The 72,089-nt window shown below is 38.8% G+C and overlaps 1 protein-coding gene across 2 annotated transcripts; it reads right to left on the reverse strand.

Moving 5' to 3' along the window:
* Nucleotides 1-22,796: 22,796 nt before the first annotated feature.
* On the reverse strand, nucleotides 22,797-55,063 carry LOC139145448 (uncharacterized). Of its 2 annotated transcripts, none has more exons than XM_070716643.1 (17): nucleotides 54,165-54,337; nucleotides 51,558-51,653; nucleotides 48,049-48,185; nucleotides 46,431-46,557; nucleotides 44,282-44,415; nucleotides 43,594-43,741; nucleotides 40,988-41,201; nucleotides 40,097-40,242; nucleotides 38,601-38,816; nucleotides 37,544-37,755; nucleotides 36,534-36,693; nucleotides 28,047-28,329; nucleotides 27,323-27,558; nucleotides 26,901-27,132; nucleotides 24,787-24,872; nucleotides 24,423-24,608; nucleotides 22,797-24,102 (listed from the first exon to the last, which is right to left on the reverse strand). In XM_070716643.1, the coding sequence occupies exons 2-17, from the start codon at nucleotides 51,648-51,650 to the stop codon at nucleotides 23,323-23,325; spliced, it is 3,390 nt and encodes a 1,129-aa protein (XP_070572744.1). In that variant the 5' UTR covers nucleotides 51,651-51,653; nucleotides 54,165-54,337; the 3' UTR covers nucleotides 22,797-23,322. The 2 variants fall into 2 exon arrangements, with proteins under 2 accessions (XP_070572744.1, XP_070572745.1); XM_070716644.1 differs by lacking the exon at nucleotides 54,165-54,337 and adding an exon at nucleotides 54,950-55,063 and having other exon boundaries at nucleotides 22,824-24,102.
* Between the last annotated feature and the right edge of the window lie 17,026 nt (nucleotides 55,064-72,089).

Here is a 72,089-nt window from a genome sequence, read left to right on the forward strand (position 1 = left end):
CGCCTGCTTGATTCTCTGCAAGTTATATCGCGTCACCAGTTTGATTTCATCGATGTAATTGACACATTATTCTTGGCAGTAACCATTTTTATCATGTAATTGGATGAGGAATCTTGACTATAAGTGCGTGGTGACACGCAGCTGACTCCACGCATTAGTACGATCGGCTGAAATTCAAACCTGGGCCCACGTAATACATTTATTGTTATTTTTTGTCACGGATTTTAAGGCATATTTCACAAAGTTTCATATTACATCTCTAAACACGTTCATGCTTACATTTAAATAAATCATACACAGTATCTGTATCAAAACATAATATTTTGAAGCCCATCCTGCCCAAATAACGACAGTGACTCGTTAAACGTAGTCCCTAAAACTTTACTTTTTTGTTAATATATCATCATTATTTTTCATTTTCAACTGTAAAATTCCCATTAGTTCAAACATTCAACCAGTGTCTCGATATGTCGTGTGGTCTTGAGGGCCCGGATGTCGCCACGGGTAAACTCTAATCGCGTTAACACTCTCCTTCAGCCTTGCATGAAAAATATCCTAACAATCAAATTTCGAAAGGTCACACATTTGGACGAAAATGACAAATTAGACGATTACCGATTAGTCATACTTTTGAGTTTTTACTCAATTATATTCAATTATTTTAATTTTCTCGAGGACGCAACGAACGTCCTGAATCCACCTTTCTTAAAGTTACCAGTTTCAAAAGTACAACCAACCGAAAAGTGCAGTGTGCATTCTAATCGTTATATTTTACCTTGCAACGCACCAGAACTCACTAATGAAGTTATAATCATAATCTCCGGAGGGTGAAGTATCGAGTTTGCAAGAGCATTGTTAACGACGCCATTTTGTCTCTGAGAGAAGTCACGACATCTCTCTGGTAAATATCAACGAAGATTTTATAGCATAAGGTTTTTTTCTTCTTTTTTTTGAGGACGTTAAAAAATTACGATCTCCTAAACTACATTTTAATTAACAGTCATGCAGAAGATTTCGGTGAATAACTATGGTAAGATTAAATATTGCTCACATTTCAAGAAAAGAACACAGAGAATGTCCTGATTTTTTGTGATATTCCAGAAAGAAGACAAATAAGCAAGACAGAAATGACCTTGATGCGTCATCTACGATATGTCATGGTCTCCATGGTTACGAATCAGTGAAAGAGATATATGGATATATGGAGATCAGAACACATTACCACAGAAGTGATGTCAGATCTTTCGATAGGAGTGATCAATCACTGTTGGTGTGACAAAAATATCTGAGATATTGGGTAGAGAAAAGTAACAGGGCAGGCTGTGCGGACGTACCAATGCTTGTCTAGAAATGTACATGAATGTCAGAAGTCGTAGTTGTAGCCACTCAGAACTTACAAAATATTGACATTTCTTGTGAAATGAACAATCGAATTGGCGTCACCAAGGGAACATTTTCATATTTATCATCTCGGCCAAGCAAACGAATTTGTGCAGAAAACCTGTCGGAATCTATTTCCACTTGTCCAGACTCGGACTGTCCTTGATGGACAAAAATCATCGCAGATTCCCGTTTCCTTAGCTGTTTTAACTCAATGCTGTGCCAGCATTCAGCTAATATTGTTGTAGCATTGTGATGGTGTGACGCAAAGGCTGTCGAAGACCTCTCGATAAAGCCTCGGGGACACATTTTTAAAGGAAGCACAAGCCTCGAATTCGCAAGATTTAAAATTTTACTCAAACTTTCCGTTAGGAAATTTTAAAACATTCCGTTTGGAAATCGAGAATAAAAATCAAAAGTTAGTATGCAAAATTGTGGACTAGAGAAAAATACCAAATGTTTACTGAACTTGAAATTCAAATTGGCCACTAACCATTTGTTAACTTTATTGGGAAAGTAAATTTTTCGATTTTCACAAATACCTGAATTACTCCCTGAGCTTCAGAATGAACCACCATAAATGCTAGGTCAAAACAGTATTGTAAACGTTTGAGAATCAAAATATCTGTGGAGTAACTCATTTTTCATCGTTTTGCTTCTGTGAGAATTGAAAATTTAATCCTCTCTGAAGACGTCACCTTGAAAACAATGTGAATTTCAAATTCAAGGTAATCGGCAAGTCTAAGCATTCTTGGTTGTGGAAGATAACAAATTTAAGAGTACTCAAGTAGATGTACATGAAAAGTGTTTAGGTGCCTATCAAATTTTATGTGCTTTGAATGTTTCTGTTATTATTAATTGTGCATACTTTACATAGGTTTGAAAGATCAATTCATTTCAATTCAAATATTTTTTGTCTGACCATAAAATCTGAAATGTACCCATAGGCTCATTGAATTTACATTTAAACGTAAGACAATAAAAGATTATAACACCAGATTTACAGATACTTTAAAATTGACACTACTGTGGGCACAGATGACTTTCTAAAATGATCTTTTTTGTCAGCCAGAACCCCATAGCGCCCCCCTGAAGAGAGCATCTGACATTGATAATTAAGAGGGTGAGTTTAATCACTATGATATTCTGTGGCGTCCTTTTCACTGTAGAGTAATTAAGGCTTGATAAAGACTTTGGCCGGACACCGGTTGCTTTTTCTTCTAATCATCGGGAACATTCATATTGCATTAGCAACAAATTCACATTTATAAAAATAACTTCATAGACTTAGTGCGGTATGACTCTTAAGACAAATGGTTCTTAATCACTACACAATATCAAAGAGTTCCAAAAAAGAGCGCACAATGTTTGTCATTTCGAAGTTCGCTGCAAGCGAAGACTTCTAAGGGACACAAAACCGGAAGGTATATAAGCAGTAAAGGAGGCACCGCGGATCAGTGTTTAGGCTATCGGTCTCACTATCAGAGGATGGTGAGTTCGAGACCAGGTAAGTCCGAAGTAATAGACTAACTGTCGGAGGATGGTAAGTTCGAGACTCTAACACGGTGTCGTGCCCTTGAGCTAGTCACTTTACTCCTCATTGCTCCATTGGGTAGAAGGTTATGCGTATTCCTCATCCTAGAATTCCCGGAAAATTTAATTCTCTCCAAAGACGTCACTGGAAAACCTCATTCCTAACTGGGCAATACCTGATGATGGATTGAATGAAATAAAATAAACATAAAAAATGAAAATAAAATCTGAATTCTCTTTTGACAAGACTGCTTAATACCAGGTTCACGCTACCACTAGTTACATTCTAACAATTATAATTATAGGATTTTGTCTCTGGCTCTTTATTCACATGGATATCATTAGACATGCGCGAATCTAACATTGTAAAGAAGGATAGGTACAAAAGTGGAAATCATCAAAACTGCCACATACCTTTATTACAACAGGCAAAATATCACAAGAGTAGAAATGCAGCTTTTGTACGTTTATGTGTAGATATGTTCTAATATCAATGGTACATAAACACCTGGTCACCTGGGCTAAGACTGATTTCAGTTGATGTCACCATTGATAGACGGAGCCCAACAGGGAAGATCAGTTCTTCAAATGCACCCATGTTTGCGTCGGATTGCGAACACAAAAGCAATTTGGGCTTATTACAGGCATGAGGTTCACATTCAACCAGGGGATGAACTAGACAGTTTTCCAGACTCAGTTGATTATGATCCATCTATAACAAATGCAGGAAGGGTCGTCAGTCTTGATTAAAGATAAATGACAAAACCATCACCCGTTAGAACCAACATTCAGGGAATGCGAGAGACTTTCTTAACGGAGATCACATTCGACTCCTTAAAATGACCTCTTGATACGCTGTCTGACCTTTTTCTCCGAGACGGTGTTTGTTCCAGACATGCAAGAAGAGGTTTCAACACAGTCAGTGGAATCGATCTGTTAATTTAGCCAATTTGTTTAACTGATTTGATACTATCCCTTCAGTCAATCGTTGAACTAACGAGATGTCTTCACCTTGTACAAGTGTTGCCGTGGGATTCAAGCGTGACCGATGTGCAGTGTGTTTCTTTGCTTCCGAATTAATGATCAGTGTCGAACATTTAAAGCAAAAAACGGCGCTCCGTGATGATTTATAAACTATATTCAAAGTAGTGTCTTTCCCGGGGCCATAACCGGCGTCTTTTTCAGCATTGTTGTAAGATTTCAAAATACTGTGATATTTTCATCTCGATAACGTTGCTGTGTCGAAGATTCGCCGGTTACTATATTTGTACAGGACATAGTAAGTAACGAAAATCAACAGAAACTAATGACATGGTCATACCATAATACTGTGGGAACTAGCGTCAACGTCATTAATATTACTATTATTACTCTCTGTCTGTCTGTCTGTCTGTCTGTCTGTCTGTCTGTCTGTCTGTCTGTCTCTCCTTTAGGTAACTATTTTTACCTTCATGAATGATAGAAATTGACACCTTCCTTGAATTAGACAAACACCCCGCTAATTAAAGTTTGTGTCATACGATTGTCACGAAAATATGTTTAGACCGAAAGAGATGTGAAATAGCAATTATCTCGTAAATCCACAACTTGAATTGCAAATTGTCAAGAGAAGCAAACCACAATTTTTTAAAATGGCGCATCCGTGAGATGGCGACTGTAGGCATAAACGAACTTTACCAGAACTGTGTATTTCTTGGCTTTTGAAACGTCATAACAAGACGTCATGAGAACTCTTTTCTTGTCACTGCCGCTCACTTTGGCGAAAATGTTGACGTCAAACAAAGTGGAGAATCAGAATGAAAGAGAGGAGGATAGAATTATCCTCGAGCCAAGAATTAAAACTCCGATTTTACATTATTTTGTGATTTACAGCCTGTTTTGACGAAATTTCAAGTCTTCCATGATTCTATAGCGTCGTTTGACTCGTTCTGATTTCTCTAACGGACAAAAATGTAGTTTTACAGTCTCTTTAATCACAAAACACATTTTATCACTGAGTTAATACTGGGAAGTGTTGCCATTTTGAATTTCAAATTGCCAAATTTGAAGCCATTTTCTCCACTAAATCCACACATTTGCCATTTGTATTCTTTGTTATGAGTATAGTATACAGTTTCTTTCAACATATGCTTATTACATCAAGGAGTTTGCAAACCAAACAAAGTCACATCATTCATATCTGTTACAATGATGCTATGATCAATCTAAGTCTTTTCTAGAAACGCGAGTCGCAACCTTTCAACATGAAAATTCTCTTTTTGCAAATATCACTTTCAAATATAAAATTCGGATCTTTGATATCAATAATTTGTGATCTGAACAACAAATGGAATACTTTTTCCCATCATATATCGGCACCAAAACGTTCTCGCTCCATAGAGATTGTATAACACCTTATCGTGTAGTTTTTCAAAGGAAAGCACTGCTCATGAATAGGGCCATTTCTGTTGTTCTCTCAATTCTTTTGCAGAAAAGCGACGTGATGTGTCATTCATACCATCCTCTAAAATAATGTATCAATATTTTATCATAGTCAGACACGTTTTTCATATTGAATACCACGTTTCAAAATATTGTTACATACAGCGCGATGTTTCAGACAAATCTCTTCTTCCTTCAAGAAGTCCACCTGACACAAAAGGAGACCTTTAATCATTGTCTCCGAAACTTGCATCTGTATCTTTTTTTCGCGTTTTTTTAATCACAAGGATGTACGCTGCAACAGGCGTCGACAAACACTTTATAATTGTCACAGCGCCTTTCCACATGTAATATTATGAAATAATAAGTCGTCTTTTTCATTATTATCTTTTTTAAGATAGGGTATCCCTGTTATCGCAATCAATAGGCATTTAATTGAATACTGGACACCTGATGCTGGATTTCTTCTGCGAGTATAAATACGCTGACAATATTTTATGAACCAGTTGACCAGAAATGTTTCAATTATCAGAGTGTTATACACGTTATAACGAATTTAACGTCCGTATGGGTCTGCAACCATTGAAGCCGTTTCAAAGCGTAGCCAATCTCCGTCGAACCTGAGGAAGCCACAGTCGACATCGGCTAGTCAGAAAGACGAGCAAATGACGAAATACCTTCGTGGGTACACTGTTGAATTCTATCGAATGCCACTAATCGGATTATCCTGCAATAAGTGATAAACTCTGAACACACGATAAACGAACGTATCGAAGCAATAATCAGCCACCATTGACCCGGGCGATAAAACTCTGCACTGACGTAGAGCTAAAACAGATCTCGATTATCGGACACGTCGTTTCGACGACAACGTATCATCGGAAAAGGTCACTTCTCCAGCCAATCTAAACGCTGATAAGCCTCGCTTTAGACAATCCACACGACAATCTAGGAATTAAATTGCCGTGTCAAGTTGCGATTTTCTCGCTATCATTTCATCAGGTTGTGATGTCGTCAACAATGGTCGGGCTAATCGTTACAGGGGACATAAAGGAGCATTTTCCTTCCCAGTGATGCACCGATCGATAAGCAAGCACGTTAATATTCTTTCCCTCTTCTGGGCTAATGCGTCGGTTATGATCATTAGTGTGGCGTTGACGTGAATCGTGACAACGGTATAGTGTCACTGTCAGACAGAGAAATGCAAAGAAGACAATGCATTGCGATAGGTAAAATAATAGACGCTGATCCTGATAGACAAATATAACTTTACTTTAAATACAACATTCACATTTTCAGTGTTTTGATTGATTGGTTCATTGATTGGTTGGTTGGTTGATTGATTGATTGATTGATTGATTGATAAATAGAGAATTCTTTAGGACATTCTAGATCAAGTGACATTGTCTAGATTTCAGGATTATTGAAGCAATGTGCTCTTACTAATCAAATTCTTATCATTAACAATAAAGACAAATCGGGGGTCAAAGTCGTGCCCTTGAAGATAAATATGGAATATGAGGGCCGTAATTTAATAAAGATCGTGCCTTTACGAAAGTGGAGATTACGTAATAAAGCCATGAGAGGTCGGTATAAGTATCGCTGGTACTCGTCAGTTTTCGTAACCGTTACGATTCAAATGAGAAGACAATTTAATTCGCCCACTAAAGCACATACATACATACATACATACATACATACATACATACATACATACATACATACATACATACATACATACATACATACATACATACATACATACATACATACATACATACATACATACATACATACATACATACATACATACATACATACATACATACATACATACATACATTCATCAATCCATACAAACATACATCCATCCATACATACATACAAACATCCATCCATACATACATACAAAAATACATACATACATGAGTGTATATGGTTGTGTCATACATAGTCAGCAGACAAAGTCAGCTTGCTCGCGGACAACACGACAAATATATAGCGATCAAAGTTTTTTATGACCGATAAATTGAAACGTTTAACTCATTAAGCTGCTTTTATGCGCGAAGTATTGATTAAAGAGAATGATGGTCATCTAAAATTACTCCCATGCAGATGTACTGCATCTGAGATTTACCAACTCTCACGAACATTTCGAGAAAACACAGTGTGTAATGACAAAACGCTCACTCACTAAACTCACAATATACCGATACTCATAGTATTTTAGGTCTCCAGAATATTACTAGATTAGAATATTATAACAAAATATTTGAAAGTATCCATCGCCTTCGTTGAATGTCTACGTCTCTCTTTCTGTGTCTCACACCTTCTCGCTTTCTCTGTTTATTCTCGTAACATACACGCTTACAAACACGCTTTACTGATCACATGCAACCGTTCTGTATTAAAAAGTATGAGAATATTATTGGTACTGATTTTTACAATATGATTTGGTCTCTTAAGAACAAGCTAGGACCAGGACTTCGATGAATCATGGCAACATAACAAGTATGGCGACCTTCATTTCTTCTACAAAGAAAAGAAAGTGAATTGAGAGTGGCAATAAATAAAATAAGTATATATCATTAATGAATTGTTGAATTCATAGACGAATTGATAACCAAACAAATAAATTTTGGTTTTAGAATAATAATCAATATAAGGTTGATTTTCGTTTCATAAAATGCACAAAGTAAATACTTCAACGTAGATAAGTTCCCTCCAAAATCGTTTGTCTACTTTAAAGAGTCGGAAACTACATAGATGCTTAGCTTAGATATGCAAATATATACTTAGTTAACATGGAGGAAAAGTCTGGCTTCCATGAATGGATAGATGCTTCAGATCTCAAGATATAGAGTGGTGCAATTAATATTGGGAAGAATCCACGGCATGTGGATGGCGGCGAATCATGTTACACGTTTTGAGTTAAACAAAAGAGAAGACCGATAAATTAAAGGTACACTGTCACCTGCTCCAATTTGCCACAGTTACCGTGGAAAAGAGAAAATCTAACCAATCACAGATCGGGTGGCCGCTTTTTAAAAACAGCACAAGGGCATTTTTAATACCAAGCAATGCCCCTTTGACCATATATGGGCATATTTAGATTACAAGTGACTGTATACCTTTCAGAAGAGGTTGTGTCTTTTGTCATCTAGGGGTTGTTTAATGATATGAGCTGTACGTCTAACGTGTCTCATACATGATATCATCATCAGCAATTTTATCTCTACGAAAGGGCTTCAGATAAAGTTTTATTGCTTGTGGAGTACGTATCGTCTTGCACATAAAGTATGACGAACATTAAGTTCTCATGGGAAATGCCTGACGTTATCGGAAAAATTCGGTAATTCTAGTCTATACGTCATTGTCTGATTGTGATAACAATGCAATGGTTGAAACGAGTCTGTTATGAGACTTAGATTACGGCCGTGCTAAACTTTCGATTTTTATTGTCCATCTGTGAATGTTTGTTCTATGCGTCAAAAGTCAAAGTCACGAACAGTCGTTGGTATACTTGAAACTCTTTTTTGTTTGCTTTTATGTATGTATGTATGTATGTATGTATGTATGTATGTATGTATGTATGTATGTATGTATGTATGTATGTATGTATGTATGTATGTATGTATGTATGTATGTATGTATGTATGTATGTATGTATGTATGTATGTATGTATGTATGTATGTATGTATGTATGTATGTATGTATGTATGTATGTATGTATGTATGTATGTATGTATGTATGTATGTATGTATGTATGTATGTATGTATGTATGTATGTATGTATGTATGTATGTGTGTATGTATGTATGTATGTATGTATGTATGTATGTATGTATGTACGTATGTGTGTGTATGTATGTGTGTGTATGTATGTATGTATGTATGTATGTATGTATGTATGTATGTATGTATGTATGTATGTATGTATGTGAATTTGCATTGTGTATTTGTATGTATATTTGTATGTATGTAATCTGCAGATGAAGATTGCAAGATTCATGAAACTTAAGTAACAGATATAATTACTCTGTAATTTGTGTTATTATTTATAACGCCTTGGTTTAAGCATCAGGCACTACCTTTTCCCACAAGAACATCTCTATACTTTAGAGAGAGCGAGAGAGCGAGCGAAGAGAGAGAGAGAGAGAGAGAGAGAGAGAGAGAGAGAGAGAGAGAGAGAGAGATAGAGAGAGAGAGAGAGAGAGAGAGAGAGAGAGAGAGAGAGAGAGAGAGAGAGAAAGAGAGAGAGAGATTATGAGAACGTGAGAAAGTGAGGGGATGTATATAAGTACATGTTTGTTTTGGAAGTATATATGTTATACTCCAAAATGTATGCGGCCACCTAATCTCCCTTCGACATAGTGTTTGCCAATTAAGTTTTCATAACCTCGCATCGCTTCTTAGTATGTAAATGACGACTTCCAAGATCTAACGCTCCTGTTCACGTCGCTTTTAACATGGTTATCCTATTAGTACCATTCGTACTTCTGCAAAATCTTGTATATTTTTCCACTTCATCTCGTGCATCATTATCATACCCATCTTTTACTCGAATTTTAGCAAATTTGCGAGTTTTGGTAAGGATATTTGTATGTTTCTTATGTTGCAAATGGAAAAAAATGCTATTTTATGGGTGTTCGTTTCATGGAAAGCATTCTTTTAAGCAATTGAGTTTCGACTTCCCATGTCATTGTCTTGTTCTTGTTTTGCGATTGTGGTTGTATTTCTGGTTATTGATCATCTGTGTATACAAGTAAGTGAATAATATGATTAGCAGCATCTTTTACTCACTGTGAATTTTAAGGTGATAAGAAACATAAAAGCTCAATATATGAATGATTGCGTGACTTGGATTAGCAAGACGATAAGCCGACAACGAATACCAATAAACTTTGCCTATACTCAACAGACGAGGTAAATATACATCAAGATTTGCTCGTGTTTTTCCAACTGCTCGAGGGACATGTGTCCTTGGGATGCTTTTTCCGTTATATACTGACATTGATATGGCACTTGACGTTGTCTTGTGTCGTCAGAAATGAACTACGATGACAGATCAGTTTTGCCTCACCGTCAGCATAGGAAATCTTCAAATGACCACGTGTCAACTACTATTAGCTATACATGTTACCACTTCAAACCACAACACTCTGTTTATTTATTCATTATGGCAAAGAATATTAATTTCAAAAATTATGAATGTGAAAATGGGAAATCTTTGAAACTGACAAGAAATGCAGGTCGGTATCAATATTTCTTATTTAAGCCTCTAAAATGGAACAAACGGTGTCAAGAGAAATATGTCTTTTCATTATCAGAATTATAAGTGATGAAACGTAAAAAAACAAAAAGCAGACTGGTAAGTTAGTAAATAATAAATAAATAAATAAATAAATAGTTTATGCCAACCTTAGTTTCGCCTATCTAGATCAAATTATTCACCTTACAGTCGGTAATTTTGTATCTTTCTGTGCCTTGTCGCCATGTGATGAAATGTTGCAAAACAGAAAAGGTTGCTAATGCACATTTGCAATAACACCAGTTTACTGAAAATCTCTCCACAGGGTTGAGGTTTTTCTTTTTTAATTCGAAAATGCAGCCGACTATTTATCTGGCAGCTGGTGCCTCGGTATGATTGCAAGGTTATGTAGCATGAGTGTGGAAAGAGCATGGATGTGCACACACGTAAATTCAGATCAATACATTACATTAAAGAAAAAACATGCTGTTTAGGTATGGATCATTTGCTCTCAGGAGGAACAGGTCAGAATTTCAATCTCGAGTCATCATACTCTTCAACATTTGCGTTATTATCATTATTGGAATAGGGAAATGACAGTTTTGATGACCTAGCATACACCATCAACACATCTAACCTTATTTGCTCATTTTTATTCTTTGATGTCTATGATTTCTTCGGTATTTTCTTAATGATTATCCGGTTTATCTCGTTTCAGGTCGACAATTGATGGTTCTCTCACGGAAATTCGCCAACACTAGAACTGTCGCCACGAATGAAATATTCCTTCTGAAATCAGAGAGTTAATTTGGCCAGACGCGCCGCGTGTGAAGAGCAGCGCGTCACGTCGCGGTCACCTCACCATGGTAACAGCACGCATTCAAAACACAGACCATCACTGTAAGTCTGACAAACGTTCGTCACCTTTTACTGGATTCCGATGGTAGGAGCTGCGACATGCGATCACACGAATGTTTTTGACTAATAGCTCGAGATAACTACAACAAGGCTCACTGTATCCCTGTATCACTTGTAGCCATACACTATAAAAATATCGCACAAAGGGAACATCGACCCCTCCTCATCGCTAAGGATGGGTTTCTATATTGCTTCGCCGTCAACATTTTTGTGTCACGTTTCCGCAATCCATCAAAATAATTTGGAGGTGTTATCAAGAGCCCACCTCAAGTGATTAATCTTCAAAATTAGCATATTTCCATAATCAAATACGACTATATACCTGCATCTTTAATATAAGTCAATACATTAATTTGTTTCTGGTCCTTGACATTTGATAATGATGATGATCTAGTATAACTAGGAATTCCCAACCACTTTCCTTTGAAACTCTGAAGACCGATTTAATTTGGTCTATTTTTTCACCATGTGTAATGTGCGCCTTCCTGTTTAGCAGTTTTAGATAATGAAAATTATGTACACCCACTGATCCAACCAATTTCATGTTTGAATTACAATATCGCACACGTGAATCGCATGGCCTATGTCTGAGCCGTTTGTTCGGGAATAAGCTTACTAGGCCTATACGGCACAGATTCCGTTGAACGCATATCTCAGGAAACACATGCACGACACTGTGCACGTATCGAAGCGATTCGCATCCAAATCTATCAATTATTATAGCACTATGACATTAAACGTCGGAGGTTAAGTGTAAGCATTTTGATGACACTAACGCTAGAATGTATTTGACAAAATCTGCGAAAATAAAAACAAAACGTCACACATACGTCGCAGTAGTTAGCTCGTTCACCAGAAACAGATTCATTAATTTTTGTAATCTTCACTATCGCACGAGCCCGATGCTCATGCTTGGCACGAGTGAAAACAAGTGTTACTACACCCTATCAACGTACACTGTAGAGAAACTTGTTGGGGATCTCTATTGAAAAAAGGCGCCAATAATGCCGACTAAAAGAACAACAAACTGTCGCCATCAAAGCCATCTAACATGATCTAACTCTATTGTATGGAAGGTAATAAATTCAACAGACTGGTGTAAATCGTGCCAAGGTGCATAATAGAAAGCCTTTATGGGATGTAGACGCTTGAAACACTTTATTGTACAGGGGCTAGAATCAGACTTTAATAGATTTAAATGGATGATTTATTACGGCATAATTCACCTGTAATCGGATCATCAAAAAAAAAGCATTTCCGTACGGCGGGCTTGCTAATATACTACAGCACCTGCCTAATAAGGAGAAAACATCACCGTTTACGCAGGATATCGTGACATTTCAAAAGCCTGAACTGGACCAACGAAGAGCCGTAGCTCTGTCCTGTAGAAAGCCTTATCCCGTCCCGTGATATAATGGCCTTGCTGACACAAAAAGGGCGGACTTTTATGAATGGAAGTGACGCTTTACGATCAGCCAATTACAACACGGGAATTATACAGAATGATGCCGATGATAGACCATCCCCGGTCCTGTTATCGACACAGCTTTGTTTTCTGATGTATCTACACAATAAGCTTGCTTGGAGAGGATATGTAGTTAATAGAAACAGTCTTCACTTAATTCAGCATGTACAGTCTGAACAGCCTAGCATATATATGCTTCATTATCTTTATGCTGTGTGATCAGTATTCTCTAATCCATTCAAACCCATCCAGCGCATGACAGATTGTGATATATTTATTCTCTACTTATTATAGTAGAACTTTTCTTAACACATACAGAACCTACAAAAAGGTTGTGAACGCGTATCGCATATTAACTTCAAGATCATGTTCAGTACATCATTATTCACCCGTGTGTTCTCTCCCCTCCCCTCTCTCTCTCTCTCTCTCTCTCTCTCTCTCTCTCTCTCTCTCTCTCTCTCTCTCTCTCTCTCGTAGAAATATGTTAAAGTCATACGCTGGATGGGCACGAATCGAACGGAGAAAAATCATTAAACAGCATACAGACATAAGGGAAGAAGCAGACAGACAGACAGACAGACAGACAGACAGACAGACAGACAGACAGACAGACAGATAGACAGACAGACAGACAGATGGCAGGCAGGCAAGCAGGAAAAGAGACATACTAAGTGAGATTGAGAGAGAGATTAGACAGAAGAGACAACGAGAGAATGACAGAGAGGTAGAGAGAGATATCCGAGATAGTGAAAGGTTATGTTAGTTTTGGCAACGAAAAATGTCTTCCGTTTTTGTCGTGCAGCCAGCTCGGTTCCAAGAATCTTGAGCGCACTGAATCATGGCATTTTGTGATCAGATATAATCTGTTGAAGAGAAAATGAAAAGTGGCATGAACAAACTGAAGAGACCCTCAATGCTTTCTACGTCCTTGTCATTTTTTAGTCCCCACGGACACCGTCCGGGGGGACTTATAGGTTTGGTCATGTCCGTGCGTGCGTCCGTGCGTCCGTCCGTGCGTCCGTCCGTTCACGCAGATATCTCAGAGATGCCTGGAGCGATTTCATTCAAACTTGGTACAAGGATTACTTCATATGTCATACAGATGCTCGTCAATTTGTTTTGTGATACGATCCAATATGGCCGCCAGGCGGCCATTTTATTACGATTTTTTCATGTACAGAGCCATAACTCAGGCATGTTCCAACCGTTTTTATTCAAAGTTGGTACAAGGACATTGACCATGTCATAGATATGCGCGTCAATTTGTTTTGTAATACGATCCAATATGGCTGCCAGGCGGCCATTTTATTACTATTTTTTCATGTACAGAGCCATTACTCAGGCATGTTCCAACCGATTTTATTCAAAGTTGGTACAAGGACATTGACCAATGTCATAGATATGCACGTCAATTTATTTTGTGATACGATCCAATATGGCCGCCAGGCGGCCATTTTATTTGCTCACGTGTTCACACACGTGAGCATATGGTTTAGCCATGTCTGTGTGTGTGTGTGTGTGTGTCTGTGTGTCTGTGTGTCTGTATCCCCATTATCTCAAAAACGGCTGAACGTATTTCAGTCAAATTTGGTAGACATCTTCAGAATTCAAATGGCTAGAACTGAAAAGGTTTTGGTGGGCGTGGCTTGCATATTAATGAAATTATCACAGTTTTAATTTTTGTGATACATGTAGTCTATGGGAAGCATGATGACCATGGTTTCTGGACATCTCGACCCCTAACCAACTCGACCCCAGTCAACTCGACCCGCTACCAACCTAACCCTGGTTAGACCTTATAGCCTTGCTCCTTCATGCCAATATCAAAATCACAGGTCCTGCCAATTTTGAGAAGAAGATTTTTAAAGTATTATTTTTCTGATTTTTCTATGACCTTTGACCTCCCCTATACCTATGCAGCTAAGCTATGGCAATGGCTTATTCTGGTATATGTTAAAGTCCAAGACAGCCAGCGTCTATTGGACAATGGCCAGTAGGGGACCAAATTGCTCTCCACAATTTTGGGGATTCCACTTGACCTTTGACCTTGGCATCTTCCTGCAACTCATTTATTATGTGCATTTCTAATTCTGAGCTACCCAATAGAGCTAGAGGTCTGATTTTTGGTATATAGGATAACTAGCAATACAAATTTTTTGACAAAATGTCATGTGATCCCGATGACCTTTGACCTTAAATATGAGTATATGTCCATAACTCAGTAACCACAAGTGCTACACCCTTCATATTTGGTATGATGGGAGACCTTATGACATCACATCCTGTACCTCATTAATTATGTGCATATCTAATTCTGAGCCAGCCAATAGAGCTAGAGGTCTGATTTTTGGTATATAGGGATAACTTAGCAATACAATTTTTTTGACAAAATGTCATGTGACCCCGATGACCTTTGACCTCAAATATACATATATGGCCATAACTATTAGTAACCACAAGTGCTACACCCTTCATATTTGGTATGATGGGAGACCTTATGACATCACATCCTGTACCTAATTAATTATGTGCATATCTAATTCTGAGCCAGCCAATAGAGCTAGAGGTCTGATTTTTGGTATAAAGCGATAACTTAGCAACACAATTTAACTTGATTTTAGTCATTGATTTTAGTCATATTGCAGATACCATGATACAACATTATTGACAATCATTAAGCATTTTTACTTAAGTCAATTCCTAATTTACATATTTAATGAACTTTGCTTATTAGGGATATATACTGGGATTTACTTGATCAAAGTTGGCAAAACATGACAACATTGATGATTATACCTGGTTAAAACAATATCGAAAATCATTTCACATTTTCATGTCAGCTAATTTACATATCTAATGAGCTTTCACAGCTCGGCATATACGGCTTGAAGGACTTGGCAAACGGTAATTACACTTGCTATATAAATGGTGATACAATGACAGCAGTCAAAGAACTTTAACATTTTTATTTCAGCTAATTACATATTTGTATACTTCATGACCTTTGAGAATTAATCGGCGGTAATTATTGTTCATTATGTTGATCATAATACTTTCAATGAAGTTGCAAACATGTGGCAAAGGTTCAAATTTACACATAACTGTATGAAACACGTGAGCATTTTCAGTTCATATCTGGTTACAATTTTTTTCATGTACAGAGCCATTACTCAGGCAAGTTTCAACTGATTTTATTCAAAGTTGGTACAAGGTTAATGACAAATGTCATAGCCGTGCACGTCAATTTGTTTTGTGATACGATCCAAAATGGCTGTTCTGCGGCCATTTTATTACGATTTTTTCATGTACAGAGCCATAACTCAGGCATATCTCAACCGATTTTATTCAAAGTTGGTACAAGGACATTGACCTATGTCATACATATGCACGTCAATCTGTTTGTGATACGATCCAATATGGCCGCCAGGCGGCCATTTTTTAACGATTTATTCATGTACAGAGCCATTTCTCATGCATATCCGCATGTTTCAACCGATTTTATTCAAAGTTTGTACAAGGACATCGACCAATGTCATAGCTATGCACATCAATTTGTTTTGTGATGCGATCCAATATGGCCACTGTGCGACCATTTTTACGATTTTTTCATGTCCTGAACCATAACTCAGACATGTATCAAGCGAATTCATTCAAAGTATTTTTATCACAGACCTAATGAAGAGGACTCTATCCTCTCTGAGGACCTGTAATCAAAATACCCATTAACAAGTGGGGACTGTGTCATCAACGATGACTTGTTAATAATTGAGGGCGCTTCACATCGGAAAACCTTACATGCTTGCAAGGGGTGAGCCTGCTATTAAGTCATAATTTACCCATCTTTATTAAACAATGCTAGAAATATTCCGTGAAAGGGATACAAATGGAACTGACAGGACACTCAGGGATTGATGTTTATTACGAATATTCAGATAAACCTAAATTGGCTGAACGGGCACATCGAGTTTGGGATAAACATGTTATTATACGTAGGAAATGTTTGAATATACAAAAGTGTTTACCGAAAAGAGAAAGAAGATCCGAATAAATTTGAATTGAAGTGCATACACTTTTGATTTATCTATCACTCCTTGACAATCGAGGAATCTATATTTATGTTTCCCCAATATATTTGACATTCTTTTTAATTAAGAGCTGGTGAGAGGGAAATTACTCGCCTCTCACAATTGCCGTGCAATGCATGATTAAATCATTTTCCATCTACATAGTCAAACCTTTCGTTGTTTGGTCACCACAGTTAATACGCTTGTTTTCGCTAGGTGGCGAACAAGACGGTCAGCCCGTCCAATCAGCCTATAATTATCTGTACTGATTTAGAGTGGGCGTTAATGTCTCGGAAATTACGACAAAATCAAATTGGACAGGAGCTGATTGAGGTCAGCCACACGATTGACGACATCGTGGTAGAAGCCTTCGAATGTATGACGTTTCGGTTACAGCAACGAAACCTGTTGAAGAGAGCCTCGTAAAACTACTGATTTCAACGGATTCTCCACCAAATCGTAATGCTTGAGACATCTCAATATTTAAAACTTCCCTTCTCAATCCCTGGTTCTTGAACCAGTCTATGCATGAAGCGCTCGTCAATGATTTTTTCGATCCTTTATTCTCTACTGAAAACTTTGTCAACTAAATAAACTTTCTTTTAGATAAATCTGTTGATAAAGTTTGACCTTCAAACACGATGACGAAAGGGCGCCCTATTCAGGCTTCGTTGAAATCACAATTTGACTGAAAGGGAAGATACGTGACTTCGGTGGCTGTTGTTGTCTTCCAATTGTACGAAATATTAAGCTTTAACTAAGGGACCCAAATTGGCATATTTAACCTATTTCCCGTTTAACGTGAGCTCCTTAGGTCAATGAATTTAAATGACCAGGTTAAGTTAACAGAATAAAACCTTTCACGTTCCAAGGAAAAAACTTTCGTCTTGTTGTACAACGAGCAACATGAAATATCAGACCACTTGAGACTTAGCAAATAAATTGTAAAATTGCCATTACCCTTTTTATTGCACTGTTTCTTCGGCGGAAAAGCCTCTAATTACATCAACGCAGGTTTGAATTGAAGTATTGGTTGAGATCCCATAACACTGTCCATAACGTGCTTTGGGTAGTTAATGCCGTAAACCGCCGTAAAATGATTCAAATGATGAATGATAAATGGAAATAGGAATAAATATTAAACCAATGAGGCTAAATAAAATTGACGTTTTATGACGTCATAGAGCTGTGATCATTTCAGTAACTAACGGTAAACATTACTCTAGTTCTGACGATTCTCACGAGAGATTCCGATGTCGTTTCAGGCTCTTGACTGATTTGATTCAATCTTAGCGATATTGCATTGAAGTATCCCCCTTGCATTATATGCAGTACTGAAATGATTTACAGTGACGTTTGTTTTCATGAAATATGTGGAAATACAGAGCCAAGGGATTCAAAAACCAACAGCCTTTGGAACATAGAATCATTATTGGTGTAGGACGTCCAGGAAAGTGCTCTTACGAAAATGCTTAGATAAATTGCAAATCCCCTTTATCCATTAATCTGCAAACTAGGACCGTAGAACTCAAACACTAAAAACATACTTATACTATAGTCAAGACGGCTCTTTCATGTATAAGATGATTCCCCGAGTTTTTCAAGAATGAGATGCCTTGCAGTAGCCCTTATATCCGCTACCTACACGATCATTATCCTAAAACGACTCAAATCTTGTTTTTCTCCTCACTGTACTCATCTTCTTGGCTCATTTTAAGGCTAGTACCTCTGGTCAGTTCTGTTGTTTCAGGTTACGACAAGTCTAGCGTTGTCAAAATCACTTCGGTGATGAATGCAGAAGGGGGAAGGTGACAGTAACCGTGTCGGACAAACTGTGTGGTGCAGACTCGTACCGCAGCCCGGCATTATAATTATCGATGAGGCGTTAAATCGAGGAAGTCTCGGTCTAAAGTGTTAAGTCCGTATTTCTGCTTAAAGTCGCATGCGCCTTGAAAGCGAAAGACTTAAACTTTTACTCAAATTTTCCTCAGAATATGTAAACTTTCAACCATTCTCTTTCAAAATCAAGAATGAAAATCGGGGTGTCACCGTCTAGAGAGACAAATTACCTAAGATATATCGATATTTGAAATTCAAAATGGCCGCCACTCTTGTGTTAACTCTATGGAGGACATCAACATTTTCAATGTTCGAAGAAAAAAAGAGTAAAAAGTTTTCTTACGCCAAGAGCTTTAGAATGAACTCCACAAGTGGTAGGTCAGAAAAGAATTGTAAAAATTGATAGTCCGAAAAATCTGTCCCTGGGGCGCATTCTACCTTAAATTGTATGTTGTTGACTGTAATTTATGAAACACAACCAAAAACTCGTAAAACTGTTGACGTGTCGTGAGATCAAAATAAATTTGCATGGTGTCTACATTCAAGAATTGAGCGAGTGGACACTTGATATCAACCAAGGCCACATGCATACCGGTGGATTCGCAATAATATATGACATTATCATTCAAACATGTCTGGTTGTTATTTCCGTGAATTCTTACATAAGACAAATGAAAACTACATCAGAATGCTTGGTACACAGTCTTTGATTGAAAGTAGGTGAGACTGCCGGAGATGTGATTTTCTGTTGACTGAGGTGTCAATAATTTAGTGAAGTGTTCGCTTAATCGAGCTATTAGCCGAGCAAACGATGTTCTTTGACAAGTAGCACGGAGATATTACCAATCAATCGCTGCGGCGTTTCCAATTACCCAAGCTCTTGGAGTGGCCGTCGGCGTTTTCTCCCCACGACCATAAGTAAGAAAACGCACGTATAATCGCTTCTTCTGTTAATTATATAACCGAGTCAATTTGAATATCACACCGGGGCCAAGACATTCGTAGACGCCGCTTTGAGCATTTGTGGGTTTTTTTTCTTGCGTGTTCTTGGTTTCAAATGTAGAAAGAAGATGGAATGAGTAATAGACATGCGCAAAGGGGCAAATTTTCAAAGAAAGTATGAAGTTATCAAGGTTTGCCTAATAAAAACAATAGAGCAGATTTTTCAACGGATCGGTTGATGATGAAAATACAAATGTTAATAATTTGGCTCTCATATCAGAGGTGAGTGAAAACCGAAATTGCGCGGTGTAAGTTTAATCACTTCTGCCGTAGTACCTCTTCCATATCAGTGCGCGAAGTATTATCACTTTGTATTTTTTTACTTATAGATTTACATATTCATTTCTTAAATTAATAACTGAACATGTGTTGTACAATTAACCCTTTGAGCGCGAAAGTCAATTTTTGTCACCTTTACAAGGTATACCCTAGTTAATATTTTTCAGATTTTGCCAAAATTTTGATGAAACTTTAGCAAATGAAATGTGATGTCTCTTTAGTTCAAAATTATCAAAAAATAACAGAAAAATTCATAAAAAATTGTAACATGTTGCACTAAAAGTTTGGCATGAAAAGTTACAGCTCTCAAAGGGTTAACTTATTCAACTAATTTACACATATAACTATCGCTTGTTTCTTTGTGATACTAATTATACTACTATGTATAACTTTATTTATCGATATTTATTTCTTTATCTAATTATTTATTCGTTGATGAGTTGTCGAGTTGCTCATCGAGTAATTTTCATCTGGGCAAATACCAAATTTTGCTCCGTGAACAAACAGAAGAAAAAATTGGAATTTTTAACACAGGGAAGAAAATTATCAGCAATAGTATTCGATATCTTACACTGTCACTGAGAAATTATTGTGCTTTTTTGATGGAATCCTACAACTAAAGTAAGCGCTGTCACCTCCGGTTTGAAAAACCGAAGCAAATGTTTGTAAAGCTACAACTAATTCTCTATAATGAAATAGAAAACCAAGGGATTCCGAAAATTGCTCACCGGATCACAGTCAATGTTCCTATTAATCACAAGCCATAAGGACGCATATAAGCCCTACATTAGCTTTTCATCGTGCGTAAAACAATGCTATTAACATTTGTGGCGCCACCAATGTTTGTCAGTGAACAAAACTATCCATACACATGATTCGCTTGCTCCGTGGATGCACAAACAAAGATGAGTCTACAAGTAGTATTTCAATTGAACGTGTCCTATGGAGTGAAACACACTGTAAGAGATTCTTATGTATGGTTACCTGAGCTTTAAATGAGCTTGACGCCAAAAATCTCGCGAATAATTCTATTCATTGGGATGCAGTGTGGGGAGGGAAATTACCGTAGTATGTATTCTACGAGATCTTGACATTTAGTTTCAGGTCCTGTGCACACACATACGGGAGATTTAGTTTCAGGTCCTGTGCACACGCATGCTATCTCTTTTGAAGAGTTCGATCGACCCTTGTTGACCTTGGAAAGCACTTGTCGACGCCTTCTTCCGTGTCTTACATTTCCGTTTTCATTTGCCGAGTCGTAAATTCGACAATAAAATAAACGTATTTCTTCTTTGCACTCCTTCGGGGTTACGTACGTGGATGACCTCTGCAGTGCTCTCTTTGAGACTTTGTTTGATTTATACGGTTGCATAAATACAGCTGCCGGGGTTTTTATCGTTATTTTACCCTCACTCAAATAGTATACGTCGCCATTTTTATGTCTTTTGTATGTCAACGAGAAGCCTGCCCTGATATGAGTGGGTACATTCAAAAACGGCATCATTTTCGGGAGGTAGTTATATTGACGCCAATAAATCTTAATCTTGTAGATCATACAAATGGGATTTTTTAACAAAGTACAAATGGAGAATTTTGTTTTTATACCATGGGGAGCAAACAAAGTCTTTCTATGTTTGAACTTCATGTGGCGATTAACGAAGACGGGGTTACCAAATTGATAGATTGTAAACATCTATACAAACTATGAGTGGGTAGTGGAAAATATATAAAAATGGCATACACATGGTTACATAGATACATTATTATTAAATAAAAACACATAGAGATACCGTAGATGTATACACATATACATGCATAAATAGGTATACCTACATAGGCAATTCCATAAAAGATTCACAGAAACATATAGGGCATAGATCGGTATTGATACACACAGATACATACATAGATACATACATAGACACACACATACATAGATACATACATAGATACATACATAGATACATACATACATACACACACACATACATACATACATACATACATACATACATACATACATACATACATACATACATACACACACACACACACACACACCCACACACACACACACACACACACACACACACACACACACACACACACACACACATACATACATACATACATACATACATACATACATACATACATACATAGATACACACATACATAGATACATACATAGATATATACACAGATACATACACACATACACACACATATACATACATACATACATACATACATACATACATACATACATACACACACACACACACACACACACACACACACATACACACACACACACACACACACACACACACACATACATACATACATACATACATACATACATACATACATACATACATACATACATACATACATACATACATACATACATACATACATACATACATACATATACACATACATTTGCTATCCGATGAAATATTTTGAGGACCCTGTTAAAGGGATCTTCAGGAGATCGAAGGAGGATTTCATTATCAAAATCTACAAACCTTCGTCACCTGATCTTGAATCGATTCATCGCTTTGACGTGTAATAGTTACAAAAGCAATAAATGACAGTAGCACAAACCGAAAATCAAAACTTTAATATGAGGGACTATTCACGAATCCATTCATCTATATTTATTAATTCGTTCATTTATTCATCGAAATGTCTGCGATGCCCATCTTGATAATTTTCAAAACTCTCAAAAACACCGTACTGAGTGCTACTGTAGTACAAACAACACAACGTGGACAAATATATTGCACATATTTTTTGACAAGTGGATATTATTTCTTATAAGCACATGCTAGCAATCCAAACGTCACCCACATGCCTAGAAGACAACCTAATGAACGACTGAAAATCAAATTACCCCATAACATAAATATAACACGTCATTTTCACACACACATAAAAACAAACATTCTGAAAGTTTGGGTGAAATGGCTATGGGATATTGAATTGTTGGCAATTGAGTTACGTCACAAGTAAACTCAATACCTGTTAACGAAAGCGCTTTGTGTCGTAATCAACGATAACCATGTGTCGCCAACTCCACATTTTCCGTATTCACTTTTAGAGCACCTATATATTTTAGTGCAAATTGATAAATCTAGTGACGTCGCCTTGACGCAACTATTGTCATGGCTTCCACAATGTTATTTCCAGCCTCGTCACCCCGGCACTGCTATGGGAGTTGGCGTATCCGAGCAACTGATGGAAGTTGTCGCTCGGACGAAAGTGCCGCCGAAGTCGCGTGCCATCCGGCAGTTTTAGATTCATAAGTATCCTCTCTTCATTTTCACCCGGTTCGTCGCGTAGAACATCGCTGACTGGAGACACCCCCTTGGACGACTTCTCGTCGATCTCGTAGAAGACGGATTCGGATAGCAGCCGTAGAGGGGTGCGTCGGCCGATTATTGGTAAAGGCATGTACCTGGACAGATAGGGACTCGTTCCGTGTGACTCCGGGGTATTCGGAACAATCGGCAATCGCTCGTGGGACCGACTCCTCTTCGGAAGCTGCGGGCTTATCATCATGGTGGGTATAGGCGATTGACCGTATTGCGATCTCTTCCTCAGTTCGGCTGTCTTTGTAACTTGCGACAGTGAGCGGTTTAGCCTAGCTAGTGCTTTGGCCTTCCTCGCCGAGGAGGAGTTCATGTCTCCTCCGTTGGGGTCCCTCAACCTCTTCAGCAACTGTCCGAATTTATCGTCGTTAATCTTCGTCGTGGAACCGAATTCCTCAGTGAAGTCGATGCTGCTTGACTTGGAGAAGATGGTGGCGAAGGCGCCCTCTATCGGCCAAGCCAGGTGCTCAAGCAGTACCGGAATGACAGGTATTTGCAATATTGCAGCGAGATTAGCTTGCTGTCTAGTGGCCATACATTGCAGATACCCTTTGGTTAAACAACATACAACCTGCAATGAAGAGGGAGAGAGAGAGAGAGAGAGAGAGAGAGAGAGAGGGAGAGAGAGAGAGAGAGAGAGAGAGAGAGAGAGAGAGAGAGAGAGAGAGAGAGAGAGAGAGAGAGAGAGAGAGAGAGAGAGAGAGAGAGTTACGTTTGGAAAACAAGAAATATTAAAAAGGTAACCAACTTTCCCGCCAAAACCACTATCGTGCACCGGAGTGACCGTGGACTGCAGTATGATGTTTGCCTTGCACGTTCTCGTTTGTTGTATTATCCTATTTTCAGAATGGACTCGGAAAGAGCTGTTCAGTTTTTATCATAGCATAATACCTGTGATGCCATGGTTGACATGACTTCGTCTACCAGACTCGACAACGGTTTGTCTTCCGACATGTTCAGAATGTCCAACCAACAGTGAAAGCCGGCGTCAGTTAAACGAGAGTAGAGTTGCTTGACCTCCGACACTCTGCTCCAGTCGTGTGAAATAAGTATGAGTGGTCCCATATTTAAAGAATTCTGCGAAAAAGAGGAAAGAGTTGAGAATATTGTATCATAAAAATGTTCTCGTTCGGTCTTTGTTTGTATTTTACCCACTTTTGTACACATTTATAGCCTCAATATATTTGGTATAACATTCACAAGTGGTTTTTTTTCACGTGCGTTGATCAGGGTGACTTTCTACCAGTAAACAAACCTTCTCCCCGCTATCTTGAGAACTGCCCGAGTCACTGCCCACAGTAGAAGGCCGTTCCTTTAAAGATGTCAACCATTGATTATAATCTGAAAAAAGTGGAAAAGAAAATACAAAAAAATAAAAGACGATGAACTATAAGACAAAATATGTCAGGGGTTCATGATAAGGGAGCGTTCAGTTATTATGGCCGGGGGTGGGCCGGCAAATTCTTCCTGCGCATCAGTCAACAAAATAAGTGAATCCCCCCTACCATTGTACCAAAAAATTATTGAACCCCCCCTTTCAAGATGACAAAAATTTCATGACCCCCCCCCCCCCCCACATTGCTTGAGTAAATTAGCTGCACACACAAACACCTCAGGGGTATGGAGCGATAGAATCCCCCAAAAAAGAGCTTAGATTTTTTCAAATGACCTTCCTTACAAACTCAAAAGGTGTTAATGCTCAGATTTCCCATTCTGACTTGCTATAATTTTGAAATTACCCCTCAAAGAGGTTGGACAGAAATTACTGGTGGATCACAATATTTTTGTGCAAGCGTGTGTGTACATATTTTGATATTTGGATTTAATTAAAAATCAGCTGTTGATAATGTTGATTCACTATACATGGTATACATATATTTTCTCATACATGTATGAGGAACCTATGTAATACTTTCTCAATGCAAAACTATATCTATGCATTTATAGATATTTGATACTTTACATAAATGTACTTAAATGAAATAGGGATGTTACAACTGGCATGTGGACAAAAAGTTTGACCTTAGAATTTCACCAAAAATGTTCATCCACTATACAATGGGAGTCAATGATAAAATTGTGAATAATTTTTTTCCAATGAAAAACTTGGTATACTTGTGCATATACAGACGTTCAATAATTAACATAATTGTACTTGATTAGAATATGATGGTTAAAGGTGCATATTATGTGTACAAGAAATCTGATTATGGAATTTCACTGAAAATGTTCATCCACTATACATGGGAGTCTATGAGGAAAGTATGAATAATTTTTTTCCAATACAAAAATAGGTAAACCCATGTATTTATGTACTCTCGATTATTGATATCAATGTACTTGATTAGATTAGGGTGGTAACAAATGGATGTGTTCGCCAGAAATTGGATTTTGGAATTATACCAAAATGTAGATTCACTGTACATGGGAGTCTATGAGGAAAATATGAATAATTTTTTTCCAATACAAAACAATCAAAATCTGTGTATTTATAGACATTTGATAATTCATTTTTAAGTACTTAGTTAGCCTAGGATGGTTAAAGGTTGATATGTGTGCAAGAAATTAGATTTTGGAATTTCACCGAAATGCTGAGTCACTATAGGGGGCCTACACTGGAGTCTATGAGAAAACTAAGAATAATTTTTTTAACAATGCTAAACTAAATTAATTTGTGCTTTTATAGGTGTTTGATAATTGATACAAATGTACTTGATTCAAATAGGGTATTTAAAAGCTCAGATGTGGACAACAATTATGATATTGGAATTTCACCTAAAAGTATTATTTAACTTTTCATGGTACTAGTAGTCTCAGTACAGGTAACTGTTAAATAATTTCCCTGACAAAACTTGCTATATCTCTAATATGTAAGTAATAGGAATTTTTCATTGCCCTCAGTGCAGTGAGCTTGATTTACAATAAGACAAGCCTCAGAGTTGTCAAGTCAAGATGTTCATGTGACAGATAATTATACTTTTGTTCAGATTTACAGGTGAATAACTTCAGAGAATGAAATCATGCAACGAATCATTTTTATCTCACAAAATATTTCTGAACACTGAACTGCTTTTTGACGGGACAGATACTTATGAAAATTAAGTGACCCCCCCCCCCCTCTGAGCTGTTTGAAAAATACATGACCCCCTTTGCAGTTTTCAAATTTGAGGTGACCCCCCCTGGATTTTGCCGGCCCACCCCCGGCCATAATAACTGAACGCTCCCTAAGTATCTCATTTGCAGAAACATGAGTGGGACAGAGACCGTGGAAAGGCCACATTCTCAAAAAACACGGACTGTCCTGTTACTGGCGCACTCGTTCTCGATAGAGGGCGCTCTAGTTTGAAGCCATACATTTTGTCGCCGTACCTGCAGTCACTTTGGAGAGATCGGGCGTCAACTGGTAGTGCAGCACACCGAGTATCTGCGTAAACGAATTTGATGGCCACAGTGGCTGGTTTTTCCCGCCGTTGTCGAGTTTCAGGACATTTGGTAACTGAGAGAGGACAGCGCTCGTTTGGTCGTCATGGTCGTTGTGGATCTCGTCCAGCTGCGTCGTGACGACCCCCTTGTTGCGCAGAAAACAAGTCGACAGTTCAGCCTAGGAGTTAAGCAGACAATAAAATGCTTAAAAGTGACAAATTTAGTTCTGGATTACCTGTATAGCTAATTCTTCTGTCTATAGTCAATATCAATGGCGTATTCTGACCATGAAAATTTGAAGTGGAAAGAATAAAACCAAACAGACCATTTTAGTTCAAAGACATTTACTCGTTCGATAATCAACGCACCTCCCGAAAGCACTGGTCAGACTCTGTATACTTGCTGGAACAAACGACCACGATGACCTTGGCCGCAAGTATCCGATGTTCTGCCGAGGCACCACACGTCCCGCCGATGTCGAATCCGGCGTACTCCAGATGACTCAAAAAGTTTTCAGCCGACTTTTTGTCGTCTTCGTGTATGGATACGAAAATCTGTGGCAAGCTCTGCATCTCGTTGAGTTCCTGATAGATAGTCTGGCCACCTGTAATGTGTAGAGGACCCTGAGTTGAATGAGTTCTGAACGAATAGTGCGTGCCTTCTAAACGTCTATAAATCTGTCTTTCACTGTGAGTTTGACCATGTTTCGCCGCCTTTCATCTCTGTATGTCTGTCTGCCCCTCTCTCTCTCTCTCTCTCTCTCTCTCTCTCTCTCTCTCTCTCTCTCTCTCTCTCTCTCTCTCTCTCTCTCTCTCTCTCATATAGCCTCTCAACTTCTCTTCCGTTTCTATCCGTATCACAATTGCGATATTTTTTCTGCATTGCCTTGTCAATATATTATTGCACCCATAATATATATTGAATGTATAGCCCTTTAATTCCCCGCTAGATTATTGTGGGCTAAATAAAGTTACCGGAAACATTCAGTTAATACAAGTACACTTTGCAATATGGATTGATTACCATTACGTTGAAAGAAAAAGGCTTTCTCGCTCGACTGGGTTGATTGCATCTCACGATATAATGACATACCTTCTACTTGCAGGGAGTTTTCAATAATCTCCACCGCATCGTGGCGTCCCATGCCCTTCAAGGTCGACAACAAGGTCACCGTTGGCCCGAGGATACCCCCGTAATTAATGCTGCAGTACCACTGGCTCAGCAACACCATGGTCGGGTCATGTGACCCGGTCCATTTGACGACATCACTGGCGTTAAAGCCAAGTTTCACGGCGAGATAACGCCAGTCCTTGACAGCTTCGGGGTTCATCACGTTGGCAACGACTGGAAGCCAATCAATCATGCTCTCTGTTGTCTAGGAAACGGTCAGTAAAATGTGAAAATGAATTAGAAAATAGGCAACTGTCTGTTATGGGTGTGATAAGTGTTCATAAAGTCTGACGAAAGACATACCTTATTCAAGACTACTAAGGGGGCGTTGTACGTTATGTAGCGTTTTCCTCCAGTATTGCGTTTTTTCGGACATTCGTCTTAAATGCGTGATTTATATGAAGTATTTGTACGACTTTCTTTTTTAAATATATCAATTGTAAATTGGGTGAGGAAGAAGTCTCAGCAACTGTGTGCAAATCACAGGATTTTCTCGGCTTCCTTTTTTACCCATTTTGAACTTTTGAAAAGAATATTACTCAACTCTGCCTGGGTCAAACTTGTACGAAATTTTTAGATTCCATTCTTGAAATACCATACACCAAAACTATTTGTTGGAGAATAATGAACCTACAGTAGGAATAGGGTTCATTTTAATTTGACTTATCATGATTTCAATCACCTGTTTAATTGTGCCAGCATTCGATTACTGTCGTTTTTGAACTAGAATAACTAATTCACTTTAAGAAAAGCCACTGATTGTTTTCTGCATGGGAAATTTCATAAAGCAACGTCAAGTTGTCGACTTAATTCAATTTGTATTGCACTTTAAACCAAACTTAACTTGCTTTTGCCCAAAAAAGTGTACCCCTCTCTTTAAGTAAACTGTGCTACCATACTAAATTCTTGAAAATGCATAGTTCGAGAGGTTTTCTTCTGCTCTTTGATGAAAAAGATTACTTTGAAAAAGTTGCGGTAACGCCACCTTAAATGGTCATAGACTGTGGTACGAAGCCAGTTTCTTGAATGTCTCCAGCCATATGCTACATAAAAGTACTTTTTTTTAATAAGACGCTATCAAATATTATCAAATATAATATAAAATATTTCTACTTTAAGCATTTCCATGATGATTATCATGCCTCCACCACTTCATACTGTAATTACTTAGCAAGATTTGCGGTTCAACACTCTGACTGCGATATGCAGTTTACTGTACAAAATGTACAAGTTTTAGAGCTATTTGAGTCAAATACCAAGCATGCTTTGCATTAATGAAAGCTCGGTGATGAACGATTGATCTGAACTCAAGGAGCTTGCTTTCGACTAGGCGAGTACTTTTCCGTTAGTGTGACAGGGTAAAATGAACACACAAGTTAGACATTGTGACATTTTGTTATATATATACATGTGTTCCAAAGAAACACAGCGTGCAACAAAAGTTTCTGATGTTACATGTACAGTATTACGTAAAATATGGCGGCACATTAGAGTCGATGGCTGGGTGCTTGGGTTGAAAGGTTACCTTTTTTATGTCGCCGATGGTAAAAAGTGTCCGTTCGTCCTTCTAGTGTAAAGACAACACTGTAAAAATAGTGGACGCTAGACGCGTCTTTACGCGTTCAAAATGTACATGTCGGTGTTCAAATTTGAACGGCTAGTGTTCATATTGTTAACACTAGTGTTCATATTATTAACAATGGTGTTCTAAACCTGAACACGTAGTGTTAACAACCATCTCCTTCAAGTGTTCAAAATCACAGAAATTTTACGATACTGTAAGACAATTAACAATATTATGTGTTTTTTACTTTACAATGGCAATATTAAATTTACTACTGCCTCGCTGTCAAGCAACGTTCACGGATTTTGGTGTAACGAATTTCACACTAAGTGATAAGTATTTCCGGTCTACAATTGCTGAAAGCATGTTTTTTCTAAAAAAGGAAGTATACAAAATAATTTTACACGTTTATTACGGGTTGGAAATTTGAAAATGTGAAAAGAAAATCAGAAAACCACCATGAACGTTTACTTCTACTTCTAAACACTTGATGTTCAAGTTTGGTGCCTTTTCCTATCCCATGATGCATCAAAACGGAAGTTGCGACATTTTCTTGTAAGCGCACGCTGAAGTCGTTCTCGTGCGGAAGCAAGACCAGAAAGGGTAAGTTTTCTCTCCAAAATAGTTAAAGGTATTAGATTTTGAAGCATCTGTATTATTATCCTTTGAAATTAATTGTATTGTACTTTGAAATAGCTTAACTACGTGAAGAAACCTTTTTTCTTTCAGTGGCTGGTATACCAGCAGCTATCTGTGAATACGCAGTGGTACTTTTGGCCATGGCCTATCGATCGATCTCACTCGGGCCAAGGGTCATCGCAACACAACTGTAGCGATAACCCTTGACCTGAGCTCGATCGATACGCCTTGCAAAGTACCGCTGTGTAATCACAGCTAACACATGTCTTTTAGTAGACGCAATTGCATGTAAAGCATCAGTTTACAATGTATTGTTTCAGCATATGAGAATTTGGCTTTTTGATTTTAATCAGTCGATGACAAGAAGAAGCAAACATTTTGTAACAGTATTGAAAAGAGGCACCGTGTATGAAAGTCTCCCCTTTTCCTTAACCTAATCAGCTCCTTGTCTTTTATTTAAAGTCTAATCTCGCCATATTGCATTATTTTCAGGAAGTAAAACGTTGGATTTAAATGAAAATCGAAGAGTTGTTACAGAAGCTGGTGGTACAGATAATGAAGAAGATGAGTGTAGAGGTAGCTGTCTGGAAACAAGCTTGAGAACCTCAGTTCATCTCTAATGTAGATTTAAACTCCAAAGGGTCAGTAACTGAATTTTGATAAGTTTCTGTATTTTTGTTTTGAATTACTCTAAGCTTTGGTAGCATTCTATGATCAACTAAATGTTGCCGGAGAATAAGCTTTCACGGACGCGTAGTCTCCCTTATCAGATGCAAGGGTGGAATGAAAAATTAAGGCTGAAAGCAATAGAAAATTCAGAGTAAAAATGTCCACTCTGAATTACTGAATTTTCTGAAATTTTCACTCTGAATTTTCTGTCACTGTCTGCTTCAATTTTTCATTCCCCCTTGCATCTGATGAAGGAGACTTCACGTCTTTGAAAGCTTATGTATCATTTAGTTGATCGTAGCCTGCTACCAAACCTAAGATTGTAGCTCAACACGTCTCTTGTTCTTAGCAACTGGCTTTTAGTTTTGCTGTTAGCTAAATACTATTAGGTGGATGTGTAGCATTGTCCTCAAATTTATACATGCCAAGGTTTTTCTTCAAAACAGCCAGTACGAATCCTTTAATATTTGGATAACAGATCCCCAGGGATTACCCTAATCAGATATGTTCAAATTATGATATAATATGCAAATTTACATTTTTGAGGCTATTTTTTTTTGCAAAAATATTCTTCTCTTTTACTGACTCTTCAATATTTGGTAAACATGTCCCTAAGAATGACCTAAGTCAAATTTGTGGTAGTTAAGTCAAATTTGTGGTAGTTGTGATGAAATATTCAAATTTTTATATTTCATGGCAATTTTTGTCATTTTTGGTCAAAAAATCTTTAAAAAATCTTCTTCAAAACTGCTAATTGAACAGCTTTGATATTTAGGACACAGATCTCTACTGATAGCCTTTTTCAGATTGTTCAAATTATGCAGAACTTTGCAACTTTGTATTTTTAAGACATTAAAGACATTTCAGACATTTTTAAGACATTAGGGATGACCAGAATGTGATATATTCAAGTTATGATGAAATATACAGTTTTTTTTATTTTAAGGGTGATTTTACCATTTTTGATAAAAAAAATTGTATAAAAAGTAATGGCAGGGTACACCAGAATTTGAAAGGTCTTTACGAATATGTTTTTAATTTCTGAGAAGTAGATTTTTGAAATGTCACCGATTTATTTCAGGGTTTATTTAAAGATATTACAAACAAACAAACCTTTTTGTTTATGAAGGACTTTGTTGGACAAGGAAATAGGTTTTACCCTGCCAAGGACCCACTTTCCCCACTTTCTGCATGTTGTGCCTTACTGTGACACTTTGATAACTTGACATGTTGTGTTTACTTTAGTGTGGACAACTATATACCATGTGCACTAGAGAAGCCTTGACTAATTTTTTTTCTTCAAAATTTACAATTGTCTATACAAGAGGAAATGTCTTTAAGAAACCATCTTACAACAATGGAGTATGCATTTCATACATATACGTGTTTTCAACTCAATAAGTAAGACAAATTTTGAGCTTTTTCAGATGATTTTTTGTACGTTTTAAACAAGTATGAACATAAAACGTAATCCACAATATTTTAGTAAAACCTGTTTTGTCATTACTTTGTTCATATTTTTTTAAAACGATCTACAGTGTTTATGGGGATTTTTTATTCCTTATGTTTTTGATAGGAGGGTGTTAACACCGTTGGTATTTTCCTCTGACAAACTTTACATACAAAGTGGCAATGTTTATTTGCCCATTTTACAGTAGATTATTGTATTTTACTGTAGAAATTTTTTTGTATTTTCAGAATAAAATAATTTCTGAATATCGGTGGTCTGTAATGTTATTTCAATGCTTGAACACCCCCTGAACGCCAAAATTAAAGGTGTTCAACACGCGCGCATCATGTGTTCTAGCCTTTAACACACTTATCGTTGAACGGCGTCCATGCGTTCAAAAAGTGTTACAGCCCTTTGAACGCGTAAATGCGTTCAATTTTTTGAACACATTTCATGTGCAACGTGTGTTCAGATATGGAACACCATGGTGTTCAATATAATGTCTGATGAACACGTAGCGTTCAAAATCTGCTCACGTGTGTTCAAAAATTGAACGTTGGTTGAACACGTAGTGTTAAATTTCTGAACATCTAGACGCGTTCAAAAAGTGTTACAAAAAGGCGTTTAATTGGTGTTCTATCCTTGAACACTTTAACTTTACAGTGAAGCGTTGATTTTCAAAAGAAAACGCCGACGAATGAAGACAGAATGGATATAGAGATGTATTCGTATTGGGGAAATCGTAATTTCGACCAAATGGTAGCAGATATATTGTATCGTTCCTTATTATCGAATTTCACAAAAAGCTTAAGGAGAAAAGGAGCAGACGAGAAGGAGTATTGACCTGCAAACCATGCTGTTACCTTTAAGCGGGAAAAATCGTCAGATGACTTCATATCGTCCTCGTACCGAATCAATGATGCTTTTCGCGTCAGAGCAATTTTATGGCCTTTGCAGCTAATGCTACCCTGGACGCTATATTCGCTCACCAAGCTGCGGGTTTTGACAGTTTGCATTATATTACTGGACAATGTAATACAATACGTATATAACTAAAAACATGTTACATGTTTTGTTTAGAGTGAGCATGAAAAGTTTTAGGTAGTCGCAGCAATGCATTATAAGCGGGAAAAAGTCTGTTGGTAGTGAACACACTGGGCACTTAATGATTCGTACTCTTAATCCAAACAGCTGACGAAAGAAGCACAATTTAGCTCGACAAAGTATTCGAACAAGATTGCATACTCGAAAATAATTCTGTTCATTCAATCTAATAGCAGGACTTTCAAGGTGCACTTTGGATCCAAGATTGTGTAGCCCTGATGTGACAAAAGGGCGACTGAATTAGCTCAGACAAAGATCTAAACTGGTTTTCACGGGGTATTAGAACGATAAATTTTGACCTTTCGTGAGCTGGAATGACATATTGTGGTTCGTGTACGTTAATGCAAAATCGATGATGCTATCATTCGCATTTATGAGAGTGGTTTAAAGGGAAAGGGTCGTCGGAACCGCGCCTGTGCGACTTTCTTGTTCACAAACAGTATTTCATGCACGATATCTAGAAGCATGGCGTCAACATAGCTGCAACATTTAAATTTCACGATGTACATTATGACCATCATGTTTTAGCTGTCATCAATTGCTAACGTGCCTTGGATACAGTGTTGACATTGGTCGCATGAGTCAAGTACGACCTTTGAGCGCAGTTTCAACGACCCCTATAATGAGAATATTCTATAGCTTTCCGTGAATACGTCTTAGTTGCGTCATCGAATGAAACACACGTGAAGCACTGCCTTTCGTATTTGGCCTCAGCTTGTGAGTATAGGTGAATATGTGGTGATGCACACATGTGCGTGAAATGCATGGAACAGAGAAAATGATACACACACGCCTTTAATAAAGCAACTAGTAACTTATTATCAGACAATTTTAGTGTTCCTGTTGCATATATCTACCACAGTTTGTTAGGCTACTACCTGCATGGTATACATGGAACACAGCCTGTATGTATCCACCGGATGCATTGGTTTTCTTAAACGATGGAATGTTTATGCATCTCTGCATGGAGTCGAAAACTATATAATTTGGTGTTCCAACAAAATAAAGGGAGGACGCCAACAAATTTGCACTCGATACGGGAGAAATCCAGTTACAAAAATTGAAAAGGATATAGTTTTAATGAAAACTGAAAAACAGCCAGCTTCTCGTTCAGATTGTGACACGACGCAAATTTATGACAACAGGAAGCCAATAGGAGCAAGCAAACAGTAAACCACACGGAATGAATGGTTCGCTGAGAAAAAGACAGAGAAAAATCATGATTTTTTTATGAAAGTACAATAATGAAACACGGATCTGTGAACGTACAAAAATTTGACAAAAACAAAAAATATAATTGTTCTGATAAAATACATATCTTTTATTTCGAAGATTATTATGTCAGTACTGTTTGTTATAAAACATCTGATTTGTAGATTGATGAAAAATGAAATATATTTGGTGATAAATGTATTTCACCTGATACAAATGAGCCGTTAATATTGAGGTTTGAATAAATATTATCAAAAGCAACCACAGTTTAGTTATCCCTGAGCATGACGGTCTGTCAGTGAGTGTGATACAATGAATATAGTTATCATCCAATTGTTTTTTGTTAAAAATAAATCATCATTGACGAGTTAATGGTGAGTGCTGCGTAATAATCTCGATATTACCACCAAAATATTGAAAACCCGCCGAATTTCATACGGTTCACTGTCGTCATTAGATAAAACTGTACAGTTTAATGTATTTCTTCGTGTTAAAAACTAGTCGAGATAGCACCAGTTAAAATCAAATGCTCGATTTCTAAGACAAATGCATTCATTTATGCAAAATATCATTAATGAGCATGCAAATGAGTATGCAAATTAATTGAGGAGAATAATTGTCCAAACATATTGAACTATTCACTGAGAAAAGTTTGTAAGTCTTTTCTTGGTAAGGTTGTGAAAACGGAAAGAGTCAAGTGTATCCATTACACGTTGAAGGTTGGCGGGTTTTCTTATTCTGATGGTTAAGTCAAGTCACTCTGCGAGCATCATGGGTAAATGAAGCGGGGATATAATGATGCAATGGATGTTGAAAGTTACAATGGTTAAGACGACCCTTTAACTTTCCGTCATTTGTCAACAATAAAGAATATTTACATCTGATTGCAAGTTGCATTGATTAATCAAACCATCACTTCAACTCAACTACGCTATCCTGTTCCTTCGTCGGCCATATGACATTTCTCCACAACCTCTTCCTTTCTGCAAGACATTGCAGTGAACATACTTTCGTGTTGTAATGGTAATTTATGTGCGAGGTGATTATGAAAATATTGTTGGCAGTATTCGGGTAAGAATAAATGATTTGAGGGACCATCATGTCACGATCAAGCAAAAAACGGAAATGATGTCAACCCTCCAAAATTTATTTACCATGAAAGAATTTGGAAGATCCTTCGACTTTCAAATGTCCTCTTCTTCGAGATTGCTATCATGGAAAGTGTCGACACTTTGTGAACATGACGTCACGTCCACATTGTGACATACAAATTCGATTTGGCCTCATTCTCACCTGAGAAGTTGGGAGACAGCGCCCTCTGTCGGAGCTGATTTCTTACAGGGTCGAGCGGATGTACTTTGAAGAACAAAATATCTGCTTTAGCATTATTGACTACAAGCGTGCAAATGAGCACCACTAAAACTGAGAAAAAACACCAATCTCGGTCCAAATCCCCACTCGTGTTCTGTTTCGCTAATTCAGCTAGGTGCAAAAAGGTAAGGTTGATGCCACACGGTGCAATGGTTTCTCAAATGGATTTTTCGTGCAGCGTCTGCAAGCGCTCGACATGTGCTGTTAGTTCTGCAATTTTTTCATCCTGCTCCAGCACGATTCTCGCGAGATTCCTAATGTCCAGCTCCTGTTGCACTAATTTCTTCTCCTGCTGAGCGATAACTCGGCTTTGCTCGTTTAGATTTCTTTTGACTTTGACGAAGGACAGCAGCAGCGCCCAAGTAGACAGCTGAAAGTAACACTCCCCGAATCCTCCTACCTTCTCGTCAAGTCTCGCGAGTTTATCTCGCCCGCTGTGTCCGCGTTCTTCGGCATTCTCCCTGACATCATCAGAAGTTGTGACTTTCGTCCGTTGGTTTGCGTTCGTGTCAAGGCGGTTGTCCAAGGTACTGCCGTTTGTTTGACTTCTTGCCTTGAGTCTAGGTATGTGATTAACATAATGGAAAAAAAGATGTGTAAATCATTCCTGGGACATTTCTATGACTGGGATGTCTCTTAATAAGTACTTGCGTACGATATTCTTTGTAAATCAACAGTAAAGTGATGCAGTGGTGTGTAAAATATGTTGTTTCATTTTGGATAATCATTTTAGTTATACAGTACATGATTTTGACTATGTCTTTTTGGTTTTCCTGAAATGATGACGTTGACCATAGTGTTTGACGATGTAACATGTTGTGCTGCAGTAGTTATATCTTGGTGGCGTAGTTTGCATCTTGTGATCTATTTTGATCTGTATGTGTTGATGAAAGGGAGAGCGGTTAATGTTACAATTTCGGTCGTTAAATGCTGTTGATGATGGTTCTGATTGTTGCTGCGGGCATTAGTATGGGGCGATTGTAACGGTGTTAGTGAGACCGGTGGTTGCGGAGCTGACGACGGTATGATGATGATGATGATGATGATGATGATGATGATGATGATGATGATGATGATGATGATGATGATGATGATGGTGATGATGATGATGATGATGATGATGATGATGATGATGATATGGTGGTGGTGGTGGTGGTGGTTGTAGTGGTTGCAGTGGTGCTAGTAGCAGTATTAATAACGGTCTATGTTGATGGTGCGAGCCGTTTGCTTTAGAAATAGCGTAGATATGTTATGGAGTAAGTACTATAATTGTCAGAAATCATGTAAATGGAAGTGGCCGTCGCCCCAATAAGTGCTGTCATAATTGGAGAGGCTGTTGCGATTGACAGATTGTGGTGAAAGTTTTCTGGCAAATCCTAAGACTACGGTCAGGAGTTTGCAATAACTCACCTATCTATAATCTGTCGCAGGGCTTCTGTGAGCTGCTGAACTTCAGGAACAGATCTCTTCGTGGCGTGCTGGATTTCATCAGCGTGCACTGCCAGGCACTGCGGGTAGCGTTCCCCGACTGCCTTGATCAGCCGTAGAATCAATATGTAGTAATTGCTACCAGCAGACTTGAGTACTTTGAAGAGCCCGTTCATTACTTTTTTCGCTATTTCCTGGAACAAGAATGTATGGCAGATTGCTGAGTAACTGGTCAAACCACTATTGAAAACAGAGCTATTCGTGTATCGCAGTCACAACTTCATGCCACTGGCACTGCAGGCGTAACAGTTTTCTTTTAAAGGTAAGTTATTTTGACGTTAACATGAATAGGTTTCGATGTCTCAAAAGGGATACCAATAATTGTTATTAAAGGTGATACAGTCGTCGGAACTGCGCTCAAAGGTCGTATGGGACCAATACGACCAATGTAAACACTGTATCCAAGGTACGATGGTGATTAATGAAAGTTAAAACATGTCTGTCATAATCTACATCGTATAATTAAAATGTTGCAGCTATGATGATGAGGTGCATCTAGATATCGTGTTCGAAATACATTGTTTGCAAACAAGAAACTCCGACAGTCGCAGTTCCGACGACCGTTTCCCTTTAAATAAAAAGTAAGATTTGAACCTCGTTTCAGATCAACAAGCCAAAACTATATCAGTTTCCAGTAATCGCTCGTTGACGACGTCCAGAAACATAAAGACCAAGTCTGTTTCAGAAGCATACTGATACTCAAACCTAAATAGTCAACGACATCGCAGAATCAAATTTGGAAAGTCAATGTATTCAGCTTCCATATGATCACACACCTACTTACTGAACACGTCAAAGAACGTAAATTGCTGTACGGTTAGTAGTTTAGTCGACTACAAAAAAGTTACTTCCATTGCATAACTTTTGCCAAATGTCAGGGTCAAGAAACAAGTACAATTTTTCTTGTCCAAACTGATCACCAGAATTTCATTTCGAATTGTTTAGGAGGTGGGAGTGTTACACATAAAAGGTCGTTTACCTCGTCCAGTGTCAAGGCAACAAGAACACGAGCTGCCTGGTAGGTCAGCATTCCCATTTCACCACTGTGCATAAGTTCTTCCAGAGGGTTCACCAGATAGAGGTAGGAATCGGGCCGGCGTGACGTCAATGTCGCCAACACCTTCAAACTGTTGATCTGCACCTCGGAACTCTTGTCAAGATTTTCGATCACGAAATCTGAATATTTTTCCACTTTCTGCGAGAGGAGGAAAGTTGGTTAAAAGATGAAATTAAATTTCGATACGTGAACAATCGAAACCTGTAAAGAATGTAACGAATTGAACATAAGGTTGAGAGAGATGGGAGTGATACGGAGAGAGAAAAGAGTAAAACAAATAGAGATAGAGATAGAGATAAAGACAGAGACACGCAGAAAGACAGACAGAGGTAGAGAGACACAGAGAAATGCCAAAAGTTCAAGTGAAATTTACAATAACAATAAGACCGCAACAATATCTATAATTACTGAAATGTGGCCAAAAACAATGTATCTGTAGTTCCTTACGTCAAGCTTCTTGATAGCCGCTGAAATTTTGAAGGTAAGTGGCAATCACAGCTAAGGCATAATGAATAGGAGATAATGTGACCTTAAGCATTTAGATCGTATTTCTTGATTACTACAATCGAAAGAATTCATGTATTATCTACATCAATGGCCACCCATAATCGACATTGAAAAGTCTAAATCATGAAAAGTGATGAATACGATGCACAAAGTTTAAGGAGGTCATGGTTTTTAAGAAAGGAATGTCGCGACGACCAATTGTGGTATCCAATACAAACATAAGCACAGATTCTGAAGTAGAAAGTGTAATTGTACAAAAAAGCTTTAGAAATAGGTATATTTCTGAACCCATGTATAAAACTTTGACTCATTACGTCTATACTCGGGTCAGACACAGAGATGTTACACTGAACACAGTGTGCATTTTATTTATTTATTTATTTATTTATTTATTTATTTATTTATTTATTTATTTATATATTTATTTATTTATTTATTTATTCACATTAAAGGATAACCCATTTACAGATACCAATTGAGTGAAAGTTTCTCAATCGGGCTGTAATCTTCCATTGGGTCCTACAATGACACGTTGTTCTGTACCAGGTATACACAAACAGATACAGAGTCAAATGCTGTAAGAATAGACGATGTTCCGCTGATTGCGAGATCTCGCGAGACTTTAATACATGCCCGTAGAAACAGGTTTCCAGCTTAGTAATACAAGTCAACCTTTGTATGGAACTAGAAAAAGTGCAGAACTAAGCAAAGATTGCAACTTCATATATTTTATTTAGTGTTTAACTTAATTAGCGACTTTTCCTGTTTTACGCAGTTTGTCCTGTGTTGCGACAACACGTCCACTGCGAACCACATATTCTCGCGATATCTCGGAATGTCTCGCGCGGTTCGGAACATGGTCTATTAATAATGATGCTTGCCTCCCCCACCCCGGGACCCACAGACCTTACCTCCGGATAGTCGGCGGCTACATCTCCCAGCAACCTCAACACACCAGCCAGGTAGACTTCGTCGTTTTCCGTCACTTTCTCCGTCAACGCGTCGAGCTTGTCCAGGACAGCTTCCTTGTTGTGTGGGTATGTAGACAACAGTAACTCTGGAAGCAAGGAACCGTAGATGGTTAAAACACGCACATGGCAAACTTAATGCATTCAACCTCAACACCCCTCCCGAAGGGAAAGTTTGCAGGTCCAAAAATCAAAAGAGGAAATTATGAGTTTAACATTTCCCAAACTCGATAAATTGCCGAAACTGGTTTCTGAAAAGTTCAAACTAATCGGACAGCGTATTTGAATAACAGAAATTTCAAACATTAAACGGTGACTCGGATATATTACACACATACACGTATTCATAATGCTACCATGGCGTTAAGTCACTAGTAGTTTGAACTTGCTCACGGCAATCGAAATAGAGTGAAAGGCTCTTCCCCTAATAAGTTTTAATTATTCATCACCTCTAGTATATGCAGCGTTTTCCAGCTACCGTTTGAAATTTAAAATTATTACTTTTACTTTTACAGTCACCTCCAACCTCAAAAGTTGTTCCATACTCGTGTCAATAAACTTGACTCAGTTGAATGACTTGCGAATGTGTTGTCTATCCGAATATGAACGGAAGTTGCTATTTTCATGACCCCTTAATGACCTCACATCCTGGTATTTTGTTTTTTTCATGTGTGATCTGTATTACAAACCATATTTACTGAATTTGATACTGTTTGGCCACTGTAACTTATTTTCAAACAAAAAAGAAAAAAGTTACCGTGTGGAAAAATGACGGTGAAATTAAGGGTTAAAGGTCATAACTTGACATTCATATAAAACTTCATGCATCCTTACGAATGAAAAAGGGCAGTTCAATGTCATCCCTGTCCATGCACCACTCGATCAGCTCGGTAACTCTCGGGGCTACGACCGACGGTTGTTTGACGGCGATCTTGACAATGGCTTCCATGACGTTCAAGGTCAGCAACTCCGACGTTGAGTTCTTCAGTATCTTCATCAGAGAAGGCACGAACCTTGAGGATGCTTCAACGTCAAGTTCAGTTTCAGTCTACAGAGGATGAAGACTATGGTTTAGATACATGTTGTAAGTTAGGCTGCGTTCACAAATAACGATTAGGGGGGGGGGGCTGGAGGAATTTCGATTGAAATCTTATTTTTTTTAAGATCCCCCCCCCCTAAGTACCCCAAAAAAATTTCAAATGCCCCCCTCTATATGGTCAAAATTTTTCAAGTCCCCCCCCCCCAACTATCACAGGCCCGCATATTTGTAAAGGATGTGAGCGCAGAAAAAATAAACATATTGCGCCGTTCCGCTCACAGGTGTTCAACACTACCTGTATTAGCACTTTCTATAGTCTTATTCTCAAGGCAAGTTCTTTAAATGCATCAGTGATTTTTTTAGATTTATTGGTCTAAAAGCCAACTTGAGTTAATCCAACTCTGGCCAGGTCAATTGCTCCTGCTGAGGAGCACACAAAATGACAATCATGAGAGAGTAGGCAAATTGTGAATTCTGGCTAATTGCCATATTGCACTGTGACCTACCAAACATTTTTCCAAAACTACAAGACATCTATGAATTAGATGCTACTCTAAATTGACAATACTGGAAGGTTAAAATGTTCCACCAAATAAATGTTTTAATCTCTGAAATTTTGGGTGTAATAATTTCAAATTTGGTTAAAAAATAAATAATTCCATTTGGTCAAATATTTTTACTTTTAGTCTTTACTGTTCAAAGTTTTACATCTGTATCATTTATAACAAGAATATGAAAATTTAGAAAACCAAGCATGGTGACCCTATCTTTTTTCTGTAATATTTGATTATTCTTATATGCTAGAATTCAAACATTACTATGTGTTCTTGCATGTGTTGCTCTCTGGCCTGATCTTGTGTACAATTATGTTTCACTGTCATGAGCATCATTTGACCCAAATTCTTCTTCAACTACCATGTACATCAGAGTCAGAGCTATCTCTGTCACTGATCAGGTATGCAGTGACAGTGAAACTGCAGGAGCAGAGCTTTAATGATAGTGACACTATCTGTAGGCAGTAGCTGTATTAACTTTGATAATTTTGGCAATATTTTTGTTCAGTTTTACAAATTTGTTCTAGTTCTACTCCCTACAGCCTGTTGAAATGTCTAGTATTCAGCTTGCTATCACAGCCTATTTATGTGTACCATGCATTTGTATCACTGACAACTGACTGTCAGTCTGGACTCCAATTAAATTATCACTAAATACATATTTATATTTATATATACAGGCTTTGTCGACAAACTAAATATTGTATGTTTGAGCATGCTGTAGGGAGATAGCAAGAAACTGTAGTTGTTATATTGCATAGGAATATTGCAGAAACCATTAACAGTTGCAACTTCTTCCCTGTTACGAGGCTCAAGTTTGTTTTTTTAACACAAATCACACATTTAGATTTTTTCGAGATAAAAGTCATGAAATGTGACAAAATGGTTCTAAATTTTGTTAAATTATTTCTAACATTAAAACATTTTGATGACATTAAAAATGGTATTCATTTTTCATTGAATTATCTACAAAAGCTTGGAATTGGCAAATGTAAAACACAAAAGGGAACAAAAAATTTTCAAGTCCCCCCCCCTATAGGTAGAGCAAATTTCAAGTCCCCCCTCTACTACCCCAAAAATTTTCGAATCCCCCCCTGAATTCCTCCAGCCCCCCCCCCCCTAACCGTTTTTTGTGAACGCAGCCTTAGATGTACTTGTGTCTGTTCGAATATACCTTCAGTAATGTTTACCTGATAAAGTTTGAGGGAAAAGTGTTCCAAATATTGGGAAACGAATGTACGAGAGTAGTAGTAGGTGTACTGTGATAATGATTTTGCCAATTTCGTTCCTTTTACTCCTTTTATTGTCGATGATGTCGACTTCACTGACTGCCCGCATCTCCCATTGGCATATGCTGAGCCAGAAACGAAACGACAAGACTGAAAATTGGTTGACTCAGTCAGCATTTTGCATTAATCTATAGTAAATGTGGTGCATAGCTACAGTTTTCTCAGAGAAACCCTCTAGCTCTTATCTTAGCGTTTATATCCATTAATCTTCATTGGTGCTACCGACGGCACAACTGTCTGTATACGTTTGCCCATAAAATAGCTGATGCCCTCTATGGTCGTCCTGGGCAGAACTAAATATATCTCACTTTTTCGCTCGAAACAAGCGCCACCCTTTCATTTTGGATTAAATTTAGTGTCAAACAGAAGCAGTTCTTACTATCTTGGAATTTTCAACAATCTATATTAAACAGTTTCGTACCAAAAGTTTAGGCAATATTCGAAGAGGTCACCTTTTAAAAAGCGAGAGACTAGCTCGGGCGCCGGCCACCCGCTCTCTCCAGCTAAGCCTCTTGACACCCAACAACGCGCAAACTCCCTGAATATTGGCCTACTTACGCGATGGAGGTAGCGTCTGATAACACTGGATGTAACGATACCATAACCGTTGTCCTGGTAACCATTCTCTTGTTGCAGTGGCTGTGATGACGTAAATGATAGGAGTCGACTCAAGTAGTTGGAGTATTTTGACCACGTTTTCGAAAAACTGAAAAAAATGGATAGGTTTTACCTTAATGCATATGACATATAGCGCCATTGGCAAATGATATTGAAATTGTTTCTCTTAATGGCAAGAGAAGAACTTTCATCAATTTTCGTAGAGATTGTCCGGCTTCATAGTCATAATATGTGGGTCCCTATTCACCGTTCTCTTCAAGGGTTTAAATATTCATGTCCCCCGCAGTGGATAATAATGAACCGGTCCTTTGTTCAGTTTTCGAAAGAAGCGTTCAACGATTATTCAGTGAGCGTGTGATTCCGACGTGCCTGTTCGAACGTCTGCGTGTAAATTTGTGTGACTTTTGAACCCCACGGGATCTTACCCTTAATCTGTTCAATTACGAAGGTGAGAAACCGTTTCAGCCCTCGAACTCACTTCACACACAATGTAAAGCGGTTAACCTCCTCCAAAATGGGAGCGATGACGTCACAAGAGCCTATTCACGCCACCATAAAATGGTAAAAGAAGCCTGAGAAAATGGCCGAGTAAGGGTAACCCGCCCTCTATTGTTCGCCATTTACTTACTGTATTTCTTTACAGACGCCAACCAGAATCACCTCGATAATATCTGGTTTTGAAGTGCTCTTCAAGTGTTCAGCGTGTTCTCTCATCATCTTGTCAAACGCCACCAGCACTTCGGATAATCTGGTTTCCAGACCCTGTCGGATCAAGGACACAGAGAGTCTCACAGTGTTTATTCAATTGATGATCATTTTGCGCTATACACACTCCAAATCCAACTCGAATCGTCTTTAATGACTCGAAGCGTTTATAACTCGCGATTTGATGGCTGCCCCTGTAAAGACCCTGTCCTTTTGTTCAATCTGTCTAGCTTGTACCACTCCATGAACTATTCAGCTGAAGTTGACGCACTTTCGCCGCAAGAAACCTCACTTACACGTTCTTGCCGTAACTGCCATAGAGCATGCATACTGCTTTTCTTAAAAAAAACTATCATTTTATTCTCCTATCTAAACTATGTTGGAATACAAAAGTATAAGCCTTGCCAGCACAATCCATTGTTTATAATAGGCAATGTTATGTTATTAATAAATGAAGTATAGTCAGGGTGTATTGACCAGATACGATGTGGGAGTAGTAAAAGAAACACATCAGCCAATACTCATTCAAGGGAGACAATCAGTCTGTCGAGCAAACACATTTTACTAAATTTTTCGAAAAACACAATTTGAAGGCCGTCGTCCCCCCTCTAAGATTTCTAAATACATGCCCGCCATGGAAGCCAGGAATATGACAATATCTGAATATCCCTCTCACTGAGAACGGGGTCACTGACCCAGCCGTGATCCTGGTGTATGACGGTGACACCTGTGATCACGTGACCTTCACCAAGAGGGTGACCCCTGTTTCACAGATTGATTTACAGCTATTATTTCCACCGAAAGAATGACTAAGAACTCTGTTGGAAATAAAATAACTGATGTGGTCTTTTTATCGAAGCTTTTATTGTAATGGATGCTCCGCTGAGTAAAACGTAAAAAAAAATTACGTAACAAGAACAAATTGGATGAATTGACAGCTTACTTTCTCACGGTGACGTCAGTCTGGGACAAGTATTGTCGTGTTCAGTATTTTGATCTCGCGGCCGTCAAAACAACATTCCCCTTTCAAAATATGTAAATATCTTATGACAATCACGCTTATTTTTACGATGCGTTGAATGAATAACCAGGGAACAATAAGCGGCTACTTTTTACTGTAGTAAAAAACACGACCTTCACTGATGTACAGGGAAGGAAGAAGAAGAAGAAGGGACTTTTGGTCAGCTCACTACACAGGGACTTTATCGCATGCTAATAACTGACAGTGAGGTACCAATGCTGAACAACAGAGAGAGAGAGAGAGAGAGAGAGAGAGAGAGAGAGAGAGAGAGAGAGAGAGGAGAGATATGACTGATGGATGTATACTTAGCGCTGATTTGTATGGCCTCTATAAATTTGATCAAAATTTATAGTTTTGATCAAATTAAGGGATTGTTTACACACAGGTGCATAACACAAATTAAGAAATTTGATTTTTGAATTTGAATTGGTACCTAATCCATTTCTTGTATTAAGCGGCAGAAATGTAAAAAAAACGGCACCACTTTCCATCAGTTTATATGATTCATAATCAAAGAGTTGGTGGTTCAATTTACGGAAAAGAGATACTCGTCTCCAATTTTGCTTAATTGTCAATTTCGCCTGAATAACAAAGGACTAATTAGAAAATACAAGTATGGTTCGTATCCTACAATCCTTCATTCAAATGATACCCGTTTGCAGAATGATACTTTAATGCAGGGATCAATATGCCATCATGGCCAAATTTCAGGGAGAGTAATTCAGTTAATTTTAGCCCTCCCGGAATTTTAAAATGGCATCACCCTGAAATTTTAAGTCCATATAATGCAGTACAGAGTGTTTGAAGCATTGAGAAACGGTGATACTGGAACTTGGCTCAGCTGATGGTCTGCTGTTGTGAAAGAAGGCGTATTGTCGATTGAACTACATGGCCACGTGCGCTGCTTACGCTACGCTATACGCGTTAAGTCTGGTTTACACCTATTAAAATATTTTCATATAATAAGGGAGCCGCTAGCATTGTATTAAAACTCTTTTTATACGCTGTGCTCGCATTAGAGCATTAGATCAAAGCGTGATTGCATCCCTACCTGCCAGGTTATGGTTGATGCAAGCTGCTTCACTGCCTGGCCGAGCCGCCACTTTGGAGTCTTCAGAAAAGCAACCACAATGTCGGCCATTCTTCTGTTGACACGCCGCTGCACCGAAGGGAGGGGTCTACAAGGAGGCAAGGAGAACAGGTTTTATTTGCCTTGTGCTGGGGCATCGGCAACGCTTCAAAGAGACCAGGTACCTCTCAAGAGCTCGGTGGTTCCGCTGTCTGAACATGTATTTAATAGGGCGATGCGAAATGCAAAAGTTCAGTGCTGTGCAGCAGTGCAGGCATAAGTCCCTACGGTCAAATTCAGAAATCCTTATAGGTGATCGGAAACTCTAGCCCAACATGCATTGCTTTCTTGTTGAGCAAAGGTCACACAATATCATCGTTCCTATAAATAAAGTGACTTTACAGCGTTGGTTTTTATTTTCTTTCCTGTAACCTGTTTTCTAATTTTGGAGGTAGACGGACGAGAGGGGGCCTTAATGGGGTCAGTAAGCCGCAGGGAGGGTTGCGTAAACCCAAACAAACCCTACAAGCTCCAGTTGAACAGGTGTTCATCATTTTGCGATTGGCTCGACAGCGGCTCCTTTCAAAATGTCTTAAATCAAGACTTTCTCCGAGGATACATCGTTTATGTGAGGACAGAAGAAATAAGTCATTTCATTTTTGGTCCTTCCAGTCTGTCCCCTTGTCTGACTCTCGTAAACACCGACAACTACTCGACCATAGATACTGGTTAGATGTCATGATCTGATACAGTCACATGCTTATGAGCAAAACATTGTCTTTTTACGGCTGAGGAAATAGCCCCTGATAGATGTAAGTATTCAACATAAAAAGTGCAGAATTGTGTCTCATTTGGGGAATAAAATCTATGACGCGATGGATCGGCGTCTTTTCAAACACGCTACTATAGAAAGCTCCATTAGCTGTAACAGTAGCAGCCGATGTTCTCCCAGTGTTTTTGATCTTTCCGTGCATGTCAGAATGTTTTGTCACAGTTCAACTTGACAGTACAGTGTCCATTGCACACTATGCTGTGAGTTTGCGAGGCTAATAATTTGCATTTCAACGAACCCTAGGGAAAGATTGCGAAACTCTAAAATTACTTTTTTCATTACAAAAATCATCATCAAAAGTTACAGCTATCAGGACATTGATCAATCCGTCCCTCTGATTTGTAGACAAGCCTCCTACACGAATTTTTTCAAAGATTTTAGTTCACCAGAGACAAAAACGTAGTCTCTCCGCAAAAGATGATAAACCGTGCCCCGGGAGATTCATTAACGTCCCTTCTTTGAAGTATAGACGTTCTGGGAGTTACGCTCCTAGGTTTTTGTTTGAATTACCCCTCGGAGAGAAGTAAAGAGATCCCCGAGACAGCAAACTCAGGCATTGTCCAAGTGACAAGTAGTGACACACATACAATGGTAGAACACCAACACAAATAGTCATCTTGTGTCACTCTCGATTGTGTCATTTTTTATTGTCTTTGTTCATAGTATTAACAAATGGGGGCCGCATCCTTTCACAACTGGCGGATTTCTTTGTGTCCCTCCTCTCTCACTCGCTTTTTATAGGTCCCCGTTAATACAAATAATACTCACGCCAATTGTGTTGTAAATAGGCCAATGCTGACTTCGAGGTTCCTAACTTGTCCGTCATTGTTCTTTTTGTCGTCTTTGAATGCGTCGTAGGAATTCTTCCACTTCCCGAGAAACGAGAGAGCGAGATCCGGATTTATCTGCAGAGGTTTAGGGCAAAAAAAGTACGAGTTATTCAAAAACGACAGAGCGATGATTCTGATTATTAACAGTTCAACCGTGTTATTGTCTTCCAAAGAGGGACGCAGTGTTTGAAAACTGTACACAGTTCGCAAGAATCCAGTATGTGATCATTGACTCTGTGGATTAAGGCTGGGTTCCGTTCACAGTCTACAGTATCAACATTAAAGATACAGAAAAAGAACGTTTAGATATGATGCTCACTACTGAGTTTGAAACACAGAAAAAAATCATGGGAAAAGGGATACCTGACATCAGTTATCCAAAAGTTGCGGTTATCGTCTTTAAATGGATCTATTATCTGATAAGCGCGTACTTTTCGTCGCTATTTCGACACCTTGGCAATACGTTTGTAGAAAGAACTCTACATTGAATCTGTGGCGGAATGGCATTTCGAAATTAAAGAAGACAGCAGCAACACCGACACCGCCACCGACAACGAGACGACAACGACAACAACAACAATAACAACAACAATATAAACAATTATAACAATAATGGTGACAACAACAACATTATTTGATGATGAAATTTGCAACATCATTTTCAGAAATCGAAAGTTGCTTACTTACATATACTACATAGATATACAGCCTTCCTTCAAACAGTACGTTTTGGTAGCAAATTTTACATTTTACAGTTTTTCATGATGCTATTGTGGTGACAAAGATTGGACGAATGATTCCATTCAAACAGGATGTAGAAGAAAACGAACATCTTCTCTCATGGTTTTCGGACATTTCAAATGACGTCTTTCGAAGCGACAATGTTAATGCAATTTAATTAAATGTTACATAATACCTCATTGTGGTCACCCTCTTGAATGGATACACATTGAACCCATTGTCCACAGAGGAAAACCGACCCTGAGTTTACCAACTAACGCATACACACTAAAAGAATAACACCGAATTTTTCCCCTGAGAGCCGAGCTTTCAAACCACTCACACACGAACTATACTTTCCACTTTTCGTGTCTATCGATCCCGCTAAGTTTTGCAATGCGACTGTTTGTCTTGGTATTGTCAACGTCGTTTTGTAAGTCTCTTTTAGCCTATTGTCAAACCCGAGAGCTGATTAAGGTAAGCTCGAACAGTTTCAAGAAAAGGTGGAAAAAGAAAAAAAATCGTCTAAAACCTGGATTGCACTTTCAGGTGGAACAAAGAACAACGCTTTCTGAGTCATCGTTCCGTAAACAAACAAACAAACACACCGAGAAAACAAGAAATTCAAAAACAAAGACAAGCATAATAAGTCTACTACTCTTCCTGTTTGTGATACAAAAGTGCTTACGTACATCAATGTCAAGTGAAAACGTGACTAGCTTCATCGATTCATCGAATGGAATAATTTCTTTCACTTCAATGTAAGGCCCACCGACATTATTTCCAAAGTCCTCCCTGCCCCTAAGGCTCAGATGATATGCCTAAGCCTGCCTTCGAAACTATTTCCAATCTATCACGATGCATTTTTACATTTCAGGTTGTTGTTTATTGATAATAACCATCAGCTATTATCCTGTTTGCTAGTCGAGGAGAAACGAAAACTGACCGACATCAACTGGGTCATAGGTCATTGTCGTATTCGAAATTCAGTTTTTCTGTTGTCATGCTCACAACTGCTACTTTATTGCCATCACTCTGCTAGCTCCCTGCTTGTACGACGCTTTACTTATCAACAACAGCAACATGAGCTGTAAGCCGGCAAATTCTACCTCAGTCTCGCTTGGCGAATAATTGGGGCATGGATAGCGGAATTACGGCATTATTTTCCGAGCAACTTTCCGAATCGATGAAGAATCCTAAAAATGCATACATCGAATTCTCCAAGTTTGGACAAAGGGAATTGTTACCCCTCCCTACAATATCCTATTTGTGCGCGATCGTCATCAAAGGACAGATTTTCCTTTAAGTAGTGCAAAATATCGTCGGATATGAGGAAATAGTGGTACCGAATATTCTGTTCGAAGTTTGAATCACGTGATGGTATGCAACGGGCGCATGGTATCCCAGTGAACGCAGGTCTATTACATTCAACTTTTGTGAAGAAACGGCTTCGAATGTTTCAGTAATGGGGAGTAGAATTAGCAAAGTCGTGTATAACTCTAAATTACTTCAGCTATACGGTATACAGTCGTCATGAGCGACACACCTATCGCACAGACAGCATCATTAACAACAGGCGCGACTTTCTGTTGCCACTCGATAGCTTTCTGACGTCGCAAAAGAAGGCCCACGTGACCTTTCTCAAATGGGAAGACGTCTCCGCTTTGTGAACTCCACCGCCAAAGACTGTGTCCACGTTGGCACAATACATGCAACAGGTGGGTGCTGAGACGTTCATAGAGGCTGATAAAAATAGTTCCATGCGACTGTGAAGTGGTCGACCAAAGCGTTGATGCCAAGTATGTGCGATTCCAAGCATTAATGTGCCAGGTTACCTCGCAACGACCCGAGAAATTCTTTTTTCAGGTGCATTTTATGGCTGTTACTTTGCGTTCCGATTGATTGACGAATTCACAGTAATTAAGCTTGCTAAAGATAGTCTATTTTCATTCTGATGGATATCTAAATCGGTCACAGTATAAGTGGTGTTCGAGGACTGGTACAACAAGGCTTGTATTGTCGTCGGTCACACATCCCTGGGGTGGTGGATTGTAAGAAGAAGAGCTGCGCCCGGGGAAGTGAACCATTTTTCAACGTATTGGCTGTTCATCAAATCACACGCAGTTCTTCCGAAGCTCATATCCGCGTCAAAGAACGCGGTCAAATTTTGAACTCTTAAAGTCACAAATGTTCGGTTTTTAGTCCCTGATTTGTTACAACAGGGTGCTTTTAGTTGACTCAGTGAAAAATAAATGCCGTAAATTGATACGATTTTGCTTGAAGTCGTGCCAAAACCTGCAGTAAAAGTTTCCGGAACAATCTACTCAACCCTACGCAAAGCATAGTTGCTCCCTGCCGACTAACCTGTACATACGATACTTACATTGTTGAGCGAAATATAAGGCAATCAAATTAATAACGAAAACCTACTTTTGAGATTATATTTTAGGTAAAAATTATTGATGTGACACTGATACTGATTTATGTAAACTTTTGCCATCGTATAACCTCAAAAAAATCATATGCCCGGCCAGTAGCCATGTATGACCTTTGACCCGAATGACAGTAGTGCTAGCGCTCTAACTCGGACAGTAGAACCTGTTGGTTAACCATTCGACGGGAACCATGGTTTAAACAGCGGGTCCTTTTATAGTTCCCAACTGAAAAAAAAAATATTAAAGCCCTGGATAACAAATTAAATTAACACGTAGTCATGTGTCAAGTTACCTTCCATCTGACTTTCTTTTTGGCGATGACGTCATTGATCCGTTTCCAGTCGGCGTCTTCTTTTCCGAAGAGTGAGTGCAAGTCGTCTGTCATAGTCTGAAAGTAGTAAAAAAGAAGTCACATCGAGTTGAAATGTGGTTTTACAGTACCTTGAATTTCGTCATAGATAAGTTTTCATATAACCAATTTAACATTAAAAAAACTTCCCGGAGACATGGAGAATTTCACAAGTATAGCATTTATGTATTTATGGCTAGCTGATTTAATCCACAAGTTCATGGCCGTACGTACATAAATTGTAATTCATAACCTATTCTACATATACTATTATGAAATAGCATCTTCTTGGTATATATATATATATATATAATATATATATATATATATATATATATATATATATTCTTTATATATTCCAAGTACAAAGAAATGATTTATGTCACTTAAGTGTCATGCATTTTGCAATCTGTAGAAAGTTCTGAAGATTGCAAAATGCATGAAACATGTGTGTACTGACTTTTTAAAAATGTGTTTGTTTGGAATAAAATATAATATGATCGATGTTCAACAAATACATTTAAAACCTGAAATTTGATCCTTGCTTACGATCGTTTGTGTATTTTACGAGTAGCTCCAATTTCGTCCATTACGCTGAAAGTTTACCCTAAAACTACGGCCACGCTTAACTAAACCAAGTGTGCCCTTCATGTCGAAAGACCAACGCTGCTGATTCCCGGTTCATTTATGTACCGTGACCAAAACCACCGCGGTTTTGAGAGGTAAAGTGGACTCGGTCGTTCTCACATAATGCTGTGAATGAGGTCGAACTTTTTTCAAAAGAGAAATTAAGTACCCCCATGCTGATGGAACCGAGTTGAGGGAGGGAGATAGCTGCAGTGCAGCGGCTCCAAAGTGTCCACTCTGCCGCACCTAAAAAGACTCATTTTCCGATCGATTGTCTTTTTTTATTTCCTCGGACAAATTCCATAATTGGAATAAATGGGGGTTTCCTACATGTAAACTCGTGGTATGTACCTTCGATCGATTCAGGGTCCTCGATTGCGCGCTGTACTTTTCTACTTACCTGCCAAGTATTTAAGGTATAGAATTTACGTTACAAGACAGTACAATACCCCGTGTGTATGTATTAGCCGAATACGATATGTTAAGATGTTAGACATTCGAACGTTTTTCTACGGTCCAAGGGAAACGCTAACAGCGGGAAGCGTTGCGTTAACACTAGTCTTACTTGTTCCTGCACCCTTAACGATTTAACGCCACTATGCTTTCCAATACAGACACTTTTTTTCAAAAAACGAGCGTAGCGCGCTACCGGCTATCAGTACCAATGCGCGGTGTGCTTTCCCGTGGGACCAGGGCGGCTCAATCCTAAACAAGAGGGGAATAGCCCATAGAGAATGTGCTTTGCGCCTGCGGTTCAGCGGTTTTAGATCGGTCATTCCACCGTTGGGAGAACACCTGGCCGTTTCTGGTAGAGCAAGCGTGACTCGATCTAGCTCTTTAAGTGAATCCGAGTGCAAGGCCAGCGCGAAACGGACGCTTGGTCACCAATCGTTTTAATCCCGCTACAAAGTTATGCACAGAAAAGACGTGACATAAGACGACAACCGCGCGGACAAAGCGAGGCCCGCCAGAGAGCGGTCGCCTGAATAGGGAGGTAAAAAAGTGGACACGGTGTATAATCTCCGATCCATGACAGCCGACGATAGAAACGAGAAAAGATCGTGTTTTTTAGTGGATTATACGTTTAACATTTCCGATTGCTGGTATTAGAGGAGCTGCGCCAAGACTATTGGCGTCTAGCAACTTTGACCAGTTTCGAGGGCAGTTTTTTCGGAATCGCAAAATGAAGCTGTATAGCTCACTGTCAGCGCGCACGGTTTAGCTACTTTTGGCCTGAACATCTCCAATTGAACTTGCCTGTTCCTCTCGGGCAAACATCAGCACCGTAGGCTCTGTACAAGGACAATTATCAAGTTCTATTCAACCAGGCAAAAGCTGAGAAAATAACAACGCTCTTTTAATCAACTTTCAATTAGTCCAAACCGCTGCCTTTGTTAGCGAGGGATCGTTGTTCTTCTTGCATGTTAACCCGATACCAAAACAACCTCGGAGGTGTCAAGGTTTACAAAACAATACAGAAACTGCGGTTGAAAATTCAGAAAATGGTTACCCAGTTTTTACCGATACAGTTAGACTTTCATTGAGATTTTGAAAGGAAAAACATGTGCGGCCAGTTCAATGGCAATTGTGAACGCTTTTGTATGGAATTTCTATGCCTAAATAGCGGGAGATTAAACACGCTTAAAGCCCGTAACTCGTCGATAATCGTGTGTCGTCAACCGCTTCCTCTCGGCACAGCTCGGCTAGGCTTCCGAGTCTCTGGTGCCATAGCACTCTTTCCGAATTGCGATCTCAACGCCGATATCTTCCTTCTGTAACTTTTTTGGACATTCTAGGCGTACCCATATTTCGCGTATACAGATGCTGACTTCGATCGTCGCCTGTGAAGCATTTCAGCTCTTGTCTCGCCACAAGGCTTTTCAAATCGATAGCGAGATCATTTCATTGCCGATCGCAACCTACCTTCTGCGGTAACGAGGGAAATCGCTCACGCCGTCTCCCAATCACATTGCGCAAGAGTTCTCCACTACACTCTCAGCCTTTTCTCTTTTCTCTTTTCTGGATAGGTAGCACCGCCCTGGGGAAAAGGAGTGTAGTGATCAGTGTTCACCTGTTGTCCACTGAGTTGATACCGTCTGGGATCATCGGAAAATAAACAAAAGCGTCACCGCTCTGAGTTTGTGCGTCGGTGTGTTTTTGCGCATGCTTAGACAAGACAATGGAAAGCGATCTTAATAGCCCACAGTGTATGTCGAAAGTTGGCAAGGGCACATTTTAGCTTGTGTTACATCGCTGACATACCTCAATTTTTGCTTAATGGGCCACGTATCGAATTCGATGGTATAACGCCAAGTGGTGGCGTACAGTTACTGGGGTAATGATGGGCAGCTAAAGCAGGCGATATTAAAATTCAGCTGACAAAAAGACGGTTGTTGCGGAAACGGGACATATACTCGCACGGGTAGCAAAATATGCCGGTTATTATTTTTGTCCTGTTTCATTGACTACTGTTGACAGTTAAACGCAAACGAATCTGAATATTACAGTACACTGATTATGCTGTGCAGCCAGGGGGAAAATATTAATCCCCTCGACCATTTGACACCCTGCCAAACTGGCCATTGTTGGCAGGCGCTGACCAAGTCGATTGAATATGCCTTTCGCGCTTTGTCATGTTTATGGGTAAGTTGTATTTGGCAAGGATTAGTCTTGGTTCAGAGAAGATGAGTGACGGAGAGTAAACTTACAGGACGGCGCGAAGATTCCTCACATCAGCTTGTACCGTGTTTCCTTCTGTGCCGAGGCTCCAGTTTTTATCCGACATCGACAGAGGAGTGGAGCGGGGACATGCGTATGATTCCTTCAGGAGAGCCGGCAGAGGGCGCACTTACAGGTTCTCAATAAAAAAGGCTGGACCAGAGGGATCGTAGCTGGGGTGAAAATTATTACACAAAGGCGAAGAGAATACGCAAACGACGAACTTTAACCTATTCAGTGACCATTTAAACACTTGAAATATCTACTCAGTATAGGTGAAAAGGCAATGTACTCTTTGAAATATGTCAAATCCTGTGATAAGTGATCACATTTTGACTATAAAATTATTTTGTTTTTGCATTCTCGTTCAGCATTGAAAAGTAAATTGTTTCTTTTTTCTCGCAAAGGACGTTAAACAACAGTCACTCTACCCCAAGTAACCGTAGTTAAACTGAGTTTTCCTCCTTGATCACGTGATAAATGATATTGCCCAACTTTCTCGAGACAAAGCGCGATCTCTCGATATTTGCAAATTTGGCCATCGTCCACCAAACTGTCCGACGCGTGCCAAAGTACTTGCAAGAGGGCCCGATCAGTGTACAATCCGATAGCACCTGACATTCGGCAAAGGTGATTTTGTCCCACAAGGGCTTGACTATTCACTGCAGAACGATGAAACGATCAGTCCACTCACAACGTTGACGTGTCAGCGTTCATTAACAAAAACAAAAGAAAGCCGCTGTAAGCCCTGGTTGTCGCGGCACTGAAAGTTAAAGGCAATTAGGACACAGTTAATCAAAATGGTTAGTTCAACACATTGTGAACGGCAAATAGAGCGTGAAAGTGTCACAAAGGCATCCCAGAGAACCTGTACGGCTGTAATTACGAAACGGCTCCGCAGCTAGATCGGTAATTTTAGATAGATTTATTTCAAAGACAGTGTTGTTTTTATGTCGGCAATCATTGAATGAATTAGTGAGTGCGTTAATGGGTATTTGCAATCATCTATCTTTTTATTGGAACACGTGTTTTGCAATTTTAAACTGGTCATGCACATTTTTATCTCTCAGCATCTGTATGTGAAGACTCGATTCTGTGTCTTAAGATGGTGATGTGTAACAGATTTTGTCTTGCAGGGACGCGAGAAGTATTTGAAGAAGCTGTTTTGTCGTGTATCTGTGCCTCTGTATAAATGTTCTAGTACGCCATGCCCCTAAGGACAGCGTACCTGGGAAAGGTTTATTGTGTGTAATGTCTTCCGCTGAACGAATCAATGAAATGCGGCTTAAAATCCAACCACTCTTGTGAAATGTGTTTAATCCGGAAGTTACAGACCATCCCGACGGCATTAGTTCAAAGGAGATGCGATTACAGAAAATCCCCTTCTTGAAGTGGTTATGACGTCCGATAATTGTGTCAGTGGTTGGACGTAACAAAGAAAGGGGGAAAAGCACATTAATGCAGACCCCAAAATCTCTTTCGCAAAATGTTACCTGGGGACTCACTCTGCCCTTTAAAGGTCACAAGCCAGCCATAATAGTACAACTCTCGGGTGTAGTTTAAATTGTCAAAGTAGTCAACAGAATGCGCCCTAATGTCCTACGGAATAGAAAAGTCACTTTATACAGGAGAAAGAAATAGCGCATTTATGAGAAAACTATTTGATGTCATGCTGAAGTATTACCCTGGGAAAGATATTTCGGCCTTCAGAGGTCACAGGTCAAACTACCTCTATATTGCCTCACTTGGGTGCAGTTTAAGTTTTGCCCCGATTGTCAGTCTTTTGTCACAGTCGACTGTGACTAAATGCAATAAACACGTACAGCAGATATGCAAAGATATAGGAATTACTTATACTTCCCAGCTTAGCCGTTTGCAGTGTTTGTCCACTTTACCTCTAAGTTGGGGAACATCGACTCGGAGAAATGTGCGAGCTATTATACAGTCTTACTTTGGCTAATTCGTAAAAGAATAAATGGTATGAGATGTAGTAAGACTGTAGATTTAAATAGAATAAGTCAAATCCTACCTATGGTATACATTGTTCTATAGCCGCCCTCATGGGCAGAGAATTTTGTTTTTGCGACAACCCAAAGTTGGAGGTCGAAAATTTAGGGGTCGAAAAACTGTACAGATCGGTTGCAATTGTTTAAACAAATCGAGCATCTACTGTGTGACTCATTACGAACAACGTACCTCGCAAAAGGCATTTAAAAACACTGCACCATGATATAAGAATTTGCGAAAATATTAAAATTCAAAAGGACACGGGATATGCGCAAATGGCAAGTGTTTCGTTACAGAGACTGAGAGCTTGCGTACGCCTTAGACGGTACCAGGCTATCTGTTTTCGTGCTTGCACAAGCTTTTACTTTTAACTTTTCAAGTGTTTGTCGTGGTGTGCGGCAACCTTACACCGTCACCGATATTGTTTACTACTAGGTTAAGAATGTACTGCCGCCTGGGGTTACAGCGCCTGACGCTAGCGTCGGCTACATTATACGTGTAAGCATGTTTCGCAAACAAGCCGGCGTTGAGATCGTCGATTCATTCCTCGACGGTAAGGGACTGGACATAAATTACAGGGGGGGGGGTGGGGCCGGTGTTTTTCGAAAAACCGCTGCGTAAAAAATAGTGACCCTTCAAAAGTTCATGCACAAAAATTAGTGACCCTCCCCCTTATCCGTGCATGAAAATAAGTGACCCTCCCCTGTTACTCAATACCCCCCAAAAAACCCGCAATGTGTTAAAGACCCCCTTCTGACTTGCTACTTTTTAAGTCGCCCTCCCGAAAGGAAGGCAAAATGTGGCCGATATAACGCGTTGTCCAAAAAATATCAATCATATGTGTGTTATTCACGTAAATGTACTTTGCATGAAGTGGCAGGTAAAAAGTGCATGCCTGTACAAAAAATGTAATTTTTAGATTTTATCGATAATGTTGATTCACTATACATGTAGTCGACTATAAGAAAACTACGAACGTGTATTTTCCAGTATAAAACTAGCTATATCTGTTCATATACAGATGTTTAATAACTGATATAGATATACTTGATTAGCATGGGTTGTTTACAAGTGCACATGTGAACAAGATATCTGATTTTGGAATTTCTGTCAAATGTTGATCCACTATACATGGGAGTCTATGACAAAACTATACATGGGAGTCTATGACAAAACTGTCAAAAATTTTCAGAATTAAAAATTTGCACTATTTGTGCATATATGGACCCTGAATAATTGACATAATTGTGCTTGATTAGAAGAGGGTGGTAAAATGTGCATCTGTGTACAATAACTTTGTTTTTGGAATTTCGCATAAAATGTTGATCCACTATACATGGGAGTCTATGACAAAACTGTAAAAAAATTTTTCAGAATTAAAAATATGCACTATTTGTGTATATATGACCCTGAATAATTGACATATTGTGTTTGATTAGAAGAGGGTGGTAACACGTGCATCTGTGCACGTGTACAATAACTTTGTTTTTGGAATTTCACATGAAATGTGGATCCATTATACATTGTAGTCTATGAAGAAACTATGAATAATTTTTTTTTAAATACAAAACTTGGCAAATCTGTGTATTTATGTATGCTTGATTATTGATATTTATGTTCTTGATTAGACTAGAGTGGTTACAAGTCCATGTGTGTGCAAGAAATTTGATTTTGGAATTTCACCGAAATGTTGATTCACTATACATGGCAGTCTATGGTGAAACCCTATGAATAATTTTTTTCCAATACAAAAATAGGTAAATCTGTGCATTTATGTACACTCAATTATTGGTACTAATGTTCATGATTAGACTAGAGTGGTTTCAAGTCAATGGTTGTGCAAGAAATTTGATTTTGGCATATCACTTAAATGTCGATTTACTATACATGGCAGTCTATGATGAAACTATGAATAATTTTTTTCCAATACAAAAATAGGAAAATCTGTGCATTTATGTACACTTGATTATTGGTATTAATGTTCATGATTAGACTAGAGTAGTTTCAAGTCAATGGGTGTGCAAGAAATTTGATTTTGGAATTTCACTGAAATGTCCATTCACTATACATGGCAGTCTATGATGAAACTATGAATAATTTTTTTCCAATACAAAACTTGGTAAACCTGTGCATTTATGTACACCTAATTATTAGTATTAATATTCATGATTAGACAAGAGTGGTTTCAAGTCCATGGTTGTGCAAGAAATTTGATTTTGGAATTTCACCAAAATGTTGATTCACTATACATTGTAGGCTATGAGGAAACTACAAATAACTCATAGGTTATCTGATCCTAAATTGTTATTCAAAAGTTGTTCGACCTGAAGCTTCCAGTTCTTATTGATGACACTATGCACTATTCTGAACAGTTTGTATTCTGCCAATGTCCTCAAAAAATTAAAAAATGTATATACAGCGACATGAACGTTGGACACCGACCTATACCCAATGTATTGTCAATGGGAGAATGATGTCAAATAAGTAATCTCCCAAATTGTTATTGAAAGAGTCATTATAGGGGACAGTTATGCACAATAGTGTTGAATAAGTAGAAATCATGACAACTTAAATCAATGTGGCTGCTTGGATCATCAATACATTGCTTATTATACCTGAAATTTGCGCCCAAAGGGCGCGCCGAAAATGGTAATGGCAGAAAATGAAAGTGCCAGGAGGTATTTTTTCTTTTTTCAGTATTCCATAACGTGCACATGCAATTTCAGCTTTGATGCATGAAAAAAGGTGACCCTCCCCCATAGGCTTGCACAAAATTTTATGACCCTTCAAAAATGCTTGCGCGAAAAATGGCGACCCACCCCCAAAAAACACCGCCCACCCCCCCCCCCTGTAATTTGTGTCCAGTCCCTAAACACTCTCATCATAGCCTCGGCGAGATTCAGCCGTGAGTGTATTTGACCGCACAAGACGCTACAACAGCCTTCCACACGCGACTTCGAGTACGGCAAAAGGGCTTGCACAAAGTCTGATTTCATTCGACAGACTTGAACTTTGTCACCAAGGCCTTGGAGCCCCGGGCCTGGCCTTCGAGGCTTATAACTGTTGAATCACGTGATTGCTTTGACCTAAGAAAGATTACAGTTGTGTCATCAGGAATCCAAGTGGGAACGACTGTAGTACACCCTTCAACCAGCGCTTCAATCGCTGGGCTTTGCGTATATTTTTAATATTAAAATGACGGGATGATACACGAATTTACGGATGTTTAATTTTTGTCTGTATATAGTCTCGTACATTATGAGCATTTCTTTGTCAACAGCAGGTTACAAACCCCTGGCGGTCGGATCGACAAGACAGATCGCACCTCGAGGTAGAGCGCTCCCTCGTGCTGACTGGCGAACTCTACTTTTCTTTTGTTTTAAGGTGATAACTATCCCAAAAAATAAGCACTTTCTTCACTTTTTCTCGTGATGGCAAATATTGTGCAATATTGTCTGTAATGGTGAGTATGAGAGATGAATGGTGAGAAAATTTGTATTTTAACCTAATTTTAAAACATTTTCATGCGGCTCACCCTACGTTATGACAAAACTTTAGAGAGCGCCTTCTCAAAGGTAGGGAGCTGACCTACGATGAAAATGTTGTCATTCCGCACAATGTCCCAACACATTCTTTTACGAAGTGACACTTCAGCAAACATGGGCGACTTTCCAAGCAATGGGGATAGAAAATTAAATGTTTATTGAACATCGTATGAAAATCGCATAGTCAGCAATGTCAGTTCGAGAAGTTTATCATCAAAGAAATATAAATTTTACTATAACCCAAAGGGGATTCGAACCCCCACACACTCACGGCAACATCGCCTAGCTGCTAGGCCTCACACAAAACCAGTCGGCCACTGCTTCCAACCCAAAAGAGTTGGTCACAGTAACCGACTTAGATGTTTCAATTCTGTGCGCGATCGAGCAACACGGTATGCGTGGAGCAGACGACACACAGACAAGAGTACACACACACAGTACACACATATATAGTAATCGGAAAAGCACGAAGCTTATTACTGAGCTATCAGACAGACTCGGGGACAAGTAAATATCCACCAGCAGAACTGTCCACTCAGGTTTCTCTTATCGAGACATGTTTTGAAAGTGCCAAGAAATTGACAATATTACTACAACATTTTCTTACGTTTATACATGTAAGTCGTCGGAAGGAACTTGCACTGCGTTATCTTAATAATTATTTACGTGTATGTGATTGCCATGAACAAGTTTGTGTCCTCTACAATCGACATTGTTAGCCGAAATCATTTTATTCAATCGATGGATTCTTTGCACATACAACAGAAAATATCTCAACCCCTCATTTAGACGACTTGAACCTTTTAATTTACATGATGTTGCTCAAAAGGTTCACTTGCAACAATCATGGGTGACTTCCCGCTACGGCAAGACTTCCAGACAGCTACCATGAAAAGTTTGCTCAGGGACGGCGATAATGAGTGCGCCCTCTAGAAATCACCTTGTGCTATTCTTTTGGCTGTGGTCGGACAGAGGCGTTACCATGAAAAGAAATCGCGTGAAACTTACCATTTGTGTAATTTGAAAGTTACTTAATTCGTAGATTTTTCTAGAAACTTTGCATATATACATACATCTGTAATGCAAATCGAAAAAGTCTAAAATGTTTCCTTCTCTCGAAGATTGTCATCTTTTAAGTTCTGTCCTCGACACGTGCCTGCATGCGCCTAAGCAGGACTGAGGCCACATACACACCTTGCGGTCCATCATGAACATCAAGGACGAAACAGAGCTATCTATATGAGGGTATTACATTTGACATTTCACCATGTCCTGTTTTGCTCTTTCACATGAGAACAGAATAGATGAGAAAGAAACACTTTTTTCGTGTGTCTCGAAAGTAAGACAAAAAGCACGATCGCAAAATTCAAATTGTATACTTTCATCTGCAGGTATAAGGGACCGTTCAGTTTTTACGGCCGGGGGGGCGGCAAAATCCAGGGGGGTCATCGTAATTTTTGAATCCGCAAAGGGGGGGTCATCGCTTTTTCACTGGTAGGAAAGGGGGGGGTCACCACATTTTCAAAAACATAATACCAACAATAAAGTTCACTTTATGCCATGGCCATGATCGACCCTCTTTACTGGCGGGCCGCCTTTGGCGACCCACTACAATAAATATACATTATGTATTACCCATGACCCTCTTAACGGGCAGACGCCTTTGGCGGCCCACTCCAATTAGGTTTACTTCATGCGATGGCCATGATCAACCCTCTTTACCGGCGGGCCGCCTTCGGCGGCCCACTACAATAAATTGACTTTATGTAATACCCAACGGCAATCTTAATGACCGCACGCCTTCAGCAGCCCTGTCCAGTAAAGTTTACTTTATGCAATAGCCATGATCGACCCTCTTTACCGGCGGGCCACCTTTGGTGGCCCACTAGAATAAAGTTGACTTTACGTAATGGCCCATGACCCTCTTAACCGGAGGGCTGCCTTTGGCGAACCACTCCAATAAAGTTTACTTTATACAATGTCCATGGACATAAGTTGTCCATGGAAATGAAGTTAAAAATTGCCTTACAGTCGTCCTAATTAACAGACGTTTCAATGGATGTGGCTGAGAAGTTTGTGCACTGGCATCTCTGCTACACGAATAAAGTGTGCCGCGTACCGGAGTTCAAATCCAAACCATGCGGGTAAATTTGACATATGGGTTTTGGTTTTTTTTCAGTGGGGAGGGGGGGGGTCATCAAATTTTTTCATCTGACAAAGGGGGGTCATCTTTTTTTCACGAAAAATGCAGGGGGGTCTATATTTTTTCGAACACCGGCGACAAGATTTTGCCGCCCCCCCCCCAGGCCGTAAAAACTGAACGCTCCCTAAGTAAACGAAACACGGGTTCTTTTCACCATTTCAGTTTATGCTACCCAGCTTTTAGCATTTAAAATTATAGTTTATTCCTATATACACAGTTGACTGTTTGGTTTCCTCGGATTCTTATGTCATTTGAATACGTGCATCAAACTGTACTCTGGTTTGTTGTGGACCGTTTTCGACGTTGATGGCGCACTGCAATTTGCTGTGTGACTTAGATGAGCCTACAGGCTACAAACTCTCTCTCTCTCTCTCTCTCTCTCTCTCTCTCTCTCTCTCTCTCTCTCTCTCTCTCCCTTCTCCTCTCTCCTCTCCTCTCTCTCTCTCTCTCTCTCTCTCTCTCAGCCTCTTTGCAAAAGTTCAAATTTGACAAGGTGATTGCAGTGACCATTTATGTCAACGCTTTTTATTATTTGCCCTTCCAATTTCGAATTTCTCAGAACAGAGATCACAAGCAAAGTACAGTTAAATTCACTTCCAGTAAAAGACTTCGTCGTCGCTACGGAAATCAGTCACCAAAACCAAAGCTTTATGAAAAGAATATAATATCAAAAATCAATGTTATGTGTTCATTCTATGTTTACTTAAATTGACAATCCGTTGTCTTTCATTTTTGGTACCTAAAAAAATAAAGAGATCAGAAATCGATCATCAACAAAACTAAAATTGATCGCTGATTTCTCATTGCTGAGGAGAAGTCCACCGTCAAGTTTATTATTTTCTATACAAGTAAACATTCTGCAAGATGCAGCATTTTTTGGAGAATTTCAATGTTGCAATAGAAATCTTCTCCGCAGTGTTCCAATTAGCTCTATCACCCTTGGTCTGGACCAAGGAAGCTTACTACCAAACAGCGACTGTGACAGGGAGCTGTGCAATATGTTCACAAGATACAATACCTCACGATCATCAGTCTGTGCGTAAACCGTAAATAACATAACATCTCCTCCGATTTGATTCTGTTTCACGCGTCGTATTGGTTAACCGTAGCACACAAATTACTTCACCTTGTTTTTTGTGTCAAAACACGACTTTCTGTAGTTGACAGACCACCAAAAAGTTAAAAAGAGAACAGTACAGAGACATTTCAAACAGACATCTGTGAGTTCTACAAATGTTTCTTAAGAATCTTTCTGTAAAGGATTCAACCTTATACAGTTGCGTCATTGGATATTTGATGACGTCATCAACTAATCCACTCCAATATCAACGGAAGGCTAAGCTTTAAATATTAAAAAAAATATCGCTGACTGAAGTAGGGGTTATCTGCAAAACAGTCCTCTATTTCAAAACATAGTCTATCAAATTCGCAGAAAATAATCCACTTCTCTACTATCATTTTGTTTATTGTTGTGGTAACCAATAGTAACAGAACGATCTTTCTAGCTTTCTTTCTGTGAAGTTTAAAACTATCTCAGGACAGAGGAGAAGCATTACATGATTTGTGGGTGACTGCACTGAAGGACTACTGCTGTATAGAGAAAAGACCACAAAAGACTTCTTAAATATCGACTCACACAGGTTGCACTGAAATGCGAGAGGTGACCAGATACAGAGTGAGGGAGAACATACTACAGTGGACAGGAAAATTAGAATCGAGTGAATGTTGGACAAAAATGACGTTCAATTAAGAAATTATTATCTCATTCGATGGATCTGCATTATTTCAAAGTATCGGACAGCGGAACAAATTAAGATATTCTCATAAACCAGATTTTGAAAACAAACAGATGATTTTGATTTCGGTATGACAAATAATAATCGCCTGTAACTTTTAACCTACGAATATTAGTTATATTTTATTTCCGACGTTTTGTTTTGGTAGATAGGGGATCGTGACAACAGCGTCTGGGTCTCCAGAGGTCTAGACTTTGTAGAGGCGGCGCTGTCACTTTTTCCGTATTAACTATTAGTCTGTTTGCGTTTGGGGAAACCTCATCAGTCTGGTTGAAAAATTCTCAAAATCTTCCCGTCCAGTTTTTTATGCAAGAAGTCGTGACGGCACGCACATTGGGCATCAAGGGATACCTCGGCGGTCGTCACAGACAAGTAAGCAAGTGGCATAAAGTGCAATTGAAACGGTCACGGTAGCTTCTCAAATATTACTTAATGGCATTCGAGGTCGGGCTCGGTACAAGCCATCATTCTTCGTAAAGTTTCCTCCGGCCGTTCTGTCAGCCCATCGGACGATGACCAACATGGGTGCTAACGGCGATGCCAGCTGACCCGTGCGTGTTGATTACTTTTGTCAGGACATGCAGTGACAGACGGGGCCAAAAAAAATATGGGACTATACAGAGTTTAAACGGACCCGCCGCGTCGGGAGGGATCGGGAATTGGTTTTATGCCCAGCACAGTGTGTGTGTCGTTTACAGACAAGCAACTCTTTCGAACAAGTTTTTCTTGAGTCAGGCTATCGGATTTCAAATGGGAGGAGTCGTTAAAGTCATTAACTCTCCATACGATAGCCCTGAGTGAATGGTGTCGGAGGAAAAATGATCTGTTTGGCTGCCAGTGTTTTCGCAATACACGGCCAGACACTCACCAAACTCTGGATCCCGTCTCGCTAAAATGACTTCATTCGAAGGGGGGATCTGGTTTTGATTTGATACGATAGGATCTGAAGGACGAAAGGGTTGGCGCCCTGCACAAAGAGCGTGGGGTTTTTCATCACTGACTTACGGACCAACAGATATTTTTCTTTCTTTTTTTTTAAATATAAAAGGCAACATGTCAACGGCTATCACGGACCTCAAGACAAACTTTAAAAGTAACAAGGATGATGGAATCATAAGGTGGCATTTTCGAAATGGTTCTTCGTTCGATGAATGGAGACTTGAAACGGACTTAGAGTTCAATGCCTTTAGAAGCATTGACACGCTGCAGAACCGCGTACAATTACGCTTTTTACAATTTACAGCCCGTTACATACATATTCAGTTACACGGGGCGGTATTCAGTGAAAAATCCGGCCCATTGAATGCAAAAGTGAGAACAGTTACATGGCTCAGGTAGTCCTTCCCTGTGCACCGTTGATAATCTCTGGATGCACTTAGCTCACATGGAACCTTTGAAGGTCGTTTTTTCCCGATGACTTTGCGTCGGCACATTAAACATAAACATGTACCTTGATTATCGTATATATCTACGTAGGCGACCCATCAAGCCCGTAAGCGGCGTTCACTCGCATAGAACCATAATAAGCATGATATTAGAAAAAATAAATAAAGCCGGCAAATTATCAAAGCGTCGAAAGTTGAAAGTAAACTAAGAGAACATGTTTAAAAAGACTCAACAAGCGCTCGCACGAAAAGTAGGCACACATAAACGAGTCTGGGTGCGGTCAGTTTTTATTTTTCTGGAAGGTGTCCTGTTCCTTCAGTTACATGGGATCCATCTTATGGAAACTAAACCACAACATTTTACTACCCGTAAAATATTTGCCATACGATAGATACGATAATTTTTCATTCATTTTTTCCGTTGTATCATATAAAATTTACTGGTTATTGAGACACTGATTGGAAGTCCCATGTGCAGGATTGCAATAGATTTTCGGACCGGATCCCCTTTCATGCCACTTTCTGACTTCTTAACGAAGCCATATTTGTTACTTCCATTCCTGAATACAAACATTTTTTCCAGCACTATTTAATCTTCTTATTACAATTTTCATTGAATGTCATAATTTTTCGACGATATTAGACAATAAGAGTCCTTTAAAACCATGTATTTTCTACAATTTCTGTGATACAATATCAATATCACCAGATATTCGACGATCAGTCTAGCCAACCATCTATCTACCTATCTATCTATCTATCTATCTATCTATCTATCTATCTATCTATCTATCTATCTATCTATCTATCTATCTATCTATCTATCTATCTATCTATCTATCTATCTAATCCATCCATCTATCTATCTATCTATCTATCTATCTATCTATCTATCTATCTATCTATCTATCTATCTATCTATCTATCTATCTATCTATCTATCTATCTATCTATCTATCTATATCTCTATCCATATAAAATACATATATGTATGTACAACTCTTTGTACACACATACACACACACACATATATATTATATAAATATATATATATATATATATATATATATATATATATATATATATATATATATATATATATAGTCAACTCTTTTAGTTTTATACATTCAACTCAATAACAGTGAACTCACATTGCTGTATTTGTTCGCGTTTACAGTAATTAGAGTCTAACTACTTCACACGGACCTTCCAACGATGCAAACAGGAAAGGAGGAGAAGCGACTGATTTAATATTGTTTTACGATCCCCTTTCTACGTTTTGTCCGTTTTAGCTTAGATTACGATGATTAAACCATCGCGCCGTCTCGGGTTTCGTCGGGAGAAATTGCGAAACAACAGTTGCTCCGTTGTGCGTCCGCGGTGACGATGGACAATTGCCCACAGATGACGACGCCCTCTCAGAGCCGACAGATATTGAACAAATTTGCTCTCACGGGTTACCATGGATACGGACCCGAAACAGCCTGTTTTGGTAGGGCTAATTTGACAAATCAAAGGCTCGGCGGTTTCGAATTTCGCCTCTTCGGCGATCGCTAAAATACACAGCCTTCCGGCGGAGGGGCGTCACTCTGAATATGCGTAACGCCGAAGGAAATGGATTATTTCACAACTTTCTCATTTGTCTTTGAAATTGCATGTATAGAACAGAAACGTCATTTATCACCGCAGAACCATGATGTGTATGGACGCTTGCTTTTAGCTAATTGATTTCTCTTGAGCACGCGCAGGCTATCTTCCCTTAACTGCAAAATTCCATTGTATCAAAACTTAAACGAGTGTAAAACTTCAGTGCTGCATAACTTAATATGATAGTAAATGATTCAAGAATAAAAGACGTTCTCGCTATGAGGCCACCTTGCCATCGGAAATGATGTGTCTGTGCATTGCGTTGGACGACGCAAACCTTGAACCGGAACATTGAATAAACGATGTTGCTCATGCAGGGTAGATCAATTCGCTGTCGATCGTTGATGATATGTTGTACTCACAAAAATGACTGGGCACAAGTTCAGCGTTCTTGCCCTTAGATTAATCCTTCGACCGAGAAAAAAAAACACGAATCAGAAGGTATAATATATAGGGTTTCTTTTTTGTGTCACTTAGAAAGTGATAGTGATTCGCTTCTGTGTTGACTTGACAAAAAACTTCGATACTATATATATATATATATATATATATATATATATATATATATATATATATATATATATATATATATATATGAATGATAGTAGATTAATATTTTTGCTGACCCTATTCCAAATGTGACAACAGATCTTATAGAAAGTGTTCTGTTTTACCCAAGTAGTTCAGTTTAAAATTTCTGACGATATTCTCAACTTTGACAGCAGCATCAACAAAGGATATTCTCTTGCAAACACGGGATCAATTTGGAAAACAAGCTAGGCTGGGATTGACCCAACGTGACCGCATTGCTGAAGTTTGGAGCAAGACGATGGCCCGATTACAATGCGGGTCTGACAAATTTGATAAATGGGGACAATGCCCCCGTGTTTTTCTATGTCACTTTCTGACCGCATGTGACGTCGGCAGTTCTTCCAAGTCTTCCGCGCAAACAACGAGAAACGGTAAACCCGAAACATTCTTCGATTCCGGGGAGCATATTAAGCTTCAGACAGATACTCGGACATTTTATGTCTCTCGAAGTGGGTCGGCTATCTGCGGAGAAGCATGGAATCCACACGCTATCTGTGACGACGAACGCTCCGTTCTCTTGTCTGTTTGATCTGGGCGCCAAGTCACGGTTTTTGGCGCTCGCAGTCGATAGTGACGTTTGTTGTGGGTCATCGGAAAATACAGAAGGAATACATTAGAGATATCTTGGCTGAATTGGTAGGTCCCACACACGTTGAAGAGAGTAGATTACTTTAAGAGCAAGTCCATTTCTTTAGCCTCCCCCCTTTTTGCTTTTCCTCGATTGTGTCTCTATTTTGAGGAAACAAAATCTGGAATCTGTTGATAGTTGAACACGAGCTGTCAGGTCTCTATCATGGCTTCGTTTCAATCTCTTTTATAAACTTCCGACGGAATGCCGTGCCGACCATCACATGGCCGCCGAGTGTTTACGTTATGTTTTCCTATGCATGCGACCACAGCAGACGAGCTGGGACCAGTGAGTGGTCAACTGACTAGACATCGCTTTGTAAGCATCGTGTACGCGTAACATACTGTACGAAAAAAATAGTTGAATAAAGCTGTCAGGGTAACTTATTATAATGTTTTCACCATTTTTGTTCCAGAAAACCGGTACATCTCTTCTTTCTAGCCCTTAAAATTTGGGTTTTTTTGAAATACAATTGTTTGCCTTGCCAACACAGCACAATGCGAGCAATTTGCAATGAGAATGTTGAAAAATGATTTCTTGTCCGGACAAATTCCAAACGTTCAGAATAAGATAGTGCATTACATAGGTGCTGATCGCTTAGGCTAGATGCACACTATGCACTTCTACATTACTTTGGAGTAGGTAAATATAAATATTCATTTTAACCCTTTGAGTGCTGTAATTTTTCCCGCCAAAATTCCAGTGTAACATTTTACCATTTTTTATGATTTTGCTGTATTTTATATTGGAAGTTTTGGACCAGATGGACATAACTTTTCATTTGCTACACTTTCTGACCAAAAGTTTTGGAAAAATCTAAAAAAAAAGTCTACATCGGAAAAGAAGTTGTTGGCGATATATTCCATAAAAGCGACTAGGGTTAACAAAGATGACAAAGTAACAGAAAATAATTATAGCTTAAGAAGCATCAAGTAAGAGTATCTTTTACAAAACTTCAATTTGCTGAATCTTAGTGAATGGATAAAAATCACGGGCAAAATGATGAAGAGAATTATTAAATTTGCTCGAGAAAGTTAGGACGACGATATTTTAAATTTAGGAAAGCTTATGTTGTCTCATATTATATAATTTTCTGTGCCGTTCACAAGCCCTTGAAACTTGTAAATTACATGTAAATATGTGTATTAACAAATTAAAACATGTATATTAACAAACAGAACAAATGTTACTTTACGATTGGAACTAATTCGGGATAAGTGGATAATGTAGTAATATTGGTTTAATCTGCAATTGTAAGCTCATCTGTTTTTATGGTTTTGCAATGCACTTGCCTTTATGATTAATTTGTAACATTGCAACTTTCAACTATATGGCACCTAACACTTTTTACAAAATTTGAACGAGATTCAATTCTCCCAAATTGGTTCCAATCGTGTTACAGCTGAAGAAGTTTCAAGTATGCTCACATTTTTTAAGACTTCAATTTGCTGATTCCAAGTGAATAGTTAAAAAAGTAATCATGGGCAAAATAAATGACGAAGAAAATAATGAGATTTGATCGAGAAAATCAAGCCAACGATATTTTTAAGTTTGGGAGAGCTTTCTGTTACTCTTATCATATCACTTACTGTGGCATTCCTACATCCTTAAAAGTTGTAAAGCATATTCCGTACAGAAGTTATACTTTTAGTTCGGCTATGTTTGCTTCATGTGTGTGCCACAGGGTGCGGCCGTTCCAGTCTAACAGAGAGTAAACTTGGTTTTAGAAGTTCATGACATATCTGGTGTGCATGTTATACCATCTCCAATTTGTTGGACATAAACACAAAACAAATGAGAAGGAAAAAAAGAAAACTCCATATAAACCATCTCACGAGATTTCAAATCTAAGATAGTCGAAAGAGCTTCTCACATTTTTCAACTCCGATACCCAGTAATAGAAATGTAAATGTATTTCATGGATTTATCTAGACTGTAGCAGCACTTTGGAGAGGGACTAGTTAGTTCTGCAACATGCGCAAATTCATGTGTGCTATCGCGTACCTGTGTATCTTTCACCTTTTTTTCCAATTCTAGAAATTGTTACGTTGGTATGGTCGAATTCGAAACCAGCTCAGCTCAGAACGATTTCAACGTTGAATTCTAAACAATACCGACATTACAATCTCTGTCAAATCAACGTAAACAGGGAAACATCGGTTCAAAACGTTATTTGCGAATATTGTGAGCGGTTAACTGCTCAACGGATTGAAATATTTGTTGTTGATTTTTTACAAGAGCTGAACAGTTTTTAAAATGTTTGTCCATTGAAGAAGCAAGATATTATAATTCAGAGAAATAAGCTTTCGCCGATTTATTTCGTTTAAAGGATCAATATGTCATGACACACGTATAAAGTTGTTTGTTCAATTTCATGTTAAACGTATCAGTAGTTTTATGTTGTCATTAAATGATTAAGTTTGTTACAAGAGAAACTCTCTCTCTCTCTCTCTCTCTCTCTCTCTCTCTCTCTCTCTCTCTTTCTCGTGACAAGAATCATACTATGGAATCCTAGATCGGAACAATATAATTATGAAGTCCGAACCCGTCCTACAATTTCGTTCTCGGTAGTGAAAACTAGTTCTGTCTTTCATCGTGTGTGATCGACCAAAAAGAGAAAAGAGAGCTCCTTGCGCTTTGTGTTTTCAACTTTAGACTCGACAAAATGTTGCTCTAACGTCCATATCGTATATGTTCACAATTTACTATTTCCGACGATACTAGAACAGTCCCTCCTGTGAAGGGACCGTGATGCAAATGACGAACGGATGTGCCTGACGGAAATATTCAGTTTCTATACATGAATGTATGGATGAAACAAATTGCAGCAAATTTGTGTTTTCGAATCGGATACTATGAATAACACCAACCATTGAAGCGCATTCCTTCTGACAACATTTGCAACAGGATCGGAGTTAATGAATGGTGTACTCAACATGGGACACAATTTCAAGTGACAACGCTCAAGCTTTACGCCCCAATGCCAAATCACAAAAGCGCACTTTTTTATCCCGCCGAAGTTCCTACAGTTAGCCTATCTCCCCCCTTGTCAACTTTCCCGATCCATTACCCAGACGGGGCGGCGTTGACGCGGAGCTTTCAACCCGGTCGGTTCTGTCGACATTGGTAACGATAGGTGTGAAAAGAAAAAAGAGAGAGGGGGAATGAGAGAAACCCTAGTGTTAAGTCACTTCAGAGAAAGAAAAAAAAGTGGACAGTCACTGCTTGCGAGATAAGGACGGCGAAATCTGTTGAAACGGGTAGTGAAAATATATCTTTAAGTGTAACCAACTTTTTCCGTAAAAAGAGGCATTCCGCTCTGGTTGGC

Source organism: Ptychodera flava, chromosome 12 (genome assembly GCF_041260155.1).
Source record: "Ptychodera flava strain L36383 chromosome 12, AS_Pfla_20210202, whole genome shotgun sequence".
NCBI lineage: Eukaryota > Metazoa > Hemichordata > Enteropneusta > Ptychoderidae > Ptychodera > Ptychodera flava.

Excerpts from the sequence above, each read along its gene's own strand:
- LOC139145448 (XM_070716643.1), bottom strand. The coding sequence starts at position 51,650 with ATGACAGACGACTTGCACTCACTCTTCGGAAAAGAAGACGCCGACTGG. Across the intron at positions 37,756-38,600 it reads TTGCCTTGACACTGGACGAG|GAAATAGCGAAAAAAGTAAT; the intron begins GTAAACGACCTT and ends TTCTTGTTCCAG. Across the intron at positions 28,330-36,533 it reads TCGCGAGACTTGACGAGAAG|ACAACAGAGAGCATGATTGA; the intron begins GTAGGAGGATTC and ends ACCGTTTCCTAG.